Raw genomic sequence first — 72,089 nt, 5'->3', positions numbered from 1 at the left:
ACCTAAGGACTAGCGGGTAGAAACTCTTCATATGAGGGTCAAGGGGTTCCTTGTGCTCATTGCTGCTGCTAAAAGGCCAGGTCGCAGTGTCTCTTACCTTGGTGTGCTACAGACTCATGATTGAAAATTGTTGCCCTCCACAGGTAATAGAATTTCTTTAAAGACATCTCTCTAATGTATTTACTTTCCAGACAGCAAAATGCCAGGCTGCTAACAGATGAGTTGTTTGTACTTTAAAAGTTTACTGTTCCAGTTAGGACATTCTTGATGGCATTTTATATTCTCTTTGCCGTGCAACCAGCTGATTCATGCTGTATTCTGAAGGTTATGAGTCTCCATGTGATGTTAAGAACTATACGTCTGAACCATTAAAGAAGAAGTGTATAAAATGCAGTGCTGCTCAGTGGAAGTATATGAACCAGAAGTATTTCATTTTATGCCACAGCTCTAGTTATATTTGTAGCTTTTGAGCACTGGCAGTCCTTCTACTTTCTTTCACTTTTGGAGTTATAGCTGTCCTCTCTGTCCAAACACATAGAGCAAGGTTGTTACCAGATAAGCTCTTTATATTTATTGTGTATATTCTAAATGCAACTTAAAAATGCCACTACTTACTGAGTTACTGCTATGTGTAAGCTCTTCTGCTAGATGTCAAGAGGCAGACGGCAACTGTTTAAGACATGGTCCCTGCTCTTTGGGAACTTATAAGTCCACGCATACTTAAAACATGCGGCAGAATGTGTTAGAGATTACTAGGAAAGTACAGAGCATTACAAAGGTTCAGAAAAATAGGGAAACATATGTGTTTGGGAGATCTGAAAAAAACTGCAAGAAAAAAATATCTTTTGAGATATGAACTGAAAGATGAGTAGGATTTGAACAGATGGAGTTTGTTTGGGATAAGGAATTCCAGGAAAAAGGAAAGCCACAGATTTAGCTACAAAATCTGGTAGTGGAAAGTGCAATGAAAGAACAGTGGATAGCCATGCTGAGGCATTGGGGGCTTGCAGAGGAGTAGAGGGACCACTCACCCTTATGGCTCCATTCTCCAGTCAGTGTATGGTCATTGCTGGGGAGGGATAATCCAACCATAGACTGCATTTCCCAGATTCTCTGGGAATAGAGGCAGAAGTGTGACCCCAGACCTCCAGGCCTCATGTGCCAGTTAGATGCTAGTTCCTGAGGTGACCTTGAAAGCCTCACACTGAATTTGGTACAAGTTTGATCAGCTTGGATGCTGAATGATGAAGGGTAGTAGAGTACTCTACCTCCTCCCTTACCCCGAGTAGGAAAAGACCCTTCAATGTTTTAAGCCAGAGATGGTTCGGTTTTCTTAAGACATTGGTCTTACCTTAAAAGGCAGAGGCGGACCTGCCACATGCGTTTGAGAGACAGCATGATGCAGTGGGAACAACTCTGGACTGGAAGACATGGGTTTCACTTATGTATTTATTCACTTATTCACTCATTTGTTCATTCATTCATTTCATATTTATTGAGACTTTTACTGCCTGTCATAGCTTGAGCTAAATGCTGGAGATGCTATGATTAATAATGCATAGTTCATGGCCCTGTGGAGCTTACAGCTACAGGAGGAGAATGAAATACAACAGGCTGCGATGCTGCACTTCAATACCTCATTTTCCAAAGTGTAGTCCTCAGACCATCAGCATCAGTGTCACTCAGCACCTTGTGAGAAGTGCAGAATCGCAGGTTCCACTCTCAAATCAGTGGAGTCGCAACCAGCGTTTTGGCAAGATACTAGGCGGATTTGCATGCACAGTAAAGTTTGGAAAGCTCTGGCAAAATGAATGCTACAGCAGGGCACATGCTCAGGGGCAATAGGAACCAAAGGAAGACAGCCCAGACTGGAGAGTTTTCAGGCCTGCTAGATGAGATGATGGCCAAGCTGACTTCTGAAAAGTGTGTCTTAGTCAGAATAATTGTTCAGTCAGGTAAGTCACTTAGGGTGGTTTCCTTCTCTGTAAAAATTGGTATAATATTCAAGGTTGTTTTGAATTTTGAGACTTTCCAAGGTTGTTTTAAGGCTCACGTGTACAAAAGTAAAACTACCCAAAAGCTATGTATGAATGGAAAACTACGTTTTCTGCTGTGGTTATAGTATAGAAAAAATATGTTCTTTGGTATAATAATGCATTATCAATAATGTTTAGTAAGAAAAAATTGCCTACTATGGACTCTTTGTTTTGAATAAATGTAGAATTGGAAGAGAGTTTTCCCCCTTCTACTTACTGCAGAAGAGTTTAACATCTGAACAACAGGTCAGTATGTTGGTTAAAGAAGGTGTCTGAAGCCGAGAGCGGTGGTGCATGCCTGTAATCCCAGTGACTTGGCAAGCTGAGGCAGGAGGATCGCCAAGTTCAAAGTCAGTCTCAGCAAAAGTGAGGCACTAAGCAACTCAATGAGACCTTGTCTCTAAATAAAATACAAAATGGGGCTGGGGATGTGGCTCAGTGGTCGAGTGCCCCTGAGTTCAATCCCAGGTACTCCCCCCCCACAAAAAAAATAATGTGTCTGAGGGTTAGAAAATGCACTCTCTGGGGACACATGTGGCCTGAGCACCAATCATGTGTGCCCTTGTATAGGGTTTATTCAAAACATAAATAGAGATGTGGGTGGGTTAGAACTTTCTTCTGATTAGGAGGAACATCAATTCCTTGACACAAATAGAAAAAAATCAAACTGAATAAGTTTATAATAAAATTGTGGAAGGGTAATGAAAAAATTAAAAAAAAAGAAGAGTAATAATTAACAATGCTAGTGAACTAGTAACACAGTCTTCTCACAGAGCTTCACAACCAGCAAGTGTTTTTAGTGTTTATGAGGTTTCGGGAGAGGTGCTTGTGGCCCATGGCCCAGTAGTATGAAATGACCTATGCTTTTATGCCTCAGTACTTTGCACGTATATATTTTTTCTTTGCCTGTAGTGTTATTCCTTTTCTGGACCACTCAGTACTTTCCTGAAAGAAACCTGGCATTATGATTCAGACCATACAAAACCTTTATTGACTGCAGGCTAGTTAGTTTAGGTTCTTCTTCTTCAGTTCCCCAGGCAGTTGAGAGAAGTACATGGAATTCCACTGTTCGCCACTCAGTGTTTATCTCACATTTGACACTGTGAGAGCCTGATGCTCACTCCTATTGGTGGCATCTGGCATTGTGCCCAGTGTATAGTAAGCCCTAAAAAAATGTTTGTTGAATGAACACGAGAAAGACCAGCAACTTTAAGAATGAATAAGTAAACAAAAGCTTTCATATTAATACTGATGGAAGCTTAGTTACTTGTTATGTCTCTCAGAAAGGGAATCTTGTCAAATAACCCTTTAAGATCATGTAAAAAGAGATAGTTGTTCAAAGATCTTGGATTTTCTATCTGTAACATGCTTATTAATGGGAACTTGGCATTATGAATTGTTTAACCCCAAAATCTACTTCAAAGAATTATGCTAAGGATATTAAAAATGTGCACAAAGACTTTGCTACAAAATACTTATTGTATTCTGTTTGTAATAACAAAATCTGTAGATGAGCTAAATGGCTAACAATTGTGGATTAGTTAATTTATGGTGGAAAATTAATGTGGTTATGTAAAATGTATTTATAAATTCATATTTTACATTGGATATCAAATGTAAAAAAGGAAATTATCAAGAAGTATATTCACTGAGTTGCTGTTTTATTAAAAGAAAAAAAATCAAATGCCTACAAGAGGAGCTATGGGGAAGAGATATACACTAAAGTGTTGATAGATTTTTTTTCTGATTGATGAAATTTAGGTCATTTTGATTTCTTTCATGTTTGCCCCTAATTCCTCAACATTTTCATACTAAATTGTATAATCAACTTTTTTCAGGGGGTACTGGGAATTGAACTCAGGGGTACTCAACCACTATCCCCATCATTCTTACTCTTTTGGCTGGTGTCTGACCCAGCAAGCAGAAATTCCATGTCATGAAGGAGAAGTCAGACTGTGACTGTCATGCAAGGAAGATTTAGGAAAGACAGATTGGAGGGGCCAAGAAGAATGGGATGGATGCATGAGATTGTCATAACCAGTTCTCAAAAGATGAAAAAGATCTTTGTGGAAACTGGAAATAGTATGAGCAAGGACACAACAGTGAGGATTAACACAACATGAGTATTATAACACAACACTTTTTGTATAATAAAATTGTTTCTGATTTCCCTAGTCCATATTTTACAATTGTTTATTGAGGTATAAGTTACATATGTTAAAATTCACTATTTTTAGTGTATAGTTAAAAGACTTTATGTGCAGTCATGTATCTAATATCACAATCAAGATACATAACAGTATTGTGCAATAAAAAGACAATATGAATCACAAATGTAATTAAAAATTTTTAGTAGCCATATCAAAAAAAATAAAAGGTGAAATTTATTTCAGTAATTGTTTTAGACAGGTTTTTCGCTGTTGTGACTAAAAGACCTAACCAGAATAATTATAGAGGAAGAAAAGTTTATTTAGAGGTTCATGGTTTCAGAGATCTCAGGCTATAGACAGCCAGCTCATTCCCCAGGGCTCCACGTGAGGCAAACAACATGGTGGAAAAGTGCGGTGGAAGGAAACTGCTCACATGATGATCAGAGAGCAGAGAGAGACTCTACTCACAAATACAAAATATGTACCCAAAGCCATGCCCCTAACGCCCTCCTCCAGCCATACCCTACCTGCCTTCAGTTACCACTCAGTTAATCCCATCAGGGGATTAATTCACTGATTGGGTTAAGGCTCTAATAACCCAATCATTTCTCCTCTAAACCTTCTTGCATTGTCTCACACATGAGCTTTTGGGGGATACCTCACATTCGAACCATAACGATAATATATTTGGTCTAATCAAATACATATGAATGTATCAATATGTTATCAAAATTAATTACTAACATTTTTACATTATTTTTTTCCAGATGTCTTTGAAACTCGATGTATCTTTTTTACCTTCAGCACATCTGAATTCAGACCATTTGCCTGTCATGTGCTTGATAGATACATGTGTTTGTGACTACTATATTAGTGCAGAAAGAAACCATTTCATTACACCCGAAAGTTATCTTGTGCCCTTTTGTAATCAATTTTTTTTCCTAATTCCACTTGACCCCTGACAACAACTGATGTTTTTTGTCCTTAAATATATTAGTCAAAGTTCTCTGTGGAATTAGAACTAATAGTCACACACACACACACACACACACACACACACACAAGTATAAAATCTCAATTTATTCACATCTAAAAAATAAATTCTCATAGTTTTGAATCAACAATATCACCTCTGTGTATATACCCAGAAGATTTAAAATCAAGGTCTCAAAGAACTATTTATACACCCATGTTAATAATAGCATCATTATTCACAATAGCCAAAAGGTGGAAAAACTTAAGTGTCCATCAAGAGGTGAATGGACTTAAAAGAAAATTGTGGTATCTATATATACAATGGACTATTATTTCAGTCCTAAAAAAAAAAAAAAAGAAAAAGAAAATTTTGACACATGCTGTAACACTGAAGTCATCAGACTGAATGAAATAGACCAGTCACAGAAAAACAAACACTGTATTATTGTACTTATATGAGATAACTAGTATAGCTAAATACACAAAGACAAGAGGTAGAAGGGTGGTTTCCAGGGGTTGGGTAGATGGGAATTTGGGAAGTTATGGTTTAATGGGCATAGTGTTTGCTATGTTCCAAGATCAAAAGGGTTCTGGAGATCGGTAGCAGGGGAATAGGAATGTACTAAACACTACTGATCTGTATACTTATGAATAGTTAATATGATATATTTATGTTTATGTATTACACCACAATTTTAAAATATCTTCATAGCAACATCTAGATTAATATTTGACAAAAGCCCAGGTCCCATGACCTAGCCAAGATGACACACAAAGGTAATCATCACACCAGAGTTTTCCCTTTTCTAGACTATCTGATGAATGGAATCATACAGCATATGGCCTTGAGACTGACTCATCCATGTTGGATATTCAAGAATTTTATTCCTCTTTATTACTGAGTAGTATTCCATTGCATGGCTATACTGTGATTTCCTTATCTGGAAATAAGGACATTTGGATTGTTTCCAGTTTTCAGTTATTATCATTAAGGTTGATAAGAGCATTCACTCATAGGACTTTGACCCTTGTTTATTTTGAATGAACATTATATAAATCATTTTATCATATAGAATGCTCAGTCTTCAAGTAAATGAGGAAACTTTAGATTATGTAGAAGGAAATGAGGGGGGGTATGAAAAATGATGGAATGAGACAGACATCATTACCCTATGTACATGTATGATTACACAAATGGTATGAATCCACATGGTGTACCACCATAGAAATGAAATGATGTACCCCATTTGTGTTCAATGAATCAAAATGCAGTATTTAAAAAATTAAAAGATAAATAAAAATAAATAAATAAAAAGAAAAGCAACATCAAATTACATTAATGTGTAATTTCATTAATGAGATCCAAAAGAAGTATGACTCTTAGGGTGACTAATTCAGTTGATAAACAACATCATCAAAGACCCAGACTCTTTCTCTCTTTCCAGGCCTTCATTCTTCTGTGTGTTGGTTTTGTCCTCAAGCTAGTCTCACTCCTGGTTTCAATACTGCTATGAAAGTACCAAGCATTGTACCCAAATATAAGAATGTCAGAGGTAGAAGACGGTGCTTGTTATAATTGGAATCTGGAATATCCCCAAAAGTTCCATGTGTTAACAACTTGGTCCTTAGCACATGGTACTTTTGGGAGGTGGTGGAACCTTTAAGAGATGGGCCTCTGTAGTGAATCTGAGGTCACTGAGGGCATGACCTTGAAGCAGATTATGGGAAGCTTCTCTCTCTGCTTCCTGGCTGCCATGAGGTGTTGCTTCACCACAGTCCCAAGCAGCCAAGTCAACTGACCATGGACAAACACCCAAAAATAGTGAGCCAAAATAAACCTTTCCCTTTGTAAAGTTGACTATCCCAGGTAGTTTGTTATAGAAATGGAAGACTGAAGAACAGAGAACATTTTTCTTCATTTTTTTTTTTCCTTGAAAGTCAAGGAACCTTTTCCAGAAGTCTCCCAATGGATTTTGCCTCACTACTCAGACCTTAGAATTGAGTCAAAACACAGAAGTGCATCAAATGACTACAATTGATGGCAAGAACAGTGGGAAACCATGGCTGTCTTGGTGCATTCAGAACCCACCTTTTGAGACGAGACTTGTATAATTCCCCCTGAAGCACACAAGGTGCAGAGACCAGTGGACATCTGAACAAAGCTGCGCTTTGGAGGGAGAATAAATCCACATCATGCTACTTTCACATTGATTCTACTGCTTCTAGTTCATGCCCTGCTTAACAAAATATTTTCAAATCTATCATTCCATTTTCACCCAAAAGTTAACAAAAACAGAAGAGAATTCCCAATCTCATCCTTTAGACTAGATAAATAAAATTGCACTTGTTCCTCTTTCAAGACTCAGTTCTAAATTCTTTCAAGCATTTATTCAACTGCAATCTGCTAGGCCTTTATTCTGTGTAAGGTTTTGCAGGGAAAATAGGGAAGGATAAAATTAATATTCTTGTTCTTATTGTTTTACAATCTAGTTTAGGAGACAAATGAAAAGTGATAAGTTAAATAACCACTGAAGGTATAAACAGTAGTTCTACGTAACTGTGCAGAGCTGGCACCAGCAGGACGATGATTAATGGTTAAATGACAGTAAGTACTGTAGCAGTTCAGAGGAGGACAAGATACCTGCGGGCTGGAACGAGCTGAGAAAGCTTTCCAGAAGAGGAGGGATTATCGATGGGCCTTGACAGCTAGGATTTGCACAGGCAGACAGGAGCAAGGGAGGGCCCCAGCTGCAATATCAGGAGCTATTCAAACAGGGTGATAGAGTAGCATAATGTTTGCTTGTATCCAGGATGTAATCCAGTAGTCTGTTCAAATAGATTTTTTCTTTCACTGACCCATTAGATAAATATTTTCTGGGTGCCTATTAGGTCTCCGGCAATGTCCTAGGCAAAGGGAATTCTGTGGGAAACTAAACCAGTAAAAATTTCTGTCCTCATAGAAGCTGTGTTCTAGTGGAGGGCAGACAGGCACATAAATAAGAAAAATATATCCAAAGTCAAGTATCATAGAAAAGAATTTAGGAAAAGAGTGATGCACTGTGAGGGGGAGGGTATTGTGATTACAGGGATGAGTCTAGACCTGGGAGTTTGCACTGGTTTTCTGATGTATCTGCAAGGATGAAAGGCAGGGTGAGATTGGCCTTAAGAGTTTCGAGGCAGGTGATGGTGTTGTGGCTGTGAATGTGAAGGAGAGGATGGGGAGGGGTCTTTCTAGGAACAGGCAGACACCATTGCCCACCCTGTTCCTGCCAATGCTGAGAGGGAGCCTGGAGAAAAAGGATCAGCTTTATCCTGAGCTCATGAGATGCCTGGACCTCTTTACTACTGCCACCCAGGAAGGGAAGTTGAAAATAGCAGGAGTTATGAGAGGAAAAACAGGTTGGAGCCATGTCATGGAGGGCCTAAGTATCCAGGTAAGGAGATTAGATGTGGCTTTAGGGACCTAGGAGATGGCTCAAGTCTTCTTGGTTTGTGTGTCTGTTTGTCAGCATGATAAAAGCAAAATGTAGAGTGTGTCCTCTCAAGTATTCCTTAAAGAGAATTTAAAAAATTTGAATTTCCTGATGTATTACAGAACAGAAGAAAATCCAAAACAGGTGAGCAAAAATTGGGCCTAAAATGCTTAAATTCAATAAATTAATACTTTTTCAGGCAGTAATACAATTGTGCCTTTCATAAGGTGTTACAAAATTTATTAAAAAATAATTTAGTTCAGAGTGTGCTTTCAGTAGCAGCTTTAGTCATGGGAATGTGATTCAGAGTTGTATGACAGGTGCTTCTCTGCATCTCTGTAGGTTGCCTTATTGGCTATAACAACCCCCTACTTTGGGCAAACCTTTAACTCTTGCTGATTTTCTGGTTGCTTGTTGTTGAGTCTTTTATTATTCTCTGTCCTCTGCTGTCCTTTTGATTTTATTCTGTTTGTTTGTTTGCTTGTTTAATGACTTCTGACTAACCCCATTGCAGTTATGACCCTTATGTTTTAACTGTATCCCAGTTTCCTGGTTCTGGCTCCTTGCCTGGTTCCCTCGACCTGCTGCCATTCCCAACCTGGCATGACAGATGGCCATAGGCTAATGGCAAGGGCACTCCATCAGAGCCTTGGCACTGCAGTCACTTAAGGCAGCAGAGAGGAAAACATGAATAGGCAGTATGATGCTTTCCATGGCTCCTGTACAGTGCCAAATCTTGGCCAGACTGTTTGTCTACCTAAATGGATCACTGTAAAAGAGACTTTGTGTAAACAAAATCTCCCTTTGGGTCACATGGCCCAATGTTTTGATTTAGCACACAAGGTGGGTTGTATACAAATGAGTGCTGGGTACCGTGGGGGATACAAAGAAGACATGACACTGTTATTGTCTTCAAGGAGATTATCCTTCAAGGAGAGAGATGCTAATGTAAGCAGCAAATGATGAGTCCAGATGGGCAAAGTCCTGTGGCAGACATCCAAATCCAGCCTTGGGAAGCACACAGACTAAGCCAGGAGCTTGACCATGTGAAGGATTCACAAATGGTATTAGCCTGTAGATCAAGTTTGATATGTGTGTTTCTGGGTCTTGAGAACCCTGTGCATGACAATCAGTTCCTGCTAATTGTTTTGAATTCTTTAGCAGACTTGTGATTTCAACTTTACATACAATCACTACAATGAGGAATTTATTCCTTGGATAGGATTAAAAAGTGAGACAGATTTATAGTAGAAGAGATGACAATGTAAAAAGGGTAAGGAAAAAAATGGCTCATTATGATAAAATTATGGGTTATATTAATCAATAAATGCAAATTTCCAAGGTCGAACAGTATGTGGACTATTTTGATCATTCCATTATCATGGACCCACGGTGCCAAATTCAATAATTATTTGTCGTTCAACCATTTTAGGTAGTAACTTTCTTTACCTTAAATCAAAAATCTCTGTCCTTTATATATTACTTGTGGCCAAGGTTTATCAGAAAATAATTTCAAACTGTTTTGAAGTTACAGAAAAGATTTTCCCCCCTTTGGAAATACAGTGTGTGAATTACTTGAAGTGTTCCAACTGATATTTTTAAAGATTATTTAACAATAACTACATTATCAAGACAAACCACCTTACCCTTTTGCTAAAACAAAAAATAATGACTATTTCAATACTGCAGGAAATGTACAGGAAGATTTACTTTATTAAAGCATAGTTTGCATTTTCCTGACGAATACATGTTCTGGGCAATGCTGTACCTATAAATTCATGCAGATAGGCCTAAGTACATAGATGAGGGCCTTGTGCTAACCTGTTGTACTTCTGGAGTTCCCATATAGAAAAAAAAATCATGCTGATTCCTATCGAGAGGGTCAGTATGACTTACCTATATAGATCAAGGTGTGCAGCACATGGAGCTTTATTATTTTTTTTTCTAAAGCTATAATTTCCATTTCAAGTTCCTATTTTTTCTGGGGTGTTATAGATTTTAATGTTATCCATCTTGGGGTTCTTCCCATTTTCCTTGAGGTTAAGACTAGGATCTGGGGTTTTTCACTCTGTCAAGATATTGGAAGATAGCTCGTCTAGTTCTAAATGTTCATCTGTAGAGATACCAGATGTCCCTTCTTCTTGTTCTGAATTATCCTAAGGAACCAATTAACATTTTAAAATCTCTTAAGGCACTAAATAATGTTCTGTGCAGTTCATTCTTTCACTAATTTCATTAAGTTTTTATCCAAACATCCTGTATATATGAATTATTTCCATGAAGCAAAAGTGAAACACAAAAGTGCAATTTGAGTTTTACTTTATTCTTTGATATACTTGATGAAGATATTCTAAATCCTCTTTGGAAGTACATATAGATAGATATAAATAAATAAATAAATAAAACTCAGATATTTGGTGACTTTATAAACTCAATTGTTTATAAACTCATTTCCTCCAGAAAAGATTTCAGGAACCTGATAGAAATGAAACTAATATATCATTATAAAATAAAGAGACATAAATAAATCATGTAATATGTTTATGGAAAAGGGCTAAAACTGGATTGCCAATTTTGAGTTTCTTAGTGGCCAAAGCAAAGAGGAGATCACAGTTTATTGAAGAATTCATGTTTCACACAATATGTTCACAGGCAATGCAATTGCCCCAAAACTGGAGCCTCAGAGTTTCTGGCATATCTTCCTCCACTGGGACCTTATGATTTTATGGGTGATGTCCTTAATGCCATCCTTAAAAGTGATATGATGCTAACAAGTGCAGTTCATGAAAGTGATTTAAAAAGGGGCCAAAGCAATGTTTTGATGTGCAGAGTTCTTTGCTGGTGTGGCTCAAACCAGGGATGATATTTGAAATACAAAGATGAATAGAAGTCAAATTGGCATTCAGTTAAGTTGAACATTTCTATTTGTGATTGAATGAAAGCCAGGGCTAGAAATCCACTGAGGCACACAAACCCAGGCATAATCTTGGTGTTTAGAGGTCCCACTATCATTAATTGGAATCTAGCTGCGAACAGTTTTAGTGTAAAACATGACCTTCTGACCTTGGAGTTGAGAGCAGAGCAATTTTGGAACCCAGGACTAGCAGAATGAAACACACTTGTCACCTGTGTGATTTGTGATGTGGCTTTCAGACAGTGCTATTATCAGCAGGTGCCATCTGGTTGCTGCCTATTTTTACTGGTTATTTTTGCAGTGAGGTGCTGAATTCACTTGTTTCTGTGTTGCTGAAAGGGGGTGTATATGGTAAATAAGTAAATGTCATGCATTTGAAAAGGAAGAAATTTTAAAAATTGTTATTGACTTCTAAAGTCTAAATTTAAATTTTAGTGACTCTAGACAAGTAAGTGTCCATATGTTCTAGTTCACTGTAGTCACCCCCCAATCCCCCCCAAGGTAAGCTCTGTAGGACTGTGGGAATGCCTCCAGTTTCATACACAATTTCTTGCAACCTATTCATACTGGTACCTTGGGAACCTGGGGATTGAAGTCCCTTCTAGCATATTGATACTTATGAACTACAAAAACTTACTTATGTGTCTGTCTATGCTTCATTTTCCAAGCTTCCTGAGATCAACAAGGATTTATTTATTATAGATGCATACTTCAAATTTTTTTTTTTTTTTTTTTTTTTTTTTTTTTTTTTTTTTTTTTTTTTTTTTTGTGGTGCTGGGTATTGAACCCAGGGCCTGTGCTTGACAGGCAAGCACTCTGCAAATTGAGCTATATCCCAGCCCTGAGCTATATCTCCAACCCCCAAAGTTTTAAATTTTTAATATTTTAGTTTTTTGTTTAAATACAAGAAAATGCAGAGAATAACTTTTTGTGTATATTTGCCACTGAGCATCAACAAAAGTGACATTCTGTCACATTTTCTTCCATTCTTTTTGTTGGGAGAGTAAGACTTGAAGTGTAATTTTTATCTAGTTATAGATCTTAGGTGTGCTATGTGATGGATTTTGATAATTATACAAACCCAAATCACCCAAAACATGATATATGTAACAGTTCCATGATTCCACAAGATTCCCTCATTTCACTTTCTTATCCATCCCCTGCATCTTGAAAGATAACAATTTTGTGATTTTTGTGGTTTTGTCTGTTTTTGAATTTTCCATAGATTAAATCATCCAGTATATATTCTTTTTTTTAAGAAAACTGGTGTTTATTTTCTGTAACCTTATTTCCATTTTGCTTAATAAGTGTCTGCAGAACAGCTCAAGACCACTCAGTGATTGCTCCTATCCACTCAGTAGCCTGAGCAGTGGGAGCTGCAGACCAGTGTTCAGTGGCGGCTGGGCATTCCAGACTTCAGTCGGGAACTACTGGATAGGCACAGAGGGCACCTGCACACCAGACCAGTCTGCAACCTCAGGTTGAGTATCAGTGAACTCAGGAGCTGGAGAAATCCATTCACCCTGAAATTCCTCTTGGTCTATTCTTTTGTACCTAGCTTTTTGAGATTCATCCAGGTTGATGCATATTACACTAATTTGTTTCTTTTCATTTTTGAACAGTATCTCTTTGCATTTACATTTGTTCATTCTCCTTGTTGATGTGGATTTTGGGTTGGTCCTAGTTAAGCTGTTGTGAAGATTCTTGTACACATCATCTAGTATATGTGTTTGTATATGTATGTATATATCCATACATGTATTACATATTTGTTGGTAGTAGTTTTGGTGTGAATACTTCAACATGGAAATACTGGGTCAGGTAACAGGTGCATATTAAGTTTTATAGGAAAACGTCAACAGTTTTTCAAAGTTGTTGTAACATTTTAAAGTCCCACAAGTAAAGTGTGGGAGTTCTAGTTGGTTCACATCCTCCTCAACATTTGCTATTGTCAGTCTTTTCAATTTATAGCCATTCTAGTGGTTTTAATTTGCATTTTTCTTATGACTAAACATGTCAAGTACCTTTCATGTGCTTAAGTGTATTTGTAAACCTTCTCTTTCAAGAGGTCTGTCCAGGTCTTTTGTTCCTCTTTGTCGATATTTTTGGTTTGATTGTATTTTTATTACAAAGTTGTAGGAGTTCTTTATATTCTGGGTACAAATCCTTTGCCAGATAAATGCACTGCAAATATTTTTTTCCCATTCTGTGACTTGATATTTTTATTTTTGTCTATAATGACTTGTGAAGACATTCTCCAATGTTTTCTTTTAGGAACTTTAAAGTTTTAGCTCTTACTTTCAGTTCTATGATTCATCTTGAATTAATTTGGTGTATGTCTTCAGGGTTCTTATTTTGTTCTCTCATCTGGATATCTAGTGATCACAGAACCATTTATTGAGATTTTGCACTATTTAAGTGTGGTCTATTTCCAAATTCTCTGTTTTGTTACATTGACCTATTTGTCTATCCCTTATGCCAATGAGATAGCACCTTTTCTTGGCTATTGTATTTTTTTTTTTTAAGTCTTGATGTTAGATAGTCCTATTCATCAAGGTTTGCTTTTTCTAAATTGTTTTTACTATCCAGGAGGAATACTGTATTTCTCTGTCCACTTTAGAGTAGGCTTGTAAAGTTCTATAGAAGTCTATTTGGATTATGGTTAGCATTGAATTGAATCTATAAATCGATTAGGGAGAATTGACCTCTCAATAATGTTGACTCTTTCAAACCACTACCATCACATATATCTCCTTCTGTGTTTAGATCTTTTAATTTTTTTCTCAATTTTTGTCTCGTTGTTGTTGTCAATGGAAAGTTTAGTTTTTGATGGTATTATCTATAGAATCATTATTTAAATTTCTCCATCCAATTGCTTACTGCCAATGTATAGAAATACAACTGATTCTTTCTATTGACCTGGTCTTTTAGGATCTTGTCAAATTCATTTAGCACTTGTGGATGGAGTTTCATAGATTTCTAGGCTTTTTGTTTACAAGGTGAGCATTTCATCCGAAATTAAAGGCAGTTTTACAAAATCCTTTTTAATCTTTATATATTTTGTTTATTTTATTTGTTTTATTGTATAGATGGTAAAATTTTATTATATTTGTTCTGGGTCTTTTTTTCTTCTTCATTGACTCAGTCCCTCTTGCAGCTTCCTCCACATCCACATTATCTTTTCCATGGTTTCATTCTAGTCCTAAAACTCCCTTCATTCTTAAGATGTTCACATCCCCATTTCTCTTTAGGTTAGTCATATTCTCACTTATAATCAATTAGCATTTTCAAGTATTCATGTTGACAAAGCTCAATGAGGTGACCTTTTATCTCTGACTAATAGGAAAAAATTAAAACACCCCATTTTGTGGATAGGCCTACACCTCACAGTCAGGAAATAACAAAATTCTAAGTGGGTAGTAAATTCTAAAGCAGGAAGTTTAGTATAAAATTATCTGAATAAGTGAATTGCAAATAAATTCAAAAGTGACTATTTATTACTCAGAAGTGCCAGGCTATTTCTAAGGGCACCTTGACACTACCTAATTGTGGAGATTTAAAAGTCCTATAAATTACTAGTCATCAAGATAATGGTTTTATTTGGTTCATTTAAAACGATAAATTGATATAAAAATTTTATTCATTGCAGCAGATGCTCCTTCATATTACAGCCATTATAAGGAAGACCTCTCCATTCCAGCAAAAAATTACAAAACTGATCATTGCCTACAACTTGTGAGTATAATTTTACCTTAAAATTTATAATTGACTGAATTAGTCAATTCATGTATGCAGTGATATTTTCTTTAAATTAATTCAAATTTCTTAGTAAGACCATAAAATGATAAATTGAAATCATTTCACTAATACGTACTTCATGGAACAAATAGAAGTTTCTTTGACAAGAAGAGAATACTGATAAAATGTCCCAAACTCATTTATTTTATGACTCTATCCATCTACTTACTTATCTATGACAGTTCATAGATAAATTATAAAACAAAATTAATTAGTATTAGTACAAATATACCAAGACTCAATCTTTAGATCCAATTAATTTTAGTTCTTAAAATTACTGGATGACAATGAAAAATTTGTGACAAGGGAAAATGCATTCTACATCTTAGTTTCTGGTATTATTCACTTTCCAATTATGTTGGTAATCTTAGTGTTTGAGGGGCTGTGGCATTTGCATAGGTTTTCATTACCCATGTCACAGTAAACTCATCTGTGATGCTTCTAAATATCTTACTGTTCCAGCCACACCTTGTGCTTCCTTGTAAGATTTGTGCCATCCATCTGCTCATATCAACCACTCTCCATTCTGGTCACTGTCACCACTGTATTAGTGTGCTAGCGCTGCATAACAAATTACCATAAGCACTGACTTAAAACAGCATTCATTTATTAGCACCATTCTGTAGGTCACAGTTCACATGGGCTCAGTGGGATTCTCTACACAGGGTCTGTCACAAGGTCAGGGTTAGAGTGTTGCTCAGGGAAAATGATCCAATCTCAATTTGTTGTTAACAGATTCAGTTCTCTGTCGTTGTAGGAATGATATCCCTGTTGCCTTGCTGGCTGTTGGAAGGGGGCTGATCTTACCTCACGGAGGCTGTATGCAGATCCTTTCCATGTGTTCCTTCAAGGTGGCAACAATTCCTTGCACTGAATGCCCACTGTGCTCTGTTTATTTTCTTTCTTTTTCTTTCCTTCCTTTTTTTTTCCTTTTGGTACTGGGGATTGAACCCAGGGGCACTTAACCACTGAGTCACATCCCTGGCCCTTTTTATTTATTTATTTTTTAATTTTGAGATAGGGTCTCACTAAGTTGCTTAGGGCCTTGCTAAATTGCTGAGGCTGAGGTTGGCCTTGAACTTGGGATCCTCTTTCCTTGGCCTCCGGAACAGCTGGGATTACAGGTGTACATTACCACCATGCCTAGGTTATTCTTTGGGAACTTGAAGGTCACTTTTGCTGAATATCCTGACTCTTCTTTTGGGTAATAGATGTCCAATGAGCAACTGGAATGGATGAAAAGGCTTGGCATCTCTGTCTCCATATCGTATCAGTTTCCTTTGTTGCCTTAATCTTTGGGTTTGATTCTACTCAGTTCTGTATGCAGACCTGTTGAACATTTAAGAAATATTTGTCTGACACTGTAATAAAGGGTCAGCTTGACCTAGACTTGCCAAGTCCCTCTCTGTTTTTCTTTCTCTCTCTCGCCTGCTTCAAGGCTAAAGAAACTTACATTATCATTAAGTACTCAAGAAAGTTGTCCTAAGCAGGGCACAAACCTAAGTTCCTGGAAATCTCCACTTATTTCCAAAAAAGACATGAATATTCTTCCCCTCTCTTAGCTTGTCTGTCTCCCTCATTACTTCTAACCCATAACTGCAACCCCCCCAAACCCCATGGACTGTGAAACTGAACTGTGAGCAAAGCTCCCTCTTCTGCATTCTTTAGCCACTGAATAAAACCTTTCATTCTTCTCCACATTTGTCTCTCAGACATTAGTGGTTTTGTGGGGAGCTTCAAAATTTGGGTTCAGTCAAGAGGGAAGAGCCCTAAAAACCTCTAATGAAGTTCTACCTACCAACGCTGTTGCATTGAGGATTAAGTTTCCTACATATGAACTTTGGGGACACATTCAAACCATAGCAGAGCCTACCAAAAAGGGGTCAGCAGAGAAAAGTATCTGGAGCACAGGGATGAAAGGAAGAGGTTAAAGAGGCAGGAGATGAGGGCAGCAGGCGAATGGGAGGTAGACAGGAAGAAATGTAGACCTGCGGGCCAACTCATTCCCTCATTCTTCCTCTTTCCTCTGCTCATACTTTCTGGATTCTCTCTCTCTTTCTCTCTCTATTATGTTGTCAGCACATTGTAACTTCAGCCAGCTAGAGTGGGTAGAAACATCTTTGCATTTTACTTTATTCTAAAGGACTTTTCATGTATTTATTTTTATGTAACTATTCTTCAGTGCTTAGGGCAGTTTTCTTCAGTACTTAGGACAGTTTTCTTCAGTACTTAATGATAATGTTAATTTATAGAAAAGAAATAAAAGCATAATAAAAGGTGAAAAAAGATCTTGTTCACAACTGGGGTCAAACAACTGTCTAGACTTGTAGGCCTGGGACTTTACCAAGAACTTCTTGAATAATGATTGGTAGCTAACACTACCAATCAGTATAAACAGTATAGGTGTTATTTGTACTTTGCTTTGTGAAGTTATAGTTGAGCTAACCACTGTTAAGGTCCTAGTTTATTCCAGTACAAGGATGAACTCTCTTCCATACCATCCTGCTCTTGTTCCTATAGAGCTTCAAGGTGGAAGTTCCTTACGTGTTGAAGAGGTGTGTTGACAGAATGTGCTCTGTGGATCTGACTCTGTTGGGGTCAGTTTCTTGGGGTGTCCATGAAATAAGATTCAAAGATTTTTCTGTGCTCGTTAGAGCAAAATGAGGTACCATCATGCCATGGCAATGTCCCACAAGGCCTTGCCTACAAGGCACTCAGTTGTCCAGTCTATTAGTGAACTTGAAGAGCTGCTTCAGATGCCCTGGTCAATTAATGTCTTTAAGGGCTTTGATTTTTATCCCTCTGAGCAATACTTATGGGAAAACCCAGACACCCACATGTGGCTCATGCTCACTGCTTCAGTACTTTGCTCCCACCAGAAGTTTGCTCCATGCTTCTTGCCTGCCCTGGCAGGTGGGCTAGGGTAAAAGCATGAATCTCATTCCTACCTGGCACTCAGCAGCACTGTCAGAGATAATCGTATATCATCAATTCCCTGAACATTCCCTGGAGACTGATGCCTTTCTGTAAAGCCTCAATTTACATGGTGTGATTGCAAATTAAAAAGATGAATTTTGTTCTGACTTTTAAAATCATTCTTGAGAGAAAATGTTTGAAACAAAACTTTTCAAATGGCCAAATGGTCTGTGGTCTACTTACTCCTAGATATTAATCTTGCCTACAGTGCTGTAAGGCTCTTTGCCTTGTGAAAAGAAATTCCATTCTTTTGAATTTAGTCCATTCATGTGGAGTCAACCTCATAAGACTATTATTGCCGTCTTTTTTTTTTTCCCTGACAAAATAGAATAAAAAAGGAAAGGCATTGGCAACTCATTCCATGGCCCAGTTCATAGAAAGGGAGACAAATGATCTTTTCTTAATCTTTAAAAATATACAAAGCTCTACTAAAATAGGACTTCATATTATGGTTTGCAGTTATTAACTTAGGAGGTAATGGGAAACTACTTACTCATGATAAAAGCTTCCTATGTTAACTCCACCTACTGCATAATGTCTTGGCATGATGTGCAGAATTTTCTTTTTTATATAGTTAGTGATTGGCAACTTTTCCCTTATGCATTCCAATTTTTAGGCAAAGATAACTCCATGAGTTCTAAGAATGCAAGCTCATGCTCTCCTCAAAATAGTGAGCAGAGTGGTAAAAAAGATGCTATTTTTAGATTGCCTGTTAATCTTCTATTTTATTATGTGCCACACATACATTATTCAGAAAATTTTCGTAAAACATGAACCTGAGTAAATACTATGATTCTTTACCACTAACCTAATTTCTAGAAAAAAATGTATGATTAAAAAGAGGTTTGGCATAAAGCTCTTTTGCTTTTATTCTTTATATTCCTGGATCCTCACTTCCAATTTATACAAATCTAAATTTCATTTAAACCCTGTTCCTCACTGACATGGGAATTGAGAGGAAGGGAGAAATGAGTGTAACTGATGGGGGTGTATGTCTCATCCTTTTGAGATTCCCAAAGCTTCTGGACCTGGGAGAAGGGAGTGAATGCTGAAGAGAGGAAATTAGCCTTTACATAGGAATTGATTTGAATTATGAAGCTGGAACACAGGGATTTGACTTAATGAATATTTAATGATGGCGACGTAAAATTCGTGTAAAATGTCAAATCCTTTCCTTTGGCATTCTCCATTCCTAAGGAGGACAAGACCTCTGTGTCATGACACAATTCTTGCCTTCTTCCCTTGAATTGTGGGCTTTCTACAGTGAGCTACTTAGGAGATACGTATTGATTGGTAGCATCCACAATGTGACTGATTGTTTTATGTCTGTGAAACAATGTTAGTTATAAAATTTCCAACCAAAGTGCTGGAGATCCCCACTTTGATTTGAGAGCAGAGAAAGAATTGATGAATTGATTTCCATAAAAATTAGAGTGGTTTAAGTAGTGAAGTAGGGTTTTTATTATTTTTTCATTTGTTGTTTTTTTAGTTTTAAGAATGTTTAGGTATATGCTACAAATTAGGATAGACTTAGAGAAATATTGGTACATTCACTTAAAAAGTACAATATACAGTTCTGAATGCCTTTAGTATAGAAGAATAGATCCACGAGATCCAGAAGTCATGGAATAATAAACCCTGTTTTTACTTTTAATATATGGAAGGCATTTTTCACTCTGCTTATTATATAAAGTAAATGGAAGGAGGAAACATTGAGAATACTATGAAATCTTGTGTTTCTGACTCAGGATATGTTTAGAATGCTGATTGCCATTCACATTTTATGTCTATGAAACAATATGAGTTTTATAAAATTACTAAGTTTATGAGAGGATTAAGCAGGTTTTACTTTTATAGTTGTAACGTGTTTAAATGCATTTGCATCAAATGGTAGATATAATTTCTCTTTGTAATTGAAATTTAAATCCCAGCATAAATATAGTGCTTAGAAAACTATTTTATGAGCCTTTCTTTTATAAGGATCTTGCATGGAAAGAAGGTTACACAGCTGGAGATTGTTTAGAGACAATTAAGACTTATTGGCTTTTCAGCTCATGATAAAAGCAGGGCTCTGAGACTTTTGGCATCTTGCAATTGTTACCCAGGTGAATTTCTTTTACAATACTAAGCTCTTTACTATTTTTTGAAAACATGTAAGCATCAGAGACTTAAGGGATGATCTATTGGAGTTAGAGCCCATGGTGAATGCAAAGCATACATTTGTCTTTAACATGATTCATTGAGGGTAAACCTGAGACTCTAGTCATCTTTTAAGACAATTACTCATTTCTTTTCCTGAGGAAAATATTGAAGTATTCCGTTAGTTTTTAGCATTCTCTTCCTCCTACATGTAGCTCCTCTGAAATGGTACCAAAGTTTAGGTTTTAATATCTATCTCCTTCTCTTTTCTTCTTCAGACTAGGAAAGAGACTGCCTGATCCAACCAGCTTAATAGGTAAGTAACTTAGTTTGAGACCCAAAATATTGCTGACAGAGGTAAGGACTTTAAAATATGACTGATTAGCATTTGTTTTATGTCTATGAAACAGTATTAGTTATAAATTACTAATTTGGAGTGTCTCTTACTAATGAGGGATTTTCAGAATCCATTGTAAAATATTTTCATTGAAGGGAACTTTCTGATATCTTACAAATCAGACCACAAAGTGGATACTTATATACATAAATATTTTCACAAAAAACCCTATTTCATAGTTAGACACATTAAGTTGGTAACTGGCCCCATTTACCTTGTAGCCAAACCACAAGTGGCCACTACACTCAGGTATGAATAGATAATCTGAAGAAATCAACATTTTGCACTATTAATGTAACTACTAGGAAAAATGTCTTGCATCATTCTTATTAATGTGAGGGTAATATTATGTGGGTAAGGCTGAATCTATGTTATAAAAGTTTGCTTTCCCACTTGAAATTTTTACCCTGATTTGATTTAAATCTCTCTATATTAATGTGACAGGATTATTTCTTGATATGTAGTTCCAGGCAGCATGAATACCAAATTAGCTTAATTTATCCTATTAGACTAGTACTATGTGTCTGTTAACTTGGGGGGGGAACATATTGAACTTGCGTTTGATTTGCTGTTTCCCGCAGCGACTAGAGATGGTGTCACAAATGCTTCCATCTCTGTATTTCGTTTCTGCTTGACATGGTTTTGTTCTCTTTGACAGACATTCAGTGGCAAAAAAGTAGTATAATTATTAATTTCTCACTTGACATTGTGCACATTTCAATGCTAAGCTACCAGGTAAAAATGTCACAATCCATTTCTATTGTATTTATCCATTGAACTTCAAAGTGTTCCTAGCAAACCATTCTTGAGTCAGAAAGAAGGTGACTGTGACATGCAGAAACCAAGTAAAATTAACTTTATTAACAGTATTTGACCTTTCATAAAATGCTCAGTTTCATCAGATACTTTACTTCATGGTGATAGTTCAGCAAAAATAACATGCATCATTTCTATTGCTGGTGTTAACTAGAAATAATTATTTTAGCAACAGATGCACATTGGTCTCACACATATTGAGCGAATGCTACTCCCTGGAGGGTATAATAACTACCAGGTTCTAGTAGGTACAGGGAACACCACCCTGCTTTTTTTGCAGTGATATATGGCAAGGGACAATTGCTTCTTACAAATGCACTCCTGATTAATTGCCCTAGAGTTACATCTAAGTCATATTTATTTGAGTGTTACTGTGGAGGTGCAGGGCACCATGCACCACGGTCTGAGTAGGAACCTAGGTCTCAGGTTATGGTGATGCCTAAAGCTCAGCCCAGTAGAAATAGAACACTTGCTGCATTAGAACTAATTTTAATAGTGGCATAAAAATTAGACCTATGGCAATTAATTTTTAAAATATGTATTTTTTGACTTGCTATATCCAAGATATTATCATTTCAACATTCAGCACTTGCCACTTTTCCAGTACTCCGTAGCCATCTGTGGCTGGTGGTTATATTGATTATCACAACTTTAGAGAATCTGAATCTTCAAGTAATTGAATTGTCAACTGTGCAAAGTCTACTTTCTAACCTAAATCTCATGTCCATGGAGGAAACATTAGAATATCATTTAGGTGTCATAAATATCATATTTTATCTTTCATTGACAGTTCCATTTTTTTTTTTTTTACAACACCTGTGATCTGGATAGAAAGAAAGTGATTTGTCTGAATCAGTTTGGTGTGGTGAAAAGAATCCTGGGGTAACTAGTCAGAAAACTCTGGTTTGTAAGGATTATTTTCTAGTGACAGGGATGATTCAGTATACCCACACTGAGATAACAATTCTTTTATCCAGAAAATGGAAATCGAAAATTTTGACTACCATAGTGCCACGTGCAGGAAGATATACTAAAGCATTTTCAAAAATAACTTTAAAAAGCTAAATAATAAAATGTATTTCTTTTGATTTTTCCAGTGAGGGGCCATAGATAATCAAGAACAACCAAAGTAACTTGAAAATGGCTGGAGACTTCCACAAGTTTAGTAAAGACAATCCTACACAGAAAGGACAAGTTTCTGTGTCATAGAGACATTTGTAAGGAGAGGGCTTTTCTGAGTTTCTTTAGAGACTAGTCAAGTGACAGTCAAAGTGCAGTTTTTAGAGATTTGGTGAACTTCAAGTTATGGTTCTTGAAATGTTCATAAAAAATCTAATTTGGAGAAAGAATATAGATATGGATGATATATATGAGTTTAAGACAGAGTTGGGAAGAAGAATGAAAAGTTTCATGGTCTATTTTTGTCCATATGGCATCCGTAAAATGAGGTAAATTAGCAAACTAATAAAAATTGATTGAACATACACTCTTTTTAGGATAGTATTGAGTGTACAAATATGACAGTGATTTCAGAGGCACTTGCTCACTTAACCACTACTGAGATCAGGCTGAGGTGAGAGCCTTGAGGTGGGAGTGCAGTGGAAGGGCCTGCGGTGACAGCTGGGACAACTGAGGGACAGAGAGATAACGTATGGTTTGGAGAGTCAACGAGGAAAAAAGGAGAGAGTAGCTCAGATACTTAAGAAGGTACATGATTAACTCCTTCCCCTCCTTTTGGGGGTAAAATAAACAAAATAAAAAATTTACCATCCTAACTATTTTTAAATGTACAGTTCAGTGGTATTAAATACATCCATATTAGTGTGCACCCATTACCACCATCCATCTCTGTGACTTTTCACTTTATAACGCTGAAGCTCTATACCCATTAATTAATAACTAGCCATTTCCCTCCTCCCCTTATAACCACCATATACTGTTTTCTGTCTATATGCATTCAACTATTCTAGGTACAAATCTAAATGGAATCATGCAGTATTTATTTTTTTATGACTGGTTTATTTCACTTCGCATAAAGTCCTTAAAAGTTCATCCAAGTTTTAGTACTGCATTGACCTATGTGCCACAATTGGAGTGCAGTGGGGAGGTGGGAGGAGCAATAACTGAACTTTCATAACAAGCCAGTTGCAGTGGTGCCTGGCTTGGGAGGCTGAGGCAGGAGGATTGTAAGTTTAAAGCCAGCCTGGGGCTGGATTGACTCCGTGGTAGAGCACTTGCCTAGCATATGTGAGGCACTGTGTTCAATTCTCAGCACCACATTTAAATAAATGAATAAAATAAAGGTCTATCAATATCTAAAAAAATATTTTTAAAAAGCGCCAGCATCAGCTTCTTAGGAAGGCCCTAAGCAACTTAGCAAGACCCTGTCTCAAAACAAAACAAACAACAAAACAAAAACAAAAACAAAAAGGGGGGAGAGGTGGCTCAGTGGTTAAGTGTTCCAGAATTCAATCTCTGGTATCAATCAATAAATAAATAATAGCCAAATAAATAAATAAAATAAAAATTAAAAAATTAAACTTTCATAACAAAGATGATTCTCAAATGCTTCCAAAAAGTGCAGGTTAGTAAGTCTGTTGGCCAGGTAACAACCCTCATGGAGGTGATGCTGTGATTTATTATGATCCAATCATTTCTCCATAAGAAAGCAAAAATTTTAGTTATGCCCAAGTGTATCCTAGTTATAAGGGGGATGAAGCTAAATGACCAGAAAGAAGATCAAGACATAGCTCTGCCTGGTAAAAGATGCCCTCCAAAGAGTGGTAGGGGTCTTTAGGACTGTGCAGGACTCAGTGAAGTCACCTTCCCTACCAGTCGCCAGCCTTCACTGCTGCCAAAGTGGGCACTCCCCATTGCTGTCTTCACCTGGCACTCTCCCAATCACTGTTTTCTGGTTTCTTCCCATTGATGTGTTAGTTTTATTGCATATACTTGTCATAAATTGAAGGCTCAGTAAAATATAAGAAATGATTGAGATTGCAGATTGGGAGGCAAACTTTACATCACCAGCCCAAGGGGATAATTTACTTTTCATCTCCTCCCTCTTTCTCAAAATAAAGCACCTCTGACAAATGGTATATAAAGGAAAACAGAGCAAACAGAAGAGGGAAACTTTGCAATTTATTAACTCAAGCATGAAAGTACAGAAAATAAGCAGGGCTCAACTTACTTGGCAAAATACGTTTGAACCTATTGCATTAAAACATGGTGTTGCACTAATCTAATGAGTTTTCAGGCAAATGAGGCATGAAACATTGCCAAAATATAAAGTCAGTAAAATATCCAAATTACCCTTTAATGCCATTATATGTTTTATCTTATTGGGTGCTAGTGAAGAATAGATTATTTCTAAATCTGCATCACAAGCAAAATAGTGAAATTATTTTACAAAGAATTTATTATTCTGATAAGTGGTGAATACTGTCAGATTGAAAGCAATTGAAATCCCAACAAAAGATACACATATGCCTAATTCATAAGAAAGCATTAACAAAACAGAACACATTTTTACTTCATTCATTCAATTTTTAAGAATTCAAGATAATGCTGAAGCAGATGAGACATGGTACTGTATACGTAATTTTGAGGATAGCATAAAGTAACTAAGGAATGAAATGCATTTTTCTTTCAAGAAAAGATAGAATTATTTACCAGACATATTCATAAGACTTAGGAAAGAATAATGAACATATCTTTATCCTGGAGTTTTTCCTAGAGTTATTCTATTACATTCTGGATATGGTTGGATGGAACATTTCCTATAGCTGAGTGAGATTAGTGAAAATCTTCTGGTTATGTTTTCAATAGTGAAAAATGGAAATGATTTATTCCAGAAACTGTGATTATATTTTAGTACTGTCAAACTATTATTGCCAAATTATGTACAGCTTAGTAAGGATTGGTAGCTCATGAATTTTTAAAAAATCCTTATTTATGTGGTTGTTTGAATCTATTTATGTACAATTTGTAATTATTCCCACTGACTGGCACTACTGGCTATTACTTGACAAACTGGTTTTCAGAAGCCTTATAGTGAATGTAATTTTGTGTTTATTCTGCCTAGGTGAGGCAAGACTAACAACAATTTTTATCCTGTTCAGTGTATATTGACAGTTCATTTGGTTTCGAATGATTCTAAATGATTTTCCACACTTGCATAGATGTGCTTATCTGTGAATGAGCAGATTTCTCATGTGCACTTGTTTTTGTCACCTTGTGCTGATTTAAATGTCCTTGGTGCTCTAGACTCATAATGACAGGGGGAAAATGAGAAAAAAGGAGCTAACCCAGCAAAAAGGAGAACACTGCATCTCTGGTTCTGGCAGGATTGAGAAGTTGCTCCTTTGGTTCCCAGTCCACCACACAGCCAAGGCCCCAATCAGAAACTGCTTCTTTAGGAGTTCTCCCTTGCTCCTCCTTCAACCAGTTAGTAGGTACCTATTGATGCCCTTGTCTTCTTCTTATGCCAGATTTGGGACCCTACCCTCTCTAGCCTGTTCTATTGAGTTTTGCATCTTGAGCTCTCATCAAATCAAGTTCCTTGCGACTTCTATGAATAAGAAGCATTGTTTCTTACTTCTTTTCCAGAGGTACAGCAAATGGCAGTGCCACGCATGCATTCCATCTTGCAATGTGGCCCTTAAAAGGGCCTGATGAGATAAAATTCCAATTAATCACTACTGATAAGTTGCAATTTCATAAGGATACCAACAAAAATGTACCTGAATTGAGAAGAAATTTGCTTGGACTTCTTTAAAAATCTGCCTATGATTTTATGGTAGTTAAACACATAATTTAATTTGCCATTTAGTCTCCATGACAAGATAAAGGGTGAAACTCCGTAAAATCTTAAGTCTGCATCTACACTGTATGCTTCCCTTAATGATATTTGGAGCAAATTGCTTTGGGTTTGTTAATAACTGTGGAAGGAATGAAAAAAAATTGTTCTAGTGCAAATAACTTTGTTTGTTTAGATGTTATGCTAAATTAAGCAGGTTTATTTACTGACACTATTCTTATGTGGTAATTTGTGCTGTGAACCTCTAAGAGGAAGACTTCCTTAGGCAGTATTTCCCTGAGTTTGTGTGAGCACGTGTATCATCTCAGAACACAGCCTGTGAAAGTCTGTTCTACCAAGTGGCCTTTCGAGCAGTTCATAATTCTGTCTACTGTGCAGAACAATTTAAGCCCCACCTTCCTGATCTTTAATTGGCTGAAATGTTGAATAGCCAAATATAAATGCCAGATCAAACATTCATGAGAGTATAATCAATACCAAAATAGATCACTGTGCTTATCAAAGTTTCCCTGCTATAATTCAAACTTTTCTTGTCTCCATATGAAAATGTTTCTCCCAAATTAATTATGTCGTACATCATCAGAGAAAAGCAAACCCTGTATGAATTATAATAATGTGGTATATTTTCTGTTTAGGGGAGATGCACAGATGGGGGGGCCTTATTAGACATTTTATTAGTTATGCCACTGCTCCTTGCCTTTGCAAATATTGTTCCTTCATTCTTAACCGGTAATTCAGGGTTCTTGGCAGATACTCGATGTGAAAAAAACCTGTGAAGAGAAAAGGAGGGGAGTAAGTGGCTCACATAAATTGAGCGAACCAGGAAAAGCCAAGAATACAACTGGATCCAGGCCTTGAAGACAGCAAGGACTCTCCCCAGCTGCCTCTGATCTCTGCTTTGTTTGCCCTTGGCTACTCTTTTTTCATGTGGCCTTGAATGTGGCTGCCAACACCTTACTGCCTGACATTTTCCTTGCTTTGCCACCAGGGGCCTTAAAGACTCTATTCTCTTCTTTGTAATTTAGAAAATCATGAAAGAGAATAATGACTGGCCTGTCTTGGAACACTTACCACCTGGACCCATCACTATGGCCCCAAGAGCAGGGCCATTTAGGAAGATGGCAGCTCCCTGCCTGAACATCCCATGGTAGAGTTGGGGAGAAAAGCAGTAAATATTCCCCAAGACGAAGGTGCAGTTCTCAGAAGAAGCATGGTATATGAATAACTCCTCAAATAGTAAATGTTCCCCTTGAGTGTCCCCCACTTTTACCTGGCTAACTTCATCTCATTCCCAGTTCTCACCACAGGGGCCTTGACCCTTAGAATCTTTCTCCATACTCTTTGGCCCCCAGCCTAAAAACTGTGAGAGCTTGAGAGATTTCAGTGAGTGAAGGTGAAAGAAAGGACACAGGAAGGACAAAAAGCAAATGATGTTTACTTCCTTAACACCCTTAAGGTGAGTCATGGTTTGGGAGCCTTCTGGGTGGTGTTGGTGTGTGTTAAACAGAAACAACGTCCTTTACCCTTGCTACTTGCCAGGGAGTCAGTTTACCAGGGGTCATTTGTGTCTGTCTGTGATGATTTCTTAAATCTCTTCCAGGCCAGTGATTTTGGTAATTGTCCTTGCATCTAATGTCCTAGCACTTGTGACATTCAAGCTCAGTTCCAAATTAGTCTCTTCTGTCCCCTTCTGGGAGAATGAAGAGAAGGGGGAGGACAGATGACACTTCCATGTCTGTTCTTTTATCTGAATGTCACCACTGTGGATCTTCCTGTCATTTTGTAGACATTTTGAGTATCATGATTCTGCTACCTCTAAAATTTTGTTAGCTTTCTTAGCATCTGTGGGTAGACAAGACTTGTATAATTACATTAGATTAAAAGATTGGGTTATGAATTTAATTTGATATGTTTTCATCCAAATTAACACATAAATTAAATCTTTTTAATTTTATTTCCACTAATATCTACAGAATGATGGTAGCAGAAAATATTTCATAAAATTTCAGAGTGCTAGAGGCAACTGGAAATTGAGAAGTTTCACTCTGAAGATGGGAAAACAGATGCCTAGGCTGGTAGGGCACACAGTTAGTTGAAAAAGTAGGGAATTGCAAACCCCTGCAGGCCAGGGATTTTTCAAGTTTATATTGATGCTATTTAAATCTTAAATCAAGTGGGTAACTAGAAAACTTAAGTTTCATTAATTTATTTCTATTAGCTAATGTGAAGAACTTTGGATCAGTGTTCCAAAAAGAAGAAGTAGAAAACTGCCCAGAATTTTCTCTTACAATTACTAGATCACACGGTTTTGCATCTCTCTCTGCTTTCCCTTCTTCTCTTCCCTTTTTCTTCTCTTGTTCCTACTTTTACTCTTATGTAATGACCATTGTACATAGTCCGTATGTATCCTAGTGTTCAGTTGCTTGGGATTAAATATATGTGTCCAAGAAATGCACCTTTATTTTCAAGAAGAATATTTTTTAGTTTAGAAAGAACAAATAAATTCACATAGCAAGTTTTGTCAGTAGAGGATGAAAATCACAAAAGTTTGACATGGAAACTTTTCTCATTATTCATTTCAAAGTGGTAGTAGAATTTTAGAGGAACAGAGCTTACATTTGCTTACAGTTTTTATAGAACTTCTTATAGATGGCTAAGCATTCACATACATACATGCTCTTACTAAATTAGCATTGAGGTTTAGATATGAGGTGTCCCTTGAAACTCATGTGTGAGAAAATTCAGGAATGTTCAGAGATGAAATGATTAGATGATAAGTGATGTAACCTAATTAGTAGATTAATCCATTTTATGGATTAATAATTTGAATGGATTAATGGGTAGGCAGATATGGTAAGACTAGAAGAAGTAGTTTACTGGGGCCATGCTCTTGGAGATTATATTATCTCTGGCTTCTTGTACTCAAAACTCTTTCTGCTTTCTGGCTGTCATATCCTGAGATTTTTTCCCCTCTACCAAACTGTTCCATCATGATATTCTGCTTCATTTTGGGCCCAGAACAATAGAGTTGGCCATCAATGAGCCAAAATAAACTTTTGCTTTTCTAAATTGTTCTTGTTGGATATAATGATTACAGTAGTGCAAAACTGACTAATACAGTTAGGTTATGAGATTTAGAAATAAAACAAAACACCTACTTAAATTTTAATTCTTAGTACATAACAAATAATTATTTTTAGTGTGTATCCCAAGCATTGCATGACATACTTAAAATTATTTATTGTATATATGGAACTCAATTTTGACTCACCTTCCTTATTTCACTTGGCAGCCCTATGTTAGTTTTTCCTGAAAGTCCTATGACTGTCCCCAAAATGGAGGATAATATCCCCATTATAAAGATGAGGACCTTGAATCTGGGTACCCTCTTTTGTATCAGGTCCTGGGCTATTGAGCATGACATGGTGCAGAAATTATGGATCTTACCCTTTAAGGATACTACAGCTATCAGGAAATGATTCAGTGCAATGAATGCAAGAATAGGGTACTATGGAGTCCAACAAAAGAACTCCAAATACAATGTTGGCAAATCAGAAGGTTTCCTATGGTGGTGACATTGATTTTGAATACTGAATAAGAATTTGTTCCAGAAGAAAGAAAGGGTAGAAAAGTTATTCTGGTATCATTTAAGGAACTGTGCATTGTTAATCATGATTGGCAGGAGAATAAACTTTGACTTGGGGATTGGTGACATGTAAGACTGGAAAGGTCAGCAATTGAACATATATTGCTCCTTTTCTTCAGGGCACAAACTACCCCTCAAGGTGAGATGAAATGATCTACTTTGAGTTTTAATATCTTCACCATGTTCCATTTGGGAAATGAATTGGAAGGGGAAACTCTTAAAGAAGGTAATTCACTTATTGAACAAATTTCGAGTGCTGATTCTGAACTAGGCAAAAATTGGGAGATTTGCAAGTCAGGTGGCAAATGACGGCATTAAAATTGGAGATAATGCCTGTAAGGATGGGGATAAGTAGATCTATCCAGGTATAGGAGGGAATAGAATCAATAGAAATTGACTATTTACAGGTTGTAGTGTGATAGGGAGAAGAAATAAGTGAAGCTGCTGAAAACCAAATGCATGAGTAACATCTTTGCTGATGTAGGAAACATGCCACATGGGGAAGGGAAGAAAATATTTTTCAGTTTTGAATATATTTAGTTTAATGTGCCTGTGGGGCTTCTAAGGAGAAAAATTAAGAAGGGCAGTTTATATAAACATCAAACCTTGAAGAGAGATCTGGGATGAAGACTCCTCATAATTTATGAATCATGGTTTATTAGAGCTGATTGTTGAAATAATAGGTGAGAATGAAATCACCCAGGGAGTGTTCTGAGTCAGAAGAATGTTTACCAGACACAATCCCCAGGGGAAATCTTCAGTTAAGAAGTAAAATGGACAGAGGATGCTAACAGTACAATAACATTTGCAAAGAAAACTAATGAGAATGGTTGAGAAAATAGAAAAAAAAAAAAAACAAAAACAAAAAGAAGACCCTTTCTAAGATGTAGCAGTCCAACCTGTCAAAAGCTGAGGACAGATACAGTAAGACAAGAAAAAAAAAAAAAAAATTCCATCTTTAGCTATATGACAAAAGTTGTTGATGATCTTCAGACTAATGTGACCCAGTTCAGGAAAAAACAAATGTCTTTATCTGTTTGTGTTGCTGTAACAGAATACCATCGACTGGGTAATTTGTAAAGAAAATAATTTATTTTTCACACTTCTAGAGCCTGAGAAGTTTAGTAGCTGGTGAGGGCTTTCTTGCTATGTCTTCCTCTCATGGCAGAGGGTGAGAGGAGAGGGAGCAGAGTAGGAGCAGGAACTAGAGAGGGAAATGTAGAGAGAAAGAGAGGGAGAAAAGCAAGGGGCTCAGGAACTCACTCCTGGCACTGCCCCATTCAAGAGGTCAGGGCTGTTGTGACTCAGTCACCTCTTTGTGAACCCACTTCCCTGAACTGTGGCATTGGAAATTAGGTTTCCAACACATGAACATTGGTGGGGGCACATTCAAACCATAGCCCTGGGAGATGAGGTGAAAGCTGCCTTCGGGTGGGGACCACTTGTAAATCAAATTGTGAACAGCGTAGGAAGGTCAAAATTGTCCACAAAGCTTGCCTAACTCCGTATCTTGGAGCACCAATACAGTGAGAAGCTTTCTTCAGAAATTTTGGAGCACAATCAATTTTTGAAACATTATAAATAATGCTAGCATATTTAATACCATGAGAAATTATGAAGCAGTGAAACTTGCCTAAGTTTCCTTTTTCTAGTGTTGAACACAGTTTAAGAAATTCTGGGCTGGTGAAGTGAGTCAATGGACGCAGAAAAGTCAACGTGATACTCTTAAGAAATATATAAACTATTGCTGTATCTTTTAGATATAGTTATTTTCACAAGGGTGTGTTTGGCAAACTCTGTAAATTAACCGACAATCCTCCCCACTCCCAATGAAATTTTCAAAAGTTAAAATAACGGTATTTTTCCTTTTTTAACTATAAAAGATTCAAACAATATTATGAATTATTTAAAGGAAAATGAAATTTGACTATAATCCTACTACTCAAATATAATCATTACTAACACATTTCACATATGTGGACTAAAAATAAAAATAAAAATGCATTGTATTGTTTAGGAATCTAGATCCCCCAGCCACATCAGTTATGACCCCATGTACCAAAAAATCCTTGGTGATGCTGGAATTTCCTATGGGGAGCTTCTGAGTCATCAGTTATTTGATCCTTTTTCCCTTCCTTTAGGAAGTTTCCAATTGGTAAGCTGATTCTCTTGTTTTTAGAGCTTGGCCTTTACTATTTTATTTTATGAGATAATTCACACAAGTTACAACTAGGAGGGAATCAAACATAAAATATTCTGCAAAATTCTAATGTCTCTTATACTCTGTTGTTTTAGTCAGTTTTTTTTTTTTTTTTTGTTTTTTTTTTTTGTTTTTTTTTTTTTGCTGCTGTGACCAAAGGACCTGGGTATTCATGGGGTTTGGCTATGGGAAGAAATGCTGCTAGTGATGAAAAGTATTTTCCTCCTACCAAGAATTTTGTTAAACAAGAATCTTCCTACTATAGAAATTAGAAACACAGACAATATCTACTTTGAATCTTGATCTTAGTCATATGTAAATTTAAAAAGTAGTTGAAACTGGGAAAGAAAAGGCCAACATTATCTAAAATACATGGATGTCTTCCCAATATCCACATGGAGATCAATAACATCATCTAAAATTTGTAGGGGATCCATTTTATAGAACAATTTTTAACTTAATCAATCTCCTTGTTATGGAGAATTTAATGAGTTATAATTGTTCATTATGTGTAGTATAACCTCCAAATCCTTCTACAACCTATACACTTAAACATATATACTCAAACACTCAACAATTGTTTCATGTGATTTTATTGTTATTTTTTCTCTTGGAATTAAGTTTTAGAAGCAGGTTTACTGGGTCAAGGGGAATAGATTTAAAATATGAAGTTGTATATAATGCTGAATGTCCCTCTTGAAAGGATGTACTAATTTAAACATCTAACAGCAGTGGATGTTATTAAGTGTTTTGATATTTACCAATAAAAGCAAAATCAAATATTGTTTGATTTTTACTTCTTGGATTAATAATGAATTTGAACATCTCTTTACGCATCAATAGACTATATTTCTTCATTTACTTCTTTTGGAATTATCTGTCTATATTCCTTTTTCAATTTTGTATTGCTCTTTATTGACTTATAAAAGCTTGTATTATATTAAAATATTAATCCTTTGTCCATTAAATATGCTCCAAATATTTTTACTGGCTTTCCATTTTCTAATAACTTTGCTTATGGTCATTTTCTTTGTGGTGGTCAAATCTATCCATTTTTGGATTTTTTAGCTTTGATATTTTGCTTTAAAATTTGTCGATATCCCAATGTATAGCAATAGAAATATTTACCTAAATTCTCTTCTAGTTCTTCTATCTTCCATGTTTGGCAATCAAATAGTATGTGGACACTCATCCCATCCTTCAGCCTCACTCGCCTCCCAGCTTCATCAGGAGCAAAGTTGGCTGGTGGAATAAGGCTGAGAGTCATCATCCCTATAACCAAAATAAAAAAAAAATCCAACAACAAATAACAGTGTTTTTACATTTTTAGGTCATGATTTTGGAGCAGCCGATTCAGAGTATCCATGTTCAAAAGTGTAGATAATTCACTTGCCCACATGCTTTGCTTCAGGATGGGTGTGGGACTTTTTCCTAAGGAAGTATTACAAGTTTTAGTATCAAGTTTATGAAGCATTAAGTGTACTCTTACCCCCACCACACACATTTGGATTTCTCAAATGGAACACCCATAACACGAATATTTTGCATTGCTATAATGGAGGAGACTAGAGACACACATTTTGTTTGCCAGAACCCTCTGCTGAATACATGGGAAGAATTAGCCCCTAAGTGTGATGACAATAGTAAGCATCTGTTGTTTTGGGTTGCTTGCCATCTCTGCCTTCCTCGCTAGCAGCACTCCGTTTTTCTTTTGGGAAATGTCCTCTTCTCAACTCCATGTAGTCCTGTGGGAGCAATATGTCATAAAGCACTCTTTTCTTTACCATAGGGGTGGATTTATGATCATAGGGACCAATTAGATCACATGATCCTCCCTTTGGTCTTCATGATTCATTCAAAGATACACGTGATCCAAAACAGTGTTGATAAGCTTCTCCTAAAATTTGATATGTCAACCCTAGGTGGAGAGGGAGGAAAGGTCATATTTTCCTTTGGATGATAAACTGCATTGAAAATAGAAATCGGAACTGAGGAAGTCATGTTCTTTGTTTCTTCTGCAAGAGAAAATGAGGTCAATATGTAAAAAAAAGCAGAGAGAGATGGGGTGTAGAGACTTAAATCTAGCTTACTAAAGCCCTCAATTTTTGTGTGTGTGTTGCAGGGACAGGTACCAGGGATTGAACCCAGGGGGTACTTAACCACTGAGACACATGCTCAGAAATTTTTATTTTTTATTTTGAGATAGAGTCTCACTAAACTGCTTAGGGCCTAGCTAAGTTACTGGGGTTGGCTTTGAACTTGCAATCCTTCTGTCTCAGCCTCCTGAGCCACTGGGATTACAAGCATGCACCACCATGCCTGGTTTAAACTCTCAACTTCAAAATACTTACCTGATGAATTATCTCCTTTCTTTTTAAAACTAGGTTGAATTGTTTTTATTTTTGTCACTTGCAACTAAAATATTGCTAATACCTCACTGAAGTCACAGCCTTACAAATGCTAAGGTTATTTTTAGGTAGAATTGGATTATTAGATTTTAAACTTGATATTAATCTAGAAACAGGTATAATATGTGAAAGAACATAATTTTGAACAATGAAATAATATAATAAAAGAGTCTGAGAATTATTTTCAGATTTGTCACTGACTAATTGCATAATTCTCCTCTGCAAATGAATGCATTATTTAACAACAATGTTGGAGTGATGCTAGAAGATGTTGGTAAGTGACTCACAGTGCTCTCCCATTGTCTCCTCAAATGAACAGTGGCTATTTAAGCTGCATGTGCTCAAGCACAAGTGTTGTGATAGGGATAGATTAGATTATTTCAGATAGCTGGAATTCCCTAGACAATATGGTCATGTGATAAATGGTATCATTGCGTATGTTTACAAAGGGTTATAGGTTTTATTGCTGGGTTATGAAGACTGACTCATTATTGGACATATGATTTGGGGCACAGTAAACAGGAGGTGTTACATTGTTGATTTTTGAATATACAATACTTTGCAATATTCAAACACTAGTTTTTTAAAATCTAAGAATCGTGTGTTTTTCCACTTTAAGGTGCTAAATTTTGCTTTCAAAAGGAAACATTCTTGCGTGTTTTTGTCTTTTTTATATTAATACACCTTACACTTTTGAAAAGGCATGCAGAAATTTAAATAACTGAATGACTTGAGTTTCTCTCTCTCCTCCCTTTCCTTGCCATGACAATTTGACTGTGGTGCTAGCTGTATGGCTATTTTCAGTTTTTTTCTTTATTAAAAATTGTTGTTTTTCTATCCTCATAAACCTACTTCCTTTTCTTAAGAGATATGCACTATCATAGCACGTTGCTTCAATAATGTAAGCTAGTAGAGACAAGAAGATGAGTTTGACATTTGATTTGCCTTTTTCCAGGTCTTTAAATGAAATAACAGAATTGTTTTAATAAGGTTTCTCAGAAAATTCACATTCCGCTTGGCAACAAGATGTTAGAATGAGAAGTGAAAGAAGGGAAGTAAAGGTATAATGTATTTAATGGGTATGGCTTTATTGTCCTTAATTTTTTTATTGTTGTTGTTGAAGTATGTTCTGATAATCAGCTTTTCTTCAGTGTGACAAATACGTGAGAAAAACAACTCAGAGGAGGAAAGATTTATTTTGGCTCACAGTTTCAGAGGTTTCAGTTCATGGCCAACTGGCTCCACTGCATTGCATCTGAGGTGAGGCAGGATGCCACGGCCACATAAGTATGTGGTGGAGATGGCCACTCATCTCACGGTTGCTGGGAAGCAGGGAGAGGGAGAGGGAAGGAGAGGAGAGGAAGAGGGAAAGAGAGGAGAGGAGAGACCAGGGACAAGATACAGGCCCCAGGGCCATGCCCCCAAGGACCTACTCCTTACCTAGTTCCCACCTCCTACAGTTTTCATTGCCTCCAAATAATACTATCAAATTATTAACCACTGATAAGGTTACAGCCTTCATAATCTAGTTACTTCCCCAAAGCTATGTCTCTGAACATTGCTCCATTAGGGATCAAACCTTCAATACACAAGACTTTGGGAGACATTTCACATGTAGTACAAAAATTTTAATTGAATTGATCCATTAGTTTTCACTTCTTTATATACCCAAAATAAACACCATTCCACTCAACATACAGAATATTTCTAGCACTACAGAAGTCTTCCTACTTGCCCCTCAAAGTCAACGCCCATCTCAGTGACATCTTTATTCTGTTATTTCTCATCATGGATTGATGTTTGCCTGTTTTTGAATTTCTATAAACAGAATCATATAGTATATATATATTTTTCTGGTTTGGCTACTTCTATTAATATTTTGTCAATGAGATTCATCATTGTTGATCAGTGTAGCTTTAATTTATTTTTATAAAAACATACTACAATTTGCTTTGAGTTGTAAGACCATGTCACATGTAAGCAAATCTATAGAGACTTAAAATAGATTGGTGTTGCCTGGTGCTGAGTATGAGGAAAGGGATTATCTGTGAAGGAACAGGATGGATCTAGTGGGGTAATGAAATTGCTTTAAAACTAGACTGTGGTGATGGCTGCACAATTGAGTAAATTTACTAAAAATCATTGAGTTGCACATTTTAAATTGGGTGAATATAATGTTATATAAATTATACCTCACTACTGCTTTTAAAAAATTCCACAATTTATTTATCCATTTTATAGTAAACAGACCCTTGGATTGGTTCCAGTTTTGTGCTATTATGTGTAAAGATAAAACAACATTTTTGAAAGTATCTTTTGGTGAACATTATTTATGTTGAAATGTGGTTGTGAAAAGTTTCACTTTTTTGTAATTTTTATTATAGTGAAATATATATTATGTTGATTGCTAAATGATTTAACACATATATTATGAATCTTTAAAAATAACAATATTAGATATTTTCCTTATTTCCTAAATGTAGAGATATTTTCCTTGCCTTTTAAAAGAAATTTAGAGTTAGGGTTAGGGAGGGGGCCAAGAATGGAGGAAGGAAGGACTGTATAGAGGGAAAAGGGGTGGGAGGGGTGGGGGGGAAAGGAAAAAATAACAGAATGAATCAAACAACATTACCCTATGTAAATTTATGATTACACAAATGGTATGCCTTTACGCCATGTACAAACAGAGAAACAACATGTATCCCATTTGTTTACAATTAAAAAAAAAAACACATTATGGAAACAATTTAAGTTTATTTTTTCTGTTCTTTCACAGTCTTATCACCTACTCTTCTTTTCCTGAAGTTTCTATTCTCATGAATTTGATGTATTTCTTTTTTGTTCTTGTTATTTTGTACTTACTAATGCATATATACATTGATAATCAGTGTACAGTGTAGTTTTGAGCCGACATCTGTGATTTCTAAGATTTTCTCATAAGTGGTAATAGTGTGCATATACTCCTACAATCTTTTCTCCCATTCAATATTACATTTTTGGAATCTGCCTATGTTGATGCAAATAGGTCTTGTTCATCTTTTTTCCCCTTTAAATTTAGAGATTCCATTATATAAATGTTCCACACTATATTATCTGCTTTACCAATGATAAACTTAAAAAAATTTTTTAATTGTAGATGAACACAATACTTGCAATTTATTTAATTATTTTTATGTAGGGCTAAGGATTGAACCCAGTACCTCATGCATGCTAGGCAAGCACAAAATCCTAGTTCTTGGCTGGCAGCAGTGAACGTCTCACGTATGCAAGGAAAACCTTCACACATACAGGCCTGACAGGAAAACCTGCGGGAAGGAGCGTTCTGCACTGTGGCAAATGATGATTGGTCAAGGTGTAACTGTGGCAAATAATGATTGGATCAAGAGAACTATAAAAGTCTTATGAACTTCCACAATAAACAAGTTTACAGGCTGCTAGCCACATGCCTGCTTCCACCCAACTCCTGGAGTCTGAGTCTTGACTCTGTGCCGCTTACCCCACGTCTGAGCTAGCCCAGCACAAGAAAAGCAATAGTTTTTCACAAGCCATGAAGCAGACTTGATTTCTCCACACCTAACATTGGGTCTCCCATGGAGGATGGTCAGTATGTTCTTTTTCTTTAAACTCTGCAAACTTCCTCCTTTCCCGTCTCAATTTGCTTCCTTGCTGCTTCTTTAGAAAACAGAATCTAGCCTGTGTGACTGTTCTTCTCACCACCACCAGATCTACAGGCTCACCATCCCCTCTTCCCTCTGGTTCCTCTGGACCATAGGTACCTCTTACAATTTCTTCATAAAGGTCCTGGATCCCACACCCCTCCCATCTCTTCTTGTTAAGATGCTGATTTTCTTTAAGCATCTTACTTAAAACTTTTAGTTCAGAATGCAATATAGTCTTCTTTATAAAAATTCTTATGAATCAGTTTATGTAAAATTTGAAATCAAACAAAACTGAATTATTATGTCTGGAGACTGGTGGCAGGGGCATGACATGTCTTCAAGAATTGGAAGTGTTCTTATTATCCACCTGGCCTGTGTTACACAAACATTTACTCTATGATGATTTTTGTAGCCATGCATTGGGTCATATGTCCTCTGCTGTGTCACATACTTCAATAAAAAAACTGTTTAAACCACACACTCATCCCACTACTCTGCTTTTCTATCCATATATTAATTTCAGAAATTCTTCAAAGAATTGTCTACACTTTCCATCTGCACCTTGTCTCCTCCCATTCACTCTTTGACCCTCTGTACTGAAACTTCTGTTCAAGGATAATGGTGCTGGACTATCTCCTCTTCTCTGTCTACGGTCTGTAGATAATTTTCTCCATCTTCATGTTTTATATACTGTCTCAACGTTTGCAACTCCCAAATGTACCAACAGGACCTAGACCTCTGAACTTGAGATGTAGACCATCTCCCTGACCTCAAAGCAACCTCATCATGTATGAATTGGAACTCCTGTCTTCCCTTCTCGCGTAGACGTGGAAATCAATCCCATTCCTCTCCTGCTGGAAGCATTTTAACTTTTTCAATTACACGTAAAATTCAAGCTTCTTAAAATCATCTCAGGGTCTCTGAATGAGCTGATCTCTGATGGTCTCTTTCTGAGAACTCCGTTCTGCTCTCCCCATCATTCTTTGGAACTTGGTAGCCCAGTCATTGTTTTTCCTTTCCTTCTCCCCCACTGCACTTCCTTTCTGTTCCCTTTCCTTCTTTCCTTTCCTTCTTTCCTTTTTTTCCCCCCAAATTCCTGATGAATTTCAAATATACAAAAAAAAAAAAAAAAAAGAAAGAAAAGAAAAAGGAAAAGAGTTTTTCAGTGAACAGCTGTATACACTCTACATAAATTCTATCACACTGGCCACTTTTATGTATCCAAAGTTCACAAACTCATTCTCAGATTTGGGGCCTTTGTATTTGCTCTTCCTTCTATGTGCAAGATTATTCTTTGGCTCTTTGTTAAACTCATGCTTCTCAGTTAACATATCACTTCCTAAAAGTCTGTCACTGACTACCATACATCCATATATAAATAAATACCAGTTGAGCATCTCTAATCTGAAGTTCAAAATGCTTCAAAATTGGAAACTTTTTGAGCTGACATGATGCTACAAGTGAAAATTTCCATACCTGATCCCATGTGACCAGTTGCAGTCAAAATGCAAATGCATTAAAAATGTTGTTTAAAATTATACTTATGATATTTTTATAAGGTACATATAAAATATAAGTAAGTCATGCTTATACTTGAGTTCTGTCCCCTAAATGTCTCATTATAGACACATTTTTAACAATCCCAAATCCAAACACTCTGGTCCAAGCCTTTTAGATAAGGAATACTCAACTTGTATCTCGACTGCATTCTTTTTGAGACAAAATACAGCAATTTTATAAATTTTTATATTTCTTTTTATTATTTTTACCCTCATTGAAATGTAAAGCCTCATTCATTGATGTCTGAAATATAGCAGTATTCATCAAATATTAGTAAAATAAATGTATTTAAAGTAAGTTTTTTGTTTTCCAGAAGAATGAATACTCAATGCATAAATTTTTTTATAAATGGTATGCTAAATGTGCTTCTTTACTACTGATATTAAACATGATTTAGTTAAAAAATTTTCTGTGTTGTATGGAATTTCCTCAAAAGACCAATCACGTAACCACCATATGACCCAGCTATACCACTTCTTGGCATTTATCCTGAAGAATTAAGGTCATCATACTGCAGTAATAATGCAATAATGCATACCTATGTTTACAGTAGCACAATTCACAGTAGCAGATCTTTGCAACCAGTTTAGGTGTCCATCAGTGGATGTATGGATAAAGAAAATGTGGTATATATACACAATGGCATTTTATTCAGTCATAAGGAAAAGTGAAATCATGTATTTTGCAGGGAAATGAATGGAACTAGAGAGCATTTGTTAAGCAAAATAAATCAAACTTAGAAGGTCGAGAGACATGTTTCTCTATGCAGAAGCTAGAGAGAAAAAAGGAAAAGAAAGGTGGGGGTGAATCACATGCAAATCAAAGGGAGATCAGTTTAGAAAAGGGCTCAGGGGTGGGACATGGCAAGGGAGGGGAAAGTGCTGGAGAGTGACATTGGCTAAATTATATTGTGATGTCTATGCAAGTGTGAATATGTAATAACGAACCTCATCAATATGTACAAATATGTACCAATAAAAATATGGAAAAAAGATGTTAACATTTTTTTCTGTGTCAAAAAGTTCTATTAAGTACTTCATAGATATTTTATGGAAACCTAGATGTGAATATATTTATCTACAACATAATTTATAATGATTAAATTGCATTTCATTATATATCATGTGAATTCATCATAATTTACTATACTTCTATTCTTGAGTATTAACTTGTTGGCAAATTTTCAGTTTGAATTTTAACTTTTTCCTTATATTTTGTGGTAAGTACACTTAAAATCTACTTTCTTAGCAATTTTCAAATATACAGTACATTCCAAATTTAAGTGAAATTTAATTTTTGCTTTTCTAAGTAACAAATCAAAGACATTCCTATTTAATAGATAACTTTGATTGGTTCCTTCAGGTAAAACCCTGAAACTAGAACTACAGAGCAAAGGGAAAGATACATTTAATAATATTATAGTTTGTTTTGCTAAAATAAACTTGAAGCAAGTTCTATCCTTTGGGACTCTCATTGGAAGCAGGGGACTACCTTACGACAAAGAAGTAGGTTTTGTCTCAATATGGGAAATGACACTTTCACAAAATAGCTGTCCCAATGATATTCAAGCAGATGTTGAGTGAACATCTGTCACGGATGCTGGAAAGAAAACTCGTATTGGGTGGCAGTTGGTTTATAAATTTTAATGACCTTTTCAACTCCTCAATTTGTAAAGATTCTATTTCCTGTTCCACATTCCTCACTGCTTAATTCTCTAAAAACAACGTTTTAATAAAGACTCATTGATCGTAGTGCCAAGATTACCTTCTGGTTTCTATTTACAATTCTCATTAGATCGTGTGTTTGCATTTCCAAGTAAATAAAACAACATCTCTTCATTATTTTCTTCATAAGTAAGCTCTTTCTAAAAAGGGCATGAAAACTATATCTGTAGAAATATATTTCATAGGAGGAATTCTTTTTAAAATCACGTTTTGTCACATTGATAAAGCTATTTTTAATTTTTTGTGCTGGAATGCAGATTATATGAATACTTGATTTCTGTGCGATTGGAATCTTCTTGAGAAAGTTCTCTCAAATGTTCATAATGAGAATTAAAAGCTCAATAATAAAAATTAGGAAATAATATGCTTCAGTGAACATTTAAATGTATTTTCACTGTGCCTTTACACTAAAGTCTTCCAAGATTAGCAAGATTACTTATATTTTAGGTTAATGCAAGATAATGTGTTTCATCAAAGGATTGACTACTTCATAATTAAATTGCCATTGAGCGCAGTGGTAGTGGGGTTCATTTTTGTGAAAATTATTGACATGGTATTGTGCTGCAATATCATGCATGTATAAAAAGTACACCAACATAAGTTCTTTGTCTTTGAACACTGTACAATCAATATTCTATTACCACAATGCTGGTTTTGCTGCATTGTAGCTAAATTAGAATGTCAGGTATAGAGATGCTTAAATCAGACTTTCAAGTAATGAGAACAATACAAGAATTCTAATTATTTTCTCACCTTACATGTATTTATCTTTTTTCTAGTGCTTTAACTATTTGTTAACTTAAATGTCATTAAAATGTTTGCAAATATCTACAGAATTTTATACATTACATTATTATAGTCCAAATTATGTGATTAAAAGCTTACATTTTAGTAATAATGATGATTACATTTGTATAGGGCCTCAGAGTTGATATCCAGTAACATTAATTCTCCATTTGGCATTATTGCAAAATCTGATAAAAGTATGAAAATATAGGTTATTTTTAAAAATGTGAATGAAATGTAGAAATGATATTAGAATGCTGATAAGGTTACATAATAAATCTAAAACTTCTAAAGTATAGGTTATCTCTATAATCTTTTAACTGGAAATTCACTGAGTGAATGTGATCATAATATGTAACATGCCACCTTCAAAATGCATAGAAACTAGTAGAAACACTGAATTTCTCCTAAGCAGTCTAATATCATTTTAGTATTTCTATTAAAATAAAATCCAGATTACTAATGATATGGAAATATTATATTGAAACCTTTATTGTCTTCACTTTTTATTATTAACAGAAATTAAATTTGTATATATTTTCTGATTATTTTTCCAGCATTTTCAACCATGCATTGCAATTTTGCCTAAATTTCACAAGATTTTAAGTTTGTATTTCATTTATTAGTTTTAGAATAACCTTAAGAATTAAGATTCCTAAGTGTGTGTTTCTAAGAAACAGGATTGAGCGGGCTTGAAAATAATAAATATATATATGTATATGTGTGTGTGTTTGTGTATGTGTGTGTGTGTGCACACAAGCCCAACCACAAAGTTATCAAACACAACTGATGACTTTAATGAGGGTGAGAAGTGGCAAACTGGTTTTAATAATACTACCCCCCCAATTAGAAGTATTTGGTCTAAATTGAATAAAAGGAGTTTCTTAGGAAACTTATGAGATTTCTCCATACATTGTGAATGACCCATATATATAAATCTTTGTTTTCTGGTACCTGCAGACTGCTCCAGGATGGTAGTTTGGCCTGATTATGTGAAAAAATGGATTGTTATTTAACAGAAACTTCTTTTCTTTCAAGGTAAATATTCCTATTTTTGTTGCTCTTTTCCTTTACTTTGTTTCTATGCAAAATATAGATCTGAGTTTTCCCTAGTGAGGAGAGTTCTGAGTGAAGTTGTAAAGGAAAAACCCTACCAGTCTCAGGAAAAACAAGTTCAGGCACTATAGAAGTCTCGGGAGGCTTCTGCTACAGGGTCAGGATATCTCTTTAGTCTCTGCCTTTCAATTGACTCTACTAATCTCCAAATTTCTGCCTTTCTCTTTACCACCTGGCTTCCTAATCTCATGCTCTATTGTGTTCTCTCTCTTTTAATTTCTGTGCCTTCATAATGCCGGTTCATATGTGGAAGGATCTACATAGCCTCACAGGTGTGTGGAGAGCAACCTGGACGGTTAACAGCACAGAGGTGAGTGCAGATGTGACTCACAGGTCTAGGGGACCAGAAGGGGCCTTGCTATTGGGATGAAGAGAGAAATAATAGAGGTGGTAATTGAACAACAGAAGACTGGATGTTGTGGAGGTACCATGACAGGGTAAGATTTAGTAAAAAAGGCGGTTATAAGTTACACAAAATTTAATTACAGAGATGCAAAGAAATTAAGTTTTTGCTTACTTGAATTTTGTGACTAAAATCCAAACCTGCTACATAGGCAAATCACATCAAACAGGCATCCTGTGTCTGTCAAATATTCACATCTCAGAGACAGCTGTCTATCATGCTTAGCAAAACAGTAAGTAGTCATTTAATCTATGAGAATTCACATGACTCTTGAATAGTCTACATATAATAGTTTCAATGGACATATTTTAATGGCAATTAATAAATTGATTTATAATGGTTCTCTGTTTTCTAATTAACATGTAGCATAGACACCTTTTCTTTTGGCAGCTTTTCAAAATATATTCCCTTATTCTCAGTTCCAAGTTCCCAGGACTTCAGTTAACTTTCAGGTAACTCCCTAACAGTCCTCTCAGAATTCAGTGATCTATATTTATCATGTTAGTTTAATAAAACACCTTTATTATTATTTTGGAGGGATAAACTACATAATCTTAGAAGCTAATCTACTACTCAAAGATTAAAGTTAAAGCAATTTAATGTTTTCTCTAAGGATAAAACAATTTATCCTTAATTAATTTTTGTAAGTTCTACAAAAATTAACAATAAACATATGAATAAATTAGAAGGTGAAAATACCCTATAATAGGAGGCAGGGTTAGGGATAGAGTGAGAGTGAAAAGGGAGTCACTTGAATGACTTGACTATATGAAACAGATTTTAGATTTTGATGGATTATGTTGATGAGGTTGTATTAACATGACTGCATCAAAATAGAAGGGAGGTTGCTGTGGGAACATAGCAGTCGTTAGCCTGGTCTATCTAGAATGTGGTCCCAATGTTTAATTGTGATCTCCTTTAACAAGAAGGTACCAGATGAATAAATAAGCCTTTTAAACAGATTACATATCTTTGAGTCTATGCAGTTCTGCTTTTGTGCATCAAAATTCATGACACTATATATCAACACATTTTCAAAAAAATTTTTTTGAGCAATGTCAATACAATCTCTCAAATTAACATTTTCATCTGTCAACTGTTTTGGGTGCACATGGTTACCATGTCAGTGGAAGAGGGGAAAGGATAGGAGAAGCATTTGCAGTTTATAAACAGTTGCATTTAAAACGTTTTTAAATCACGGTCATTTGTGGCCAACTTTTAACACTTAATATCTAATCTTATCCTGAAAAGTCACACCATCTTTTCATTAACCAAGACAGAGAGGAATAAAACCAATCATCAAAACAGACTCCCATTCTAAGTGGCCTAATCTTTCCTATTTGAAACATTCAGAACCACACTTGGCAAAGTGCAAAACAATTCTCAGCATGAAACAAATCCGCGTTAGTAGGGAGTGCAAGAGGACCAAATAGAAGGCCCCCTCTCCTGATCCAGCTCTTGGGATCCCTAAAGTTTTTCTGCTGTAAAATTAAATTAGTACATTTGGGTAGGAAAAAGGTTGGGCTAGAGTTTTTCTTTATGATAAATTACTTTGGGGAATTTGCTCTGTGAAAAGGCTTAATTATTTTTTCCATAAAAAATTCTCTCTAGCACTCTAGCTCCAGGGAAAGAACTTTAAAAAGGAGGGAGACTTTTTGGGAGATCATATATGAGTTCTTTCAAAGATACGCAATGAATATGAAATAACCGAACAAAGATATTTTATCCCTTCCTGGTAAACTGGAAAGATTTTTCACTTACGTGGAACAACTAATGATATACCACACAAAATCTTTTATTGTTTTAACTTATGTTTAGATCCTCTCTTCCACAGTCCAACAGTGCCAGTATCTTTCATCATTCTTTAAAGACCTCAGGTGATAATAGTGAGGCAACATGGTGCTCCTATGTGCAGATGTGGATTTTTCCATTTATTGGGTGGTGAATTAAAGCAAGTGGGTATGTCCGCTGAGTCTCAGTTTCTATATGCCTAAAAATAGAGATAACAATGTTTACTTTAGAGGTCTCTTCTGTGAAAAATAAATGAGGTAACATTATGTAACAGGTTGATAAACTACAAAAGCCATTTAATTATTGGAGGAAAGGAATCAAAAGCACAATGCGAACTTTTTAGGTGGGCAGAGTGAAAAAGAGTTTCAAAGTAAACCATTGAATAGCATTGATTCCAGGGATTCTTTTAAACATCCAAGTCTACTTAATCACAATTCTAAACATTGTAAGATGTCTCATAAATATCCAATGTGCTATTAGAATAAAAGTTAAAAACCTTTTTAAAAACGAAAACTAAACTTATCACAGAGACTGATTACCTCAAGATTTCAGATCCAATTCTCTTAATTCTCAAAAAGTAGTATGTTTTTTGGTATCACTATTCTCCATCCATCCATTCCCTCTTCCATCACGTATTATCAGTAGATCCTGTGCCAGATACTATGTTTAGAAAAGAATACAGAGGAAGGACATTGGATTGGCACCAAAATTACTTCAGCTGGAGTATTCTTTGTCCTCTTTGTACCTTTGTTTAACTACTCACCCTTTCTACTCATCCTCTCTCTTTATGGAATCAATTCTTCTTAGCTTTCAGGGATCACCTCAACTTGTTTTCTCAATAGAGTATTCAATGGTGACTTTTGTCCTTAGAGTGTCTCTTATTGTCATATTGCTCTTAACATGTGCTCCCCTGGGTAAGTACCAATGATCTACTGTATTATTCAATTTGTTCCTGTCATCCATCCATCCATCTATCCATCTATCCATGCGTATTTTCCACAACTACATATCAAGCACAATTATGTGCCAGATATCAAACTATGTAGTAGATGTATAATGTAATTACAGTCTCTCCCCCTGTGAATCTTACATTCTAATTTATAGTCTTCTAAATCAGACCATCACTCAATGAAGGTAGGTACTTTATCGCACGACCAAATCATAGCATTTATAATTGAGATAAGTAAGAAATTATATTTTTTCATTTGTACTTATCCAATTTCTGTTTCAAGCTCTATTCTCTCAGGGAAGCAGTAACCAAATGTCAGTGAATCCAGGGATTTCTCTTTCTCTTCTCTTCCCTGTTTTGGGAGTGTTATGTCAGAGTTCCAGATAGGTTTTTACAGAGTAAGTCTAGGGAATGGGATAGGGAAGAGAGTCTGGAGATCTCAGATGTCATCTGGATACACAGAAATCTGATGAAACTACTTTTGCCTGGTCAGTTGCTTGGTCAGTGGTCCACATGCTGGGCTTGTCCATGGCCCTTGAGAATCAGGCAGCTCTCTTGGCTTCTTCTGCTTCACTCCTGGGAATACAAACTCATTCTGTCTTCTCCACCACCAAGACAGAATTAAACTTCACAGGCTGCTGAAAACCCTGTCTGCCTACACACAACAGGTTGCTGTTTGTCCCACACCTTCCCTGGATCTCCACTTGAAACTTGGTGCACAGCACCTCTCTCTTGGTCTCTATGTTTCTCTCTGTCTGTGTCTGCCTCCCTCTGATCCATTTTATTGAATTTTTATTAACAAGAAAAAAACTACATATGTTTAAAGGTACAGTTTGATATTTTCTGCTATGTATATACCCACAAACCATCACCACAATTAAGACAATGAACATATTCATCATCCCCAAATTTTCATTGTTTCTCTTTGCGCTGTCTCATTATGCCCTCTTCTTCCTCTCTTCCTTGGGCTCTTACAAACCCTCTTCATTCAAACCAGATTGAAAAGTAGGTATGGGTCCCTCTCCTTGGGGGAATTCCTTGTTTTTCCTCTGACTCTACCTCCTTGCTCAGGAGTAGGAAAACTTTTCTGTAGCTGATGGGGGTGGGGAATAAAGGAGTAAGTCTTGTCTTTATTGTGTTTTATGTCAAATATCTGATACATGATGTGATGGCTTAGGTTTTAGAAATGCAGAAGCCAGGAAAGGGTCATTTATTTTTTCCTTTCTGCTCTTAGAGCATTTCTCTGAGGCTGTGATACACTCTATTGTGGCTACTTGCATGGCTAATTGGAAGGGTAGGTGAATCAGGGAGTGGGAAGGGAGGAGAAGAATATTGAGGTGCAGGGTACCAGCTAATGCTTCAAAAAATACTCTCTGACATATATCTAGGAAAGATATTTTATTCTTCCTCTTAGGAAACTATACTTGGTAGGTAAGCAATGAATGCCTGTTGCATGATTGATACCAAATGGCCTGAACATCCACAGGAGCTGTGTAGGTGGCATTGTGACTAATAGCCAGTGCCACTCATGAGGTAAGAAGAATAAGCCTGAGGAAAGAGGTCAATGACTTTTAAAAATATTGGCTTTATTTTGCATGAATTTAAGAAGCTAGTCTTTTCATCTTTGTTTAAGGAAGGTGATCAAATACAGTAAAATGACGGATTAAGATGAACTCTCTGATATTCCTTTCTAAAATCAAAAGATCCTATTCTAAGCATCACTGGCATGTTAAATTATATGATCCCTCAAATTGTTATTTTTGTTTGTTATTACACAGAGTAGATAAAGCATGTGTGCATTGTAATGTTGGCTGTAAAGAAATATGTATACTCTTTCTGGAAAGGAATTTATAATAACTATTTATTATAGTAGTAGAGTACTTACCATTTGAGAGGACTGGGCAAAATCCTCTCTCTAGTGACACTAGCCAGTGATATTTATTATTTTATGTCTGCCAGGCTCTGTTTTGTTTATCACACACTAATTTACTTTTGTTTTGCAATAATCCTGGAAAGTGGGTATTATATTTGTTTTCCATTCTAGATATGAGAAAACTAAAACAAAGAGAGCAAACTGAGAGCACACAACTCATCCTTGGTTGACTCAGGATTCAAAACAGATTTGACCCCTGTGTCTTATGCCTAAATGATATCCTTTTGTCTCCAAGGAACACACCTTGTGAAATATTAAACTAAGCGTCTTAGAGAGGTTAAGAACATGCCCAAGAACATAAATCTCATACTTTTGGCAGATTCAAGATTCCATCCACAATATGTCTGACTTTAAAAATTCATGGTCTTAGCTATGATGCTATATCAAGAATAGTAAAATGTCAAAGTATTTTGACCTAGGAATTTAACATTTTTAACTGTACACTAGGGAGTAATAAGACATTTTGATAAATTTGAGAGCACAAACTATTTGTACACAAAGTAAACTATTGACAGTGTCCTAAATGGACAAAGTTAAATTGTAAACAGCTATGTAATATTGTGGAATTATTGCAATTTTATCTACAGAGAGCATTTAATGATGTGAAGAGTGTTCAGGTTATGATGATACATTGGAAGAAAACAGGGTATGATATTAAGCAATAATGTTAGTGCAAATATTTTCAAAAGTAGAAAAAAGAATGACAACAACCATCAAAATGTTGATGGCTTGATTATGGAAATTTAAAATTTTCTTCTTAATTTTCCATGTTTTTAGAAAATTTGTGTTAAATATACAAGGGTCAATGTTAAGTCTGCAATTTTAAATATTTGCTTCAGTATATATGTCTCATAAAATTTTCAGTTAGTTACATAGAACAAGTTTTAAAAATATTTATCATCAATACACTCCTTCTAAGTGTGCTGAAATGAAGCAAGCTGATTAAATTTGCTCATTACAGTATTTTTGGTAGTTAAGCACAATTCTTCCTATGTGTATTTACTTGTGGAAGTAAATTAAATTTGGTATGTGACCCCAGCACTTTAATAACATTTGATCTACAGCTGACCAAATAGAAAATGTAATCTCTTTTGTTTAGAGACAAAATAAGTCGAATTCTATCCTGTATCAATTGCACATATACTTTTGCTTCACCAAGTACTGAAGATGGTTAAGTCTTACTTCAAACCCTCATGACTGATAACAGCAGACAAGCTACTTTCAGATTTCCTGTGTGAGTTAAAAGCATTGCCTGCCCCTTGTCCTGGATCCCCAGTCTGAGTCACAAAACCAAATTATAAGGAAACATCCCAATTCCAAAACAGATTGAATTGACATTTTTCTGGTTGCATGTTTATTTTCATTTTGTGATTTGGGCAGGTCACTTGCTTTTGAGATTTTAGCTCAAACAAGATTTAAAGAATAATACTATAGCAAAAAACTTAGGAGCATTGAGCACTTTGAGTTTGGAATTAGGAAGAAAGTCTTTTAGTACAAAGGCAAAGATAAGGAACACATAATTTCTGTCCTGAATTAACCTGGGGAGGAATGTAGCTGGAGAAATTCTCTGTTTTCAGATGAAATGACAGAAAAGCCAGGGTGGGGAGGCAGGGCAGGGCCTAGGAGCATCTCTGCTACCCGGCAGTTATGACACTAGACTTCAGAGAATCCACATTACCTAAAATTTTAAAAAAAGTTTTTGATTAGTTGTAGATTGTTTCCAGAAATGAATCATATAGCATCTGGGGAAGTGCCTCTAGGGCTTTTAAACAAATCCTCTATTAGTCATGAGCAATAGGCTGAGTTATAAAACCACATCTGGAGAATTACATTTCAAAAGACTCATCCTTTTCCCTTTTATATCACCAGGTGCTGAGCCAGGTGTTTAACATAAATTATCTCATTTGTTTTCTCTGACAACATAATAAGGTAAGTATTATGAATCCCATTTTATAGATGAGAGAACGGAGACTTACACAGTTAAATGAGTTGCCTAGTGCCACTCATCTCAAACTTGGATTTGACACTGGATCTGCTCAAATCCCATACTCTTGCCCTCTTCCATTGTACAGGAAGGCAGGATATGCTATCTACAGGTGCACAGACGTGAAAGGAATGAGGAAATGAACTCACAGAGAATAGTTACTAGGTGTCCAGAAAACAATATGAAGCTGACTTATGTTGTGGGATCTATTTATACTAGTGTTATACAACCAAGAGGTGAAAACACATGATAGGTGTATATGAAGATGAAGCTGCCTAGAAAGGATAATATAGAAAAGACTAATGGATTGGAAGGAATCCAGATGCTACTGGGTGAATAGGTAGATCTGGAAAATTTACAGATGTGGCTTAAGGACCTTACTGCTGGCCTAATACCTTCTGATGGATATAGTTTCAAATGCACACAAGTTTAAAATTATTTAGCCTTGATTGCTTGTGGATGGAAGTTGAGTTTTGGGGAAGCAAAATGTATTTTCTTTCCTCTTGGGAAACTTGTGTATTGCATCGAATAGCCTAAATTAAAGTATCATATTGGCTTGTGTGTGTTGATAAAGTTACTATTTAAAGCAAACAGAGGACTTCAATTTTTCAGAAGAGGAGGGCATTAGAGATAGAAAATCGGTTAAGCATGACAACCACACAGAATCCTTGTGGAAATTTAGAAAGGGAATAAGCTATGTAAAAATTTGTTTTGTGCTTTTCTTTTCTTGATAGATGTGAGATGCTAGTGCTGTACTCTAATGGAAACAGGAGTGTGATGAATAAACTAAATAATGTGGCAATTTCCATATGGTTCTGTTTCTAGGAAGAAAAGAGACATTTCACTGGGATTCCATAGTGAGGAGACTCAGGTAAATGGATAAAGAAATGGAAGGCAATGCAGAATGCAGAACAAAGATGATTCTTGTCAAAATTAGCTAGGTAGAAACAGGGACATTAGTGGGCTCTGTTAGCACGAGTTATAAATGGGAAACTTATTTCCCCTGCTACTTTTTTTTTTTTTTTTTGGTCCTGGGGATTGAATCCAGGGGTGCTTAACCACTGAGCCACATCCTTAGCTCTTTTTAATATTTCATTTAGAGACAAGGACTCGCTGAGTTGCTGAGGCGGACTTTGAACTCACGATCCTCCTGCCTCACCCTCCTGAGCCTCTGGCTTTACAAGTGTGTGCCACAACAACTGATCCCCTGCTACTCTTGAGAAGGGAAGGCTGAATTTCTTAGACTATGGATGAGAAGGATTGAGGTTGTGTATACAGATTTTAGAGCAGCCTAATGTTAACTAACCCTCTGAAGCATTCTTATGGAATGGAGTCTGGAAGGCACTTTGTGACTGGCAGCTTGCTCCAGGTAGGCTAAGCAGAAAGAGGTATTTCAATCAGAAACCACTCCATATACTTTAAGAGAAAGAATTAATGACAGTTATTGAATTGATTATAGAATCAGTGGGAAAATAGAGGAAATAAAGTTGAGCTTTCAGAGACTACTTTGAGCTCATATCCTAGAACTAAATTATCAAGAGATAACTGCCTTTCCTATGATTGGTAAAATTGCTGTGATCGGGAAACAGCCACGTCATGGAAGTTCAAGAAAGAGAAGCCATGAGGTATCGTCTCATTCTCAATTGTAACTTTTAATTATTATGAAAATGTTGGTGAAGTTTAATCATGTCTGGAGCCAGGAATTGTGCTCTGATTTCAGGAAAGTACACCAGAAGGAAGTTGGATGGGTCATGTGCTTGTTTACCACACCCAGCTCAAGAAGGATGATGTGTTTGGGGGAGCAACATTTGTGTGGGTCCCCTAGCTATTGGAGAGGATGTGCCTTGTACATATGGTCAAACAATAAAAAGAGCTAAGTTTCCTGTTTTATAATTTATGTACCCAAATGATCAATTGCATTTTTCTCCTTTTCTGGAACCAGTAATGTTGGGTTATTTGTGGGGAGGGTTTTAGAAAGGGGAAAGCAAGGTTTTTTCCTTGGGAGGTTTAACCTTATGTTCCAGTGCTGCACTCCTCCTAGCTATCACTCTAGGTCCTGATGATCTGGAGAGATTGAGATTCTGACCCAGGCCATGGAAGCAAGGTTACTCAGAAGCCATGATGTCTAAGTAAAGGGAGGTGTGCTTTTGATATAAGTGGTCAGTTTCTCATTTTTACCAATCCCCCCCAACCCAGAATATTCTTCAGCACTAGGATTGCAGATTTTATATGTTGCATTTATTTAATAGGTTAGCCTAATGTAATTTCATGGGTGCTGGTAGAAGATTTGCTATTCCTGAGGTAAAAGAAAAAGGATTTTATTATTTATGGTACTGTAGACCTCATGGGTGGGGATATGTGTGTAGGAGGGGGAAGATCCACTCAACCTCCTGGCAGAGGTGAAGGGTCATTTCCCAGAAGACGAATGAGGGAAAGAAGGCTCCACCCACTGCAGATCTCTCACCTTCCCCTATATCAGAGAGAGAGAATAAGGACATACCTGATGGTTATACATTCCTCGCACATTCAAAACAGAGAGATTCTCTTCTCTTCCTGTCATACATACCAGAGAGCTGTTTCTTTCTTAGCTTAGCTTTCATAATCTTCCCCCTTCCAGTAGCTAAGATCTTTTATTTGAATAACCTCAAAATGATTTCAAAATCTATAAACCCTATCATGCATTTTCAAACTATTGTCTAAAATTATCATTCTTACTTTAATAATTGCAAAGAATATAATTTCTGGCATATGATATTGATCTATTTAAAGAAACCATTAAAAACGCTTTTAAAATGTGTCCAATAGAATCTGAATATGATTGTGATTTGACTTTATTATCATCATGTTAAAAACTATGAGCAAGTCCTTCTTTAACAAGTTACAGTGTTTCTTTTTCTTCTAAAATTTATATTTTCATTCAATTTCTCCCATTAGACTTTACTCTGCTTTTTTTATTAAAATGCCTATCCTTTAGGGCAAAATCCCCCTATTATTTTTTTATAATATTAATGTATATGAATATAAGAAAATAACTTCATTCATAAAATCTTTCATTTCTAGTCAAATAAAAAAATTGAAGTTTATTTTGTTTTCTATGACTTTAAGTCTTGTGTCAATGTCCTGTTTGGTTTCAATATCAGTACCTCATTGAGTGAGCTGGGAAATGTTCTCTCCTCTTCTAAGCTCTGGATACCCATTCTAATACAATTTGTTGAAATGGTTGGATTTAAGTCTTTTATGTTTTGCTCTCTGACACCTCAGTTTTTTGTCCTTCAGTTATCTGCACTCTATCTTTTCTGACTTCTTTTGGGTTATTTGAACATTGAGTATTTGACTGTATATTTTTGTATTATATTTCAGTGATTGTCTTAGGATTATAATATGCACTACTAATCTTTCATAGTCTTCTATTTTTAATATTATTCCACTTCACGTCCAATGTAGAGAACTTATATAACTCTTTTAACCTACTTGTTCTTTATATTATGTAGATATCATATGTAGAATGTCTACATGTATTAAAAAATCCCATCTGAGTACTATAATTTTTCCTTTTAGAAAACTGTAAGATGGAAAGATAATCTTGTTTATTTTTTTATATATTTATCATTTATGTTGCTCTTCCTTTATTTCTAGAAAGTCAAGTTTTCCTGTGTTATTATTTCCCCTTCAGTTTAAAGTATCTGTTGTTTCTTATAGATCATGGCTGTTGTTGATGAATTCTGTTAAATTTTCTTGATATGAAATGTAATCATTTCTACATCAGTTTTGAAGGACATTTTTATGTCCTCTAACTACATTCAAGATGTTTTTCTTTATGTTTTGTATTCAGACTTTAGATTATGAAGTCCAGAAATTACTATTATTATTATCTGAGGTTAAGTTGTTTGGGGGAAAAAACAGTGAAGGGTCTGAGATTTTACCTTACTTTCAAGCTAACAGGTTAGTCTGCTACAACCATGTCATGGACATTGGTAAAAGTTATGATAACCCTGGGTGATGGGCAAAGTGCTTTACTATTCATGGTGCTATGGTCATCAAGATTTATAGTCACATTGGCTCACCATCCTCCTAAGTCCCATGGTTCAAAACCAAGAAGCCCAGAAAGATGTTATACTTATAGATTTGAAACACAGCTGAGGAAAGTCCAATATCTTAAAGGGGACTGATAACAAACCTGCCCAACTTCTGTTCTAAAGTGGAAATTATCATGTGTGTATGTGTGTGTGTGTGTGTGTGTCTATGTTTTACAATGACCATGAAAATAATCTGTCCTCTACCTTAGAGAGAGATACTATCTCTATCAACCAAGATTATTTGTATTACAGACATTCTTGAAGAGATAATCTGAAACCAAAGCTGAGATAAAATATGTAGAAATGCTATAGAGAACTTTCTTCTATGAGAATCTATTGGGCTTCCTAGATTTGTTAATACATATCTTTTATCAAAATCACAAATTTTTCACCATTTTTTTTCTAAATATTCTACCCAAATATTTTTTTCTTCTCCTTTTTGGGATTCTAACATTATATATGTGAACTTTTGCTAATGTCCCACAGGTCTCTGAGATTCTGTAAATTTTAAAAGGTATTTTATTCTCTTTTCTGAAGATTTTTTTCTGTCATCTCCAATCTCATTTTGAATTCATTCAGTGATTTTTAAATTTCAGACATTTTTTTTTCCAGTTGAAAATTTTGATTTGGCTATTTTTTATAGCATTTATTCTTCTAAGAACTCTTATCCTTTCATTCATTTCAAAGGCATTATTCTTTAACTCTCAGAGCATGGCTATCTTAAGTACTTTAAAGTCTTTGCCTGATAATCCAACACATTCATCATCTTGGAAATGGCATCTATTTAATGTATTTTGCCTCAAGAATTGTCCATATTTCCCCAGTTCTTGGCATGTTGAATAATTTTTAATTTTATTCTGGTCAATGTAAATATGTTGTGTGGGTTCTGGGTCTGGTTACAATCCTCTGGAGAAGGCTGATGTTTATGAGGCAACCATCATGACTAGGTCAACACCAAGTTTTCTGTCTTATCTTCAGCTGTGGCTTAAATCTCAATTCAGTTCTCAAAACATTTTCAGTGCTAGTTCAAGTTTGTTCCACATGAGTAACTGAGGTGTTATTCTGAGACATGGGCAGTGGTTCAAATCTCAATTTACTCTTCAAAGCCTTCACTACACTGTTTTGGGTATATCCCACTCATGCTTAGATGAGAGGCAAGCCTGAGACTTGTGCGGACTTAGGGGATCCTTTTTCTAGATTTTGATGCTTTGGGATTATCTTATATTTTCCAGCCTGCAGGATCTACTTTCCTTACTTTTTTGGTCAGAAATATGGTGTTCCCTTGGAAGTTTGTGTATGTTGTCTCTCCAAAGGTATCTATGAATGGGATCTACTCTTGGGGGCAAAGTATGAGAAAGAAAAAATAGGGGGCTTGTCCCAGCAGTTCTTTTCCTAGTTTTAGCTCTTCCCTGCAATCTACCTCCTTCTGTTTACAATCTAGAAACCTTAGGAGTTCTTATTCAGAGACCACAGTCAGTTGACAATAATGTTTTTACTATAATTAACTAGAGGAACAAGCTGCATAGTGCTTATTTCCAGTGTGGTACTAGAACAGCTCTTGTCCCTTAATTTTTTTAATAAGGATAATAATTTTGTACTTAAGGTCGTCCTGAGAAGTAAAGTTTGGAATTGAAAACAGGAAAGATTATATCTTTGCTTTTCTTTGTTGATTCTTATACTGGTTCCTATTTCCATATATTTACTCTTGGCCCTTCAGTGTCTGCCAATAAAAATCTAACTTCAGCAGTTCTCATCTCATTGTTAGTATTTCTTCAACTCTGTTAAAAATCCCATTTTCTTTGGATTGGGCAGAGGGGAGTGAGGGAAGGGGAGGGAGTATGGGGATGGGAAGGAGGGTGGAATGAGACAGACATTATTACCCTATATATGTGTATTATTACACAATCGATGTGACTCTGTACTATGTACAGCCAGAGGAATGAGAAGTTGTGCTCAATTCCTGTACAACATGTCAAAATGCATTCTACTGTCATGTATAATTAGAACAAATTAAAAAATTTTAAAAAAATTACGCTTACTTCTTAAAAAAAAAAAGAATCCCATTTTCTTAGTAGCCTACTTGAACTTACCGAGTAAAACACATTTGAAAAACTAGTTTCCTTTAAGGTGCTATTGTCTAATAATGGTTATCTCTTTTCAATACCTGCTTTAAAGTATTTTTTGGAAGGAGACTTTGTATTAAATCTAAAGCCTCATCTCTAAGACTAGAAGTATTGTTTCATTATCATGTAATTATAAAGATATTTTCATAAATAGGATAGACAGGAAATTTTTACTCAAATAATGGCACTAATGGTTGGTGAGTTATAAGTACGTCTCATACTTATAACTTTATAATAATGACTTATGTGATAATTCTAAAAGATCATATCAGTAATAAAAATAAATATTTACTTTAGTAATTATTTAGCCTTATTTAATTTTAAATTCAGTAATAAAAAGAAGAAAATTGCTGTACAGCAGACAGGATTATTCTTTTTGTTATTACTTTTCTGATGACCTTTAACATGTCATTAAATACTTTTACTAAATGAAAGGAAAATGTTAAATAAAATGAACTTTGAAAATAACTAAAGGCTTAAATTTAAGTTCAAAAAGTTTAAAAAAGTTACACAGATGTATTTTCTTCTCTCTTCCCCAAGTCACACACAACTGCTTGAGTGAAATTTCTGAATGCTAATCTAATCTTATCAGATCTCTTCATGTTACCTAGAGGTAATGTGCAAAAACAGTGGCTAATAACACAGTATTTTGGTAAAATAATTGATTGTCTTTAAAATTTCACTCAGATGTCTTCTTCCCTATAATTTTCTCCGAATTCTCCCAGAAGAAAGAAACTCTTCACTATGTACATATATCTAGAAAACGTTTTTCATACTGTGTTCTTACAGTTAGTTTAATTGACAGTCTCCTTCACTGGATTATAAGTTCTTTCAAGTCACACTCTCTTTCTTCCTCAATCGTTGCTTCTTTAGAGTCAAAGAAAATCTTAATATAATAGCTGTTCAGAGGGAACATAAAAAGTGAAGAAGCAAAGAGGAAAGAGAAAAAGAGGATGGGCCACATTGGGGTTGTTGTGGTCCACAGGGCTCAAGTGTAGGACAGTCAAGTGTCAGACATTCAGGGAAATGGTACAGAGTAAAGGTTGGACATCTGGAGCCCCAGGATCCAGTCATGTAGGTAAGATGAAGCCAGTGCATTTATGTTTACTCTTTGTCAGGAAGGAGGTAAAGGGTCATCCAATCAACAAAAGAGGTAAGTCAGACAAAGAAAGAACCTACTGTGGCACAGCAAGACCCACTGGGTCAAGGTCCAGGTGGCGAAAGCTCAGAGCTGAGCAAGGTACTCTCAACAGGAAACCATACATATCATGAAACTGATTTCAAGGGCATTTTCTGACACAGTAGTTGAGAAGGAGTGACAGTTATTGGCACCCCTTCTGAGCTACTTTCTTTAAGAACAGCCTTTGAGATTCCATTTCACTTACACTTGTAGTCTTGGGCTATTTGAAAGACTCTTAGGACAAAAAACTTAAAACAGTAAGCACTAATTAAGTACCCAGTTGTGCAGACAACTATGCAAAGTGCTATGTGCTGTGTTAAGGAAAAGCTCAACAAACAAAGAAGCTGCTTGAGGCAAAAGTAATATGGCCTTTGTGTGCATGTGTGTGAGGCTTCAACTGGGCTGAAATAACATGTTAAAGCTTGGCCTGGCAGAAATTCACGTTGTGAAAAGACTTAAATAATATTGGGGGAAAATTCAACAAAGGCTAGAAAATCAATTAAGGTTTAGAGGTTAAGGGAGGTAAAGCATTTTTCCCTTGTGCTTTGCATATTTTTCTTTTATCCATCAAGATACTGAACTAGATTCCTACAGTATGATAAATAGAAATTCATCAACCCCATTTGGAAAACCAGTCTTTCAATCAATTCAGTTAAAATAAGTATTTTCAAATGCCTTCCATGTGTCCAGTGTTGCTCCAAGTGTTGTGGAGGATAAAAGAGAATTCTTGGCATTATATTGCCTTTGAAAGTTTATTGGAGGAGAACAAATGAAGCAGTATGAAAAAGTAATAAGAAGGCTTACAGTAAAGATCTTGAATGCATTCAGCACAGAGCCGTTTAGAGTACCAACTACCTCTTGCTTTCTCAGATTATATCAGTCATGGGGATACGTCAAAGATTTGGGTGACCATTCCAATGGCTTTTGTATCTAGGCCTCTTATTGTTTTGTGCTCAGTCTTGTTCTTTTATTTCTCTTGGGTTCCAGGAGACTCTTGGACAATTTGGTATCATCGTCATGTCTTTTATTCTAGTGCTCTGGGTGTGATGGAGTTGGGACTCTGGGCAGTCCTAAACAGGGCAGGGCTTCCTGTCCTTTAATTAGCAATAAGAGAGGAACAGAGTAGTCTATAAGCACTGGGTAGATGCATTTGAAATAGCTGAAATGGGCATGGAAAAGAAGCAAATAGTTTTCAGCCTATGTAGGACTATTATAATCGACTCTTTCTCATGAGGGTGAGAAGATGGACTCTTTCTCTAATCTAATGACAGCTCTCATGGTCAACCCTTATGGTCAATGGTTTTATGTTATCAAAGCTGTTGATGTTTCAATTTCACAGTAAAAACTATCAAATAACCTAGAGAAGATAATCTTCAGGGATGGTGTACTAAACCTTTGATTGTAAGGAACAAAGTCATCTGAGTGAAAGGATCGTTATTTCATATAATAAACATGGAAACAAGCTGGGCATTGTGAGGATGGTGTAGAAACCTAGAAAGCTGATAGAAATGGAAATGTCTACTCTGTTTCCCTCTGGGTTTCTGAATTTTTCTTCTCTTGCCTATTCACTTGTTTCTCTGTGCAATTTAGTGTTCTCTGACTTAAGATTAGTGCACACAGTGGTCAGAAATGGTCATCATTGCATGACATTTAAATGCAAGTTTCTACTATCTGACTCTGGCTTTATAAGTTCTCAGTTCAAACTCTCAGGGAAGCTTCTGATGCCCCTCTGTTGTCTAATCACTGTGGCATAGGAGCAGGATCATATGTAGACATGTATCCATCAAGTTCACCCCTGGGGTCAGTGATGTACTGTAATGGGCTGTGCAAGGAATCCCCAAAACTACTTACAGAAGTGCATGTGAATGACATTCACTCATGGAGCAATCCTTCTTGCCAAAAATCACTTCTTTACCTCTTTCTGAAACAGAATGACTCACTACTTTTCCTGAGTCCAGAGTTGGAGAGCTCTCTCTTTGCTCAAGGACTTCAGCAATTTAACTCCAAATTCCAAAGTTACCTTTTGAGTTTCCTCAGAGAAGTTTTATGTAAAGAACACTCATGTAAAGGAATTCTAGGGCCCTGCCTTGATATCCCAGGGTTCTGAATGTACTCTTGCTGATTTGGACACCAGTGTAACCCTGGTCACATACGTATGGAAAATTGCATCCTCTTAAAAAAGGGGAAGAGAATAATACGGCAATATTGATATGAAAAGGGATTATCAGTGAGGAAGTTTCCCTTTTTGATATTTTCCCCTATAAGCCTTAAGGACAGCCAATTATTTGAGGCCAACTAAAATCCGTCTTGAAAATTAGGGAGTAAATTTGATTCAATTCATTCAATGATTATTTCCTGTTGGTATACTATGCATCAGATAATTTGTAAAGACCTGTGGCAGTGGAAATGATGTTCCTTGATGTATAATTGGCTTCTCTGTATGTAGAATTGACTGTAAAATTTGAGGGACCCAGTGTAAAATGAAAACTCAGGCCACTCCTTAAAAAAATTAAAAATTCTTAGGTTGGTGATGGAGCATTAAACTGCATAGAGGGCCCTTCTAGGTGTGCCTATGTGATACGTAATTTGCTTTCCTTTGAACTGGTCCTGTTTTCTGAGCATGGGCAGTTCACATTAAACTATTTCCTCCATCAGTCCATGAGAAAGATTGAGGGAAACCCAATTTTCTTCCTATGAAGCAGATATTTTATATATATACATATATATATATATATATATATGTATATATATAAAACATGTCATATATATAAAAGTAGAATCATCATATATGATGATTTTTCTTTAGAGTGATATTCTGCCACAAACAAACAACCTCATGACTTGTAATTTTTTTAAAGAATAAAACTCACAGCTTTTAATTAGGATACATCACAATTTAGTTACAATATCAGATAATCTACAGTCATTGTTTTTTGTTAATAAATTAAGCCATATTCTCCATAATAGCTTCCATGTTAAACCTCACCCTTGTGTTTTCTTGTTATTGTTTAACATTCAGGTGGCAAGTTTATGAACTCCTTCACAGTAAATTGTGCATACAGTTAATTTTGGTTGAATTTGTATCCTAGATTATAATAGTCTATAAAATAGCAACTCAACACATTTTTGCTGAAGAAGACAATTGACTGTTAGTGTTTCAAAAGGATACAGTGATTTGTAATGCCTGAATTTGCAAATTGCAAGTATTTATTATGCAAAACCAGAGGGAAGTGGTTTATCCTGAAGGGAAATGGCAGTTTTCTATAAGTTGTACCTCAAAATAATTTAAGTAATAAGTTTCATCCCAGGATTTTCATTAACTCAAGCAGCAAGTGTTATAAAATACATCAGACTGGTGATTTATTATAAAAATTTCAGATTTGCTAAAGAAAGAAGGGCATATATAAAATATTTAGAGGACAAGTTTCCAAAGAGAGAATAAGGTTTCTGAACATTATTCATCAAAATTATGATAAAATCATCCTTTGTAGCATCAATATTTGGCCAGAAATTTAATGTATGATTATACTGTGAAGGTCATTCTCTCTTTCAAGAATGAACTTCTCACCCAGTGTATATTCCTTTCTGCATTCCTTTCCCCTCTGAGATGCTCCCATGAATCCAGGCTATGCTCTCTGCAGGGCTGTCTCCCACTTTCCTGTGTGTTTGTGCCACTGTGTCAGGGATAAAGAAGCTCCTGTGTCGGGTGCTGACAGGATTCGAAACTCTGGGTTCTCAGGCCTGCCATCCACAGGTGTATCCAACCCTGCTTAATTCCTGAACCAGTGGAAATCTGACTGGCAATACCCTGAGGGTCCCTTTCCTACCAAGGGAAAAATCTGTATACAGTGGTCTGTTACTCTGCACTTATTGTCTGGTATACCCCAGAGATTCAGTTTGCAGAGATTTCCAATCCAATTGTAAGCATGGTTAGTCCACTGTAAAGATCTGCCCAATGGACTTTTGACTTTTGATTTCCACCCTAATTTTCTGCTGGGCCTGGATCCTAGGTCATAAAATTAGCTGGAACTGAACCTTATTTCCAAGATTCTGCCAGGCTGTTTTATCTGAGACTGGATCTTGTTTCAAGAATTCTTTAGAGGAACTTGAACATCAAGTTCTGACTCTACCTACCACTTAACTGGACAACTCTTTCATTGACTGACATCTTCTGTGTACTTTTCCCTGCCTCTTGGAACAGATGTTGGCAATGTTGCAACCCATGCCTGGGTATACTTAGGCTCTCTGTGCTTCAGTCAGATTGCTGATCTCCCATGGTGGCCTTCCCTTGTTGGTAGCACAGAATTCCTCCTGCTCTGTGCTGGTCTTGAAGACCACAGAATGTCACCAGGGTTCAGTCAACTATAACAGGAACCAGGAAATTTATTGAGATCAATCAGTTATAGTTGCTTATCATAGTGCTTCAGATTTGATCTGAGTTGCATGATTATAACCAAGTTGATCTTTACTATTGACAAAAAAATATGAAATATATTCTGTCTATTGGCAAGCAAGTTCCTATGGGTTAACAAAGAATGCAAAGTACCATTATATGAGCACTTTTCTACTTACCTTTCTCCCTCTTGTGGGGTAAAATCTCTATTTTCTTCTAGTCACAGAGGCTGATACGTCATGCGCTATAGTTCAGCGACTCCAGGAGAGTTTGGGCTGGAGTGCTTGCCTAGCATGTGTGAGGCACCTGTGTCAATTCTCAGCACCACATATAAATAAATAAAACAAAGGTCCATTGATAACTAAACACACACACACACACACACACACACAAGAAGAAGTCCTAGAGCTGACATAGAGCTTCTGTTCTTTCTTTGGTGACTCTCTGATTTGAAACTGACTTTAGAACCTGCTCCAGAATAGTCAGGAAAAACTGAGTTTCCTACTTCCAGTTGACAACCACCTACTAAGGACCTACTTGCCTTTATGTCTTTCTTCTCTACCCAAGTCTGGTCAGAACCAGACTTCTTCCTAAAGTTGACTGGTTATTACTTTGCCACAGAAGGGTCCTTTCTGTATCCACCTTGTTCCGTGTGGGTGTTGGCTGTTTTGTTCCCTGAACTTTAGGCCCCCTTTTCTGTTATGAAAACAATTTTCATATTCCACTTAAGAAAAGCAGGAAACTTCCATTATAAAGTGTAGTAAGTAATAGTTAGCTATTGTATTTTTAGATTATATATGTGTGTGTGCACATATATGTACATAACATATAAATGCATATATCCAGAATCATATTATACTATCTATATGTATTATACTTGAAAACAAAAAGAGTATACTTTTTTCCTTAAAATACTAGATACAGAAGCAAAATAATCATTAGAATTAGACTAATAAATCATGACTTAAATTATGAGATGAGAAAAATTGAAAATAGAGATAATTTGACCAAAAACATAGGAATATTGAGCATAATAGAGAATTAATTTTCTCTTAAACTTTCTGGCCAAAATGACAATATGATCAGGCTTACAGGTCTTATTTTGTCATTATCAATGGAAACACTTTCAAAATGAGAGGTAAAGTGATAAAATACATGATCTACATTGAGAAGAATTTATCTCATAAAAACAGAATCCTGTTTTATAAGGGTTAATGGATGTGTGTGTATGTTACACATTTCTATATGTAAGATATATTTAAAGACTATATATTTAGTGTGTGCACATGTATATGTGTGTATATATATCTAAGACTAATTTTTAAAATTTTATAGGGGAATTATCGTTTAATTCAAAAGGAGCATCAAAGGGTGTATAGGTGGTGTACATTGCTCTGCAGTCTCCTTATATGAGAACGCCAGCACTGCCTTTGGTGCCATGTTTTTCTCCATAGCAAGTAGAACACCCTACACCAAGTTCAAGGCACAATCCTGCCATTTTCTAGGCAGAGTTTCTAATGGTTTCAAAACATGCCTAAAATAAAACAAAACAACAACAAACAAACAAACAAACAAAAAACCAATAAAACAAAAAACATGCCTAGTTCTGAAACTTGTATGGTCAATCAGTGATTCCTCAGATCATGAGATTACCCACTGCTGAAGTCATCCTGGATTTGAGGTTTGGGTCGAGACAGATCCTTGTTAGTAGTTATTTATCACTGGTCTTAATGTTATCCTGTTAACACTGATTTTATACTTCAGACTGGCCGTGGCAGTCAAATTGGCTGCTGTCATGAAGTTGTATGGATGTATTTTTCTAGTCTGGGCTAGTGACCTAACCAAACAGGCTTTCTTTAGGTTAAAGAGAAAACTTTGAGTGACAAGTTAATCTCAGTAACTTTAAAATTATTTTTGCTTGCTTTCTTATAGGATTCGAATACCTCATTGGGGATTTCTTTGTTGATGGTTCTTTTATTCTTCCAATACTGAATAAGATGTCATTAGTAGAATTGATTTTCTGTTAGAGCACATTTTAATCTCTGCACGAATGTATTGGTTCTGGGAAAAGAGAAAATATCCATTCACTAGAGTCCAGGGATACATGAAAATGAAAATAGGGAAAGGTCCTTTCCTCCAAAAAGTAATATTGAAGAGAGTATCAGTAAATGTGTAAAGATAAAAATCAAAATTATCCTACCTCTAGTTCTTTCATTTTTTAATATATTTATGAAGAGTTTGATCAAAGTAGTCAGCCATGAAGTAAGTATTCAAAGAACTTAGACACTGAAAAGTATTTATCTGGGGGTGAAGTGACATGGCAATAGGTATTGACCTTCCCTTCATCCAGGAGTATTTATGTAGCTGTGCCCGCATGTATGAAGAAATTAATTGCACTTGTAGTATTCATGGTTGCTCCTCTTAGAATTCTTTCTGATATCTTCTGTCCTTCTTCTAGATCTACTGCTCCCTGGTGTCCTGTTCCTGGCAGCCCTTGTCTGTCCTGGCCAGGTACTTGCCTCATGTGCACTTGTTGTGTTGATCAATAGAGACAACCAACCTCTAGCCCACCACCTCAGATAACATTTTGTTATTTACATGCTGCATTCATTAAAGTGGCAGGCAAGCAACTATGCCTTCCCCTGCAGACTATTTTAAACCTTTATCCAGATGGGACTGTCCCAACTGCTTTCTTTCTTGGGTCAGGAGAGGACATTTCAGAAACTTTCCTAGCATAGTTTATTTTCAGTCATTCTTGTCTGCATATCATGTCTCACATGTATGTGAAATCTGCAGGTGTTTAAACATACCAGTATTTGTTTGATTCTTGATACTTCCTTAAGAGGAGAATTAGATAATGGGAATACTTAGCCCAAAATGTCAAGGACAAATATTTTAGGGAGATATTATATAAGGAGTTTAATTCATCCTAAGGTATCAATGACTTCTCTGTTGTGTGAATGGTGACAAGTGAAAGCAAATACAGACAGAAGGGAACTAAATGTTTTTAGAAGAAATCTGGGGATAATATAGAGAAGGAAATTTGGGATGAGGAGGGGAAGAGGCAAGCCCAGAACCTGAGAAACTTCACCAGTTTTGTCTACTTCAAAATGGTGTCTGAAATCAGCTGTGCATGAAAGATAAAGAGATTTTGGATTGTCCTTCTCATGACTTGCCTCCCTTCATCAAAAGGATTGGAAGCTGGTTGTAACTGTAAATATGAAAAGAAAATTCTAAAGAATAAAGTATATAAAAGCCAACCAGATAATCAGTCTACAATATGGTGTAGGCACTACCTGATTCTCAACTCACTTTCCCATCTCAGCCCTGACTAGCTTTACCCCTGCTTTTTCTCATTTCAGTAAATGGCATCTTTATTCTGAGAATCAGGATGAAAACTTTGCTGTCATCTTTTTTATTAACACATATTAATTTTGCATGTCAGTGGGATTCAGAGTGAGAGTTGCACACAGGTTGCAGGGTATATTGATCATATCTAGCCACTGACCTTTTATCCTTGTAGTTTGCTGTCATCTTGTGCTTATCCCACTAAGAGATATTTATTTTCCTTATATCTGCTATTTATTCCTTTTTTAAGATCTCCATGTTTATTGAATGAATAAATAAATTGACAAACAAGAGGGTGATCTTCTTGGAAAATAGTCATAAACTAGAACCAATAATTAAAATGACAATATGGTTAAGGCAAGGGTAAAGAGCAAACAATTGCAGCATTTGCAAGGTGCTGAGAATGAAAACCTCGTGGTGCCTGACCCTATGTACTGCCTGCTTTTCTTGGCCATCAAGGAGAGGTATCACCATCTAGTGGACTAGAGACCAGAGATTGTAGCCTGGAGGCTCCCTGCGGGAAGCCAACTCCCATGCGGAAGGTGATGATAAATCACCTGGATTTATGCTGATAAATCCAGGAAAGGTGATAGCAGCATCTTGAACCACAGAGTGATGAATTAGATTACCAGGCAGATGCTTTCCTGAGGACCCTCATATCACAAGCACTTAAAATAACACAGGTAAACCCAGCAGTGATAGTGGATAATAACAACCAATTCCATCAGAACTGTAGGTAAGGAGACAAGTTTTAAGCCAGAGTTCCATGGTGACAGAGTAGCTTATAATTTTGTCTGAACCATCAAAAACTGTGGTGGTACTCCCTGTGGATGTACTATAACCTGTACTATTTGGAACAATGGCATAAGTGTATTAATGATAGAAAATATCCACTAATTACTTGTGTAAGGTAAAACCATACGACCTTGGTAGTCAGAGAAGTTCCTCTGTCCTACTCAAGTAAAGGACAGACTAGAAATGCACCAATAAGTATATTATATATAAAACGAACCAATAAGTGTATGGTGTGTAGAATTTGAGAGGCCATGATTGGCAAGACTCTTACAGAAGCATGAAAACTGAATTTCAAACTCAAGATGAATTTAGGAGACACGGGATAGTTCAACCTCAACTGAGATGAAAGAATCAGAAAATACCATCCAGGAAGAAGAAAACTGAAAGTGGAATTAGTAGCTGTTTTCAATTTTATAAAGGACTCTTTCACAGTAAGGAACTTCTGGTTTTTGCCCTCCGTCTTTGAGATGCTCATCACCGTCTGCTCCTGTGAAACCCACACCCATCTAAAAAGAGCAGTTCTTGAATACGCGATAGTCCATCTCTACTGCCTGTAATGTCCTTCATCTTCCTTTGTTGCACAACAAAACATTTCTATTTAAAGGCAGGTTAACCCCAACCCCTGTAGAAGAACAGATGCTCTGTGTTCTTTTCTTCGTGGTGCTGTGATTTGTTTATGCCGTTGCTGTGACTTGTTTATGCCGTCGCTGTGCCACACTGGCCTGCTGTAGTACTTTCAAGACCAGCTTTCCTGACAGCCTGAGGGTTTTCATAAAGGTGGGTATTGCCTTATTAGTTCCTGTCTTAGTTTGGCACAGAGTAGATTTTTCAGCAAATTTCACCTTCTCTACAAGGTCTTTCCACTGCCCCATTTTCAAAGTAACTGGCGTCTCCACTAACATTTTGTTTGTACATCGTCTGCTCCATTTTCCCCAGTCTATGCTGAATTAGAACTACTTATATTTAAGTGGGAGCCCCCAAGGACTGACACTATTTCTGCTCTTCTATTCCCTAGTGCGCCTAGCACAATAGCTTGTCCCTAGTGGATACTCAAAAAACAACTTTTAAAACTGTTCTGAAGGAGATATTGACTTAGGTTTCTAAATGAAAACTTCTTAAGTGAGAAATTGCCTGTATGTGATGGTTTTAAGCATTGGTTTATATATCAGAATATGATACCTAATTTATTTCTTGAAGATTTTGTAATTAAAAATGGAGTAAGTTCATGTCTTTCAAGGGGAGTTATGACCTTGTAAGTTATGACCTTACAAGTTATCTTATTTATTTTCTGTTCAAAATTTACTATTTCCTATACTTTCATATCTAATTTTCAAACCTGTCTTTGCACTGTACCTTAATCAATCATTTCAAGTATGTTAATCCCAAATGTGAAAATGAAGTTTTATAAAGAGAAATTCAGACAAGAGCTATTACAACCACAAGTTAAGCCACAAAAGATTATGGTACATTCAAAATAAAAATCACATAAGATCCAAAGGACTGAATTGCTATAGTTTGGATTTTAAGTATATATGAGAAAGGAATAGATTTGATGGTGAAAGTTGATCAAGTCAGTATGAAAACATGCTCTTGTGGTGCCACCCTGAAACTGAAGGACCTTTTACACATAAAGCAGATATATTATGACTACACGACTGAACCTGAGCAAGACCTCAAAAGCACAGGGGGAATGAAAGCAAGAATAAACAACTTTCATATCAAACATTTTTATATAGCAAAGGAAGTAATAAACAAAATGGAGAGATAACCTATAACATGGGAGAAAATATTTGCAAACTAAACATCTGACAAGGGGTTGATAGCCAGAATATATAAAAACTCCAAAAACTCAGTAGCTAATAATAGCAAATAGTTTCAATTAAAAATGTGTACTAGTTCTAAATAGACATTTCTTAAAAGAAGACATTTTAAAGGCTAATATATGAAAAAATGCTCAGCATCACAAATTGTCAGGGAAATGCAAATCAAGACCACAATGACATATGTCCTCACCCTAGGAGAAATGACAGTTATCAAGAGACTAAAGGTAACAAGTACTGATAAGGATGTGGAGAGAAGGTAACCCTTGCATATTGTTGGTAGAAATGTAAGTTAGTCCAGTCATTATGGAAAACAGTAGGGAGACTGCTCAAAAAATTAAAAATAAATCCAGGAATTCTACTCCTGGGTATGTATCCAAAGGAAATCAAATCAGTATGTTACAGACAGTTGCACTCCCATGTTCAATGAGGAGTATTCACAATATCCAAGAAATGGAATCAAACTGTCAGTTGATGAGTGGATAAAGAAAATATTGCTTATATACACATCAGAATAATATTCAGACATAAAAAAAATGAAATCTTGACTTTTGTGACAAGATGAATGAATTGGAGGTCATTAGGTTAAGTGAAATAATCCAGTCTCAGAAAGACAAGGACCAGATAGCCTCACTCCTACGTGGAATCTAAAAGCTGATCTCATGAGGTGAGAACAGTGTCTACCAGAGGCTTGGGAGTATGGGGCTATGGGATAGGGAAAGTCTGATCACTGGATACTAAGTTACAGTTAGACAGAAACAGGAAGTTCCCATGTGCTTTTGCATAGTAGGTGGCTACAGATAAAACAATAATGTGCTGTTATTTCAAAAAACCGGAAGGAGGATTTTAAAAATTTTTACCATGTAGAAATGACAAATGTTTGAGGAGACATGTATGTTTAACCTGATTTAAACATTACATAATGTACATACACATGCATGAAAACATTACATGGTACCCCATTAATATGCATGAGTTTAATTTATGTTACAAAAACTACATTTAAATTTATCTGTTAAGAAACTAAATTTAAAAATTATGCCATGAAGGATAGGTGTCTGCTCACACACTGGACTGATAGGATGAAAACCAATTATGGTATGTTTTCCTTTTAGGAAATTAAAGTCCCTTCTTCAGAAGAGACCTATGATTAAACCATAAAATGCAGAGCAATCTTCAGTCTTTTTTGAAGCCCTGCTTGCTCTATTTTTTTACTCATAGTAAGTTACTCAGTCAACCTTACTAGATGGTTTTATGATGAACTCTGATCCTCTCTATCAATAATTTTGTTTATTCTCTTCCCTTTATTCTTATTTTAAACATAATTTTATAAAAAGGCAGCTTTTTCTCTCTGGAAGAATGTGAAATATAAACTTTGTCTCTGAGGCCATTGGGAAATTCCTTCCTATTCCTAATATGTGAATAGTTTACTTGAAGTAAAAAAGACAACAAGGAAAATAGCTCTTTGGTCATTGTTTTTGAAAATCTTATTGAATTGGTGTAAAGTTTTTTAAATTTTATATTATAGATCACATAAATTTATTTCCCTTCTTTCTTCCAAGTCCTATTCTGCACATTATTCTTTAAGATATCATGTGCATTGTCACTGATGAAGGAAATATCCAGTAACTCTGCAGCAGAGACACAGCATTGACTTTTCTTTTTTTGTTAGGACTTTCAAGTGGAAGATTAAGACATTTTAGTATTCAGGAATTGTACCAACTATAAACCAGAGATTCCTTGAGTTCTGTTTTATTTTAAATAGAGGGTTTTTTTTTTTTTTTTGATAACATATCCTAAATTAGCTGGAAAAGAAAATATTACACAAATGATTTTTTTTTTGCAATGCACTGAAAGCTCTTCCTTCTGTACATGGCCCTGTTTATTAATCAATCCGAGTTCCATATTTTCATTTAAAATTTGTGTTTCTTCATAATTTTGATTTCCATGATGCACCTCACACCAAATAAACCTCCTCTAACCTCCAGCATGATGATGTTGATAGTTGGTTTTTAAGTGTCTTCCAGGAAAGTTCAGGAAGCACATGTTTTACACATATAGGAGTATATGTTTCTTTCTTTATCTCCTGGCCCTTTGAGGATAGTTTGATTTTAAGTACATTTCTGTCTTAATTATCTTTTTCATCACTGTGACCAGAAGACCCCACAAGAACAACATAGAGGAGGAAAGGGCTCATAGTTTCAAAGGTCTTAGTCCATAGATGGCTGATTCTACGGCTCTGGGCCCAAGGTGACAGGGAACATCACAGTGAAGGAGTGTGACAGAGGAAAATAGTTCAGGACATGACCACTATGGAACAGAGAGAGACTACTCTGCTCCACAAGGGCAAAAAATCCACCCCAAAGACATGCTCTGAGTAACCCACCTCCTCCGTTCACACCCTACCTGCCTACAGTTACCACCTGGTTAATTCCTATCAGGGGATCAATGCATTGATTGAGTTAAGGCTTTCATTACCCAATCACACAACCTCTAAGCTTTCTTGCATTGGCTCATACATGAGCTTTGGGGGAACATGCCATATCTAAACCATAACAAGGTCCTTCTCGTCAATAGAATTTGCACTTGTTGGTTTTAGATTATGGAGGCATAGGCTGTGCTATTTGTCATTGTTTTCCAAATGTCTAGTAGAACTTGAGGCATTAGTATGAATGTCAAGGTGCACTCCATGAATGTATGAAGATCAGTGGTTTTTATTCTCATAATCTTGTTTTTTATATAGGAGTTAGCTGTCCTTGCTGCTCTAGATCACAGTGATTTAAGAACAAGAGTTTTGGCATCAAGCAGGCCTAGATTAACTATTGACTTTTGTGAAGTTACTAAACACTCCTCTAAACCTCAACCTCTATATCCAAAAATGTGATAAATGGGGTGCTGCATATAAAGCCCTTTGAAGTGTTTGACAAGTAATAAACTCATGATAGATGGGTTTTATTATGAGTAGTGGATTTTATAGGACATTTGCTTGCCTTAATGCATATAACATCTACTTCGACTAAATACAAAGCATCTAAATGAGTCAGTGTATTCTTCCCCATTTGCTGTGTTTCAGAAGTAGAGAGGCCCCTGCCTGATCCCAAGCTATTATTTTATTCTTGAATTAAGACCCCTCTCTTTCTCTCTGGGGAAATGAATAAGGATATCATTAGGGGATTTTATTTATGAGGAACTGTATTGCTTCCTGGAAAAAGAGATGGTAGGTGAAAAGAAATTTGAGGCCTATTGTGTTAAAGACAAAGGTGAAAGATCATTCTGAAGGTGATGCTTCCAGCAGGTCAGTCAGCCCCCAGACTGAGTTCTAGGGTATAGCCCTTAAAATAAGAATGAGCAAATACCACTAAAAGCTAAAAGCAAACATTGAAAACACCCCAAATCCCCAGAAGTTCTTGAAAACATAAACCATCATCAACATCATTGATATTAGTAGCATTGGTAGTTGAGGGTATGATGTGAAGAGAGGGCACCATGAAGAGGATACAGGATGCCTGACCAGCTCAGGTCAGCTGCCTCACGAGAGAGGTCTTCAACCTCCCAGCCTGCTTGCCTGCCCTAGATACACTGTCTGCATCATCACAGGTGTTTCTGTATTGCCAAGGTGTTCAATGGTCCAAGTAGCATGACCATGAGACAGTACAACAGAAGAGGGAAATGTCGGCCAGCAACGTGGTGACTAGGAACTGT

The 72,089-nt window shown here is 36.1% G+C and overlaps 1 long non-coding RNA gene across 1 annotated transcript; it reads left to right on the top strand.

The window, feature by feature from the left end:
- Positions 1-20,755: 20,755 nt before the first annotated feature.
- LOC124988064 (uncharacterized) lies at positions 20,756-50,581 on the top strand. Its single transcript, XR_007109347.1, has 3 exons — positions 20,756-20,777; positions 43,437-43,514; positions 50,538-50,581. It is a non-coding gene; the product is annotated as an uncharacterized LOC124988064 (long non-coding RNA).
- Positions 50,582-72,089: the final 21,508 nt, after the last annotated feature.

This window comes from Sciurus carolinensis, chromosome 7 (genome assembly GCF_902686445.1).
Source record: "Sciurus carolinensis chromosome 7, mSciCar1.2, whole genome shotgun sequence".
In the NCBI taxonomy this organism is placed as follows: domain Eukaryota; kingdom Metazoa; phylum Chordata; class Mammalia; order Rodentia; family Sciuridae; genus Sciurus; species Sciurus carolinensis.
Note: the sequence above shows the minus strand (reverse complement) of the source record. Positions and strands in the feature narration are given on the sequence as shown.